Source organism: Paramormyrops kingsleyae, chromosome 2, assembly GCF_048594095.1.
Source record: "Paramormyrops kingsleyae isolate MSU_618 chromosome 2, PKINGS_0.4, whole genome shotgun sequence".
Classification (NCBI taxonomy): domain Eukaryota; kingdom Metazoa; phylum Chordata; class Actinopteri; order Osteoglossiformes; family Mormyridae; genus Paramormyrops; species Paramormyrops kingsleyae.
This window is the reverse complement of record NC_132798.1, coordinates 37,326,245-37,398,333: the sequence shown is the minus strand read 5'-3', so window position 1 is coordinate 37,398,333 and position 72,089 is coordinate 37,326,245. Positions and strand designations below refer to the sequence as shown.

At 43.2% G+C, this 72,089-nt stretch overlaps 1 protein-coding gene and 1 long non-coding RNA gene across 5 annotated transcripts; one reads left to right on the top strand and one right to left on the bottom strand.

Annotated features, from left to right (window-relative positions):
• The first annotated feature begins 18,738 nt into the window (after window positions 1-18,738).
• On the top strand, window positions 18,739-47,689 carry LOC140587641 (uncharacterized). Of its 2 annotated transcripts, none has more exons than XR_011989316.1 (5): window positions 18,739-18,939; window positions 20,378-20,525; window positions 45,015-45,122; window positions 45,476-45,519; window positions 45,621-47,689. It is a non-coding gene; the product is annotated as an uncharacterized lncRNA (long non-coding RNA). The 2 variants fall into 2 exon arrangements; XR_011989315.1 differs by having other exon boundaries at window positions 20,339-20,525.
• Window positions 28,189-35,401, bottom strand: LOC111847285 (uncharacterized). Of its 3 annotated transcripts, none has more exons than XM_072709082.1 (8): window positions 35,301-35,401; window positions 34,406-34,494; window positions 31,094-31,297; window positions 29,751-30,793; window positions 29,564-29,633; window positions 28,998-29,172; window positions 28,688-28,853; window positions 28,189-28,535 (listed from the first exon to the last, which is right to left on the bottom strand). In XM_072709082.1, the coding sequence occupies exons 3-7, from the start codon at window positions 31,293-31,295 to the stop codon at window positions 28,688-28,690; spliced, it is 1,656 nt and encodes a 551-aa protein (XP_072565183.1). In that variant the 5' UTR covers window positions 31,296-31,297; window positions 34,406-34,494; window positions 35,301-35,401; the 3' UTR covers window positions 28,189-28,535. The 3 variants fall into 3 exon arrangements, with proteins under 3 accessions (XP_072565183.1, XP_072565182.1, XP_072565184.1); XM_072709081.1 differs by lacking the exon at window positions 35,301-35,401 and adding an exon at window positions 34,949-34,982; XM_072709083.1 differs by lacking the exons at window positions 34,406-34,494; window positions 35,301-35,401 and having other exon boundaries at window positions 31,094-31,599.
• Window positions 47,690-72,089: the final 24,400 nt, after the last annotated feature.

The following is a 72,089-nucleotide window of genomic DNA, read 5'->3' as shown; positions in this document are numbered from 1 at the left end:
AAACCTGCGCTTCCCCTATAAGAGTTCGACCTACCATTATAGGAAAACGTGTTTTCGTGAAGTAATCATGACAAACTATCACAAAATGAAGATTTCATTATAACTTGACATTCTGAGTTCATTTCATGAAACCTGCGCTTCCCCTATAAGAGTTCGACCTACCATTATAGGAAAACGTGTTTTCGTGAAGAAATCATGACAAACTAACACAAAATGAAGAATTCATTATAACTTGAAATTCTGAGTTCATTTCATGAAACCTGCACTTCCCCAATAAGAGTTCGACCTACCATTATAGGAAAATGTGTTTTCGTGAAGAAATCATGACAAACTAACACAAAATGAAGATTTCATTATAACTTGACATTCTGAGTTCATTTCATGAAACCTGCACTTCCCCTATAAGAGTTCGACCTACCATTATAGGAAAACGTGATTTCGTGAAGAAATCATGACAAACTAACACAAAATGAAGATTTCATTATAACTTGAAATTCTGAGTTCATTTCATGAAACCTGCGCTTCCCCTATAAGAGTTCGACCTACCATTATAGGAAAACGTGTTTTCGTGAAGAAATCATGACAAACTAACACAAAATGAAGATTTCATTATAACTTGAAATTCTGAGTTTATTTCATGAAACCTGCGCTTCCCCTATAAGAGTTCGACCTACCATTATAGGAAAACGTGTTTTCGTGAAGAAATCATGACAAACTAACACAAAATGAAGATTTCATTATAACTTGACATTCTGAGTTCATTTCATGAAACCTGCGCTTCCCCTATAAGAGTTCGACCTACCATTATAGGAAAACGTGTTTTCGTGAAGAAATCATGACAAACTAACACAAAATGAAGAATTCATTATAACTTGACATTCTGAGTTCATTTCATGAAACCTGCGCTTCCCCAATAAGAGTTCGACCTACCATTATAGGAAAACGTGTTTTTTCGTGAAGAAATCATGACAAACTAACACAAAAAGAAGATTTCATTATAACTTGACATTCTGAGTTCATTTCATGAAACCTGCACTTCCCCTATAAGAGTTCGACCTACCATTATAGGAAAACATGTTTTCGTGAAGAAATCATGACAAACTAACACAAAATGAAGAATTCATTATAACTTGACATTCTGAGTTCATTTCATGAAACCTGCGCTTCCCCTATAAGAGTTCGACCTACCATTATAGGAAAACGTGTTTTTTCGTGAAGAAATCATGACAAACTAACACAAAAAGAAGATTTCATTATAACTTGACATTCTGAGTTCATTTCATGAAACCTGCACTTCCCCTATAAGAGTTCGACCTACCATTATAGGAAAACATGTTTTCGTGAAGAAATCATGACAAACTAACACAAAATGAAGATTTCATTATAACTTGACATTCTGAGTTCATTTCATGAAACCTGCGCTTCCCCTATAAGAGTTCGACCTACCATTATAGGAAAACGTGTTTTCGTGAAGAAATCATGACAAACTATCCCAAAATGAAGATTTCATTATAACTTGACATTCTGAGTTCATTTCATGAAACCTGCGCTTCCCCTATAAGAGTTCGACCTACCATTATAGGAAAACGTGTTTTCGTGAAGAAATCATGACAAACTAACATGAAATGAAGATTTCATTAGAACTTGACATTCTGAGTTCATTTCATGAAACCTGCGCTTCCCCTATAAGAGTTCGACCTACCATTATAGGAAAGCGTGTTTCCGGGAAGAAATCATGACAAACTATCACAAAATGAAGATTTCATTATAACTTGACATTCTGAGTTCATTTCATGAAACCTGCGCTTCCCCTATAAGAGTTCGACCTACCATTATAGGAAAACGTGTTTTCGTGAAGAAATCATGACAAACTAACACAAAATAAAGATTTCATTATAACTTGAAATTCTGAGTTCATTTCATGAAACCTGCGCTTCCCCTATAAGAGTTCAACCTACCATTATAGGAAAACGTGTTTTCGTGAAGAAATCATGACAAACTAACACAAAATGAAGAATTCATTATAACTTGACATTCTGAGTTCATTTCATGAAACCTGCGCTTCCCCTATAAGAGTTCGACCTACCGTTATAGGAAAATGTGTTTTCGTGAAGAAATCATGACAAACTAACACGAAATGAAGATTTCATTATAGCTTGAATTTCTGAGTTCATTTCATGAAACCTGCGCTTCCCCTATAAGAGTTCGACCTACCTTTATAGGAAAATGTGTTTTCGTGAAGAAATCATGACAAACTAACACGAAATGAAGATTTCATTATAACTTGAAATTCTGAGTTCATTTCATGAAACCTGCGCTTCCCCTATAAAAGTTCGACCTACCATTATAGGAAAATGTGTTTTCGTGAAGAAATCATGACAAACTAACACGAAATGAAGATTTCATTATAACTTGAAATTCTGAGTTCATTTCATGAAACCTGCGCTTCCCCTATAAGAGTTCGACCTATCATTATAGGAAAATGTGTTTTCGTGAAGAAATCATGACAAACTAACACGAAATGAAGATTTCATTATAACTTGAAATTCTGAGTTCATTCCATGAAACCTGCGCTTCCCCTATAAGAGTTCGACCTACCTTTATAGGAAAATGTGTTTTCGTGAAGAAATCATGACAAACTAAGACGAAACGTAGATTTCATTATAACTGGAAATTCTGAGTTCATTTCATGAAACCTGCGCTTCCCCTATAAGAGTTCGACCTACCATTATAGGAAAATGTGTTTTCGTGAAGAAATCATGACAAACTAACACGAAATGAAGATTTCATTATAACTTGAAATTCTGAGTTCATTTCATGAAACCTACGCTTCCCCTATAAGAGTTCGACCTACCTTTATAGGAAAATGTGTTTTCGTGAAGAAATCATGACAAACTAAGACGAAACGTAGATTTCATTATAACTGGAAATTCTGAGTTCATTTCATGAAACCTGCGCTTCCCCTATAAGAGTTCGACCTACCATTATAGGAAAATGTGTTTTCGTGAAGAAATCATGACAAACTAACACGAAATGAAGATTTCATTATAACTTGAAATTCTGAGTTCATTTCATGAAACCTACGCTTCCCCAATAAGAGTTCGACCTACCATTATAGGAAAATGTGTTTTCGTGAAGAAATCATGACAAAATAACACGAAATGAAGATTTCATTATAACTTGAAATTCTGAGTTAATTTCATGAAACCTGTGCTTCCCCTATATGAGTTCGACCTACCATTATAGGAAAATGTGTTTTCGTGAAGAAATCATGACAAACTAACACGAAATGAAGATTTCATTATAACTTGAAATTCTGAGTTCATTTCATGAAACCTGCGCTTCCCCTATAAGAGTTCGACCTACCATTATAGGAAAATGTGTTCACGCGTAGAAATCATGACAAACTAACACAAAATGAAGATTCATGAAAACACATTTTCCTATAATGGTACGTCGTTCTATTGTAGGGGATGCGCTGGATTCATGAAATGAAGTCAGAATTTCAAGTTATAATGAAATCTTCATTTCGTGTTAGTCTGTCATGATTTCTTCATGAAAACGCATATTCCTATAATTGTAGGTCGTTCTATTGTAGGGGATGCGCTGGTTTCATGAAATGAAGTCAGAATTTCAAGTTATAATGAAATCTTCATTTCGTGTTAGTTTGTCATGATTTCTCAATGAAAACACATTTTCCTATAATGGTAGGTCGTTCTATTATAGGGGATGAGCTGGATTCATGAAATGAAGTCAGAATTTCAAGTTATAATGAAATCTTCATTTCGTGTTACTTTGTCGTTATTTCTTCATGAAAGCACATTTTCCTACAAAAGTAGGTCGTCGATTATACGGGAAGCGCTGGTTTCATGAAATGTCAGGATTTCAAGTTATAATGAAATCTTCATTTCGTGTTAGTTTGTCATGATTTCTTCATGAAAACACATTTTCCTATAATTGTAGGTCGTTCTATTGTAGGGGATGAGCTGGATTCATGAAATGAAGTCAGGACTTCAAGTTATAATGAAATCTTCATTTCGTGTTAGTTTGTCATGATTTCTTCATGAAAATACATTTTCCTATAATTGTAGGTCGTTCTATTGTAGGGGATGAGCTGGATTCATGAAATGAAGTCAGGATTTCAAGTTATAATGAAATCTTCATTTCGTGTTAGTTTGTCATGATTTCTTCATGAAAGCACATTTTCCTACAAATGTAGGTCGTTCTATCGTAGGGGATGCTCTGGTTTCATGAAATGAAATCAGGATTTCAAGTTACAATGAAATCTTCATTTCGTGTTAGTTTGTCATGATTTCTTCATGAAAACACATTTTCCTATAATTGTAGGTCGTTCTATTGTAGGGGATGAGCTGGATTCATGAAATGAAGTCAGGACTTCAAGTTATAATGAAATCTTCATTTCGTGTTAGTTTGTCATGATTTCTTCATGAAAATACATTTTCCTATAATTGTAGGTCGTTCTATTGTAGGGGATGAGCTGGATTCATGAAATGAAGTCAGGATTTCAAGTTATAATGAAATCTTCATTTCGTGTTAGTTTGTCATGATTTCTTCATGAAAGCACATTTTCCTACAAATGTAGGTCGTTCTATCGTAGGGGATGCTCTGGTTTCATGAAATGAAATCAGGATTTCAAGTTACAATGAAATCTTCATTTCGTGTTAGTTTGTCATTATTTCTTCATGAAAGCACATTTTCCTATATATGTAGGTACTCGATTATACGGGAAGCGCTGGTTTCATGAAATGAAATCAGGATTTCAAGTTATAATGAAATCTTCATTTCGTGTTTGTCATGATTTCTTCATGAAAACACATTTTCCTATAATTGTCGGTCGTTGTATTGTAGGGGATGCGCTGGTTTCATGAAATGAAATCAGGATATCAAGTTATAATGAAATCTTCATTTCGTGTTAGTTTGTCATGATTTTTTCATGAAAACACATTTTCCTATAAAGGTTGGTCGTTCTATTCAATTCAATTTTATTTATATAGCGCATTATCACAACATTACATTGTCTCAATGCGCTTTACATTTCTGCCTCGTAAGTACCCCCCATTGAGTAAGCCAAAGGCAACGGTGGCAAGGAAAAACTCCCTAAGAGGATGAAACCTTGGGAGGAACCAGACCCAAAGGGGGAGCCCATCCTCCAGGGGCCGGCAGATGAGTCAAACAAACAAGATGAAATGACTAAGCTAATACAGACAAGATGAAATTACTAAGCTAATACAGGGGTTGAAATATATGTCTCAATGCAGCGGCCGACCGGTGCAGGCACGTGGTGCTTGATTCACGATGGCAGGATTAATAGAGACACAGCCGCAGGATGGATGGCGAGGCATTGTGTTGAGCCAAGGGCAGGCAGGTTGGAGGGTAGTTGCCGGAGGTGGAGGTAGTTGTCTTGCAGGCAGCAGAGGCATAAATTCTTCAACGACATTGTGCTCCAGGGAGCACACCCCAGAAGGGGTGAGGGAGGAAGTAAGAATAATTGTGTATTAGCCAGAGTTGAGGAAACCAGAGGCAGTGCAAGCAAAATGATCAAGTGCAATATTCGTCTAGGCTCCGGCAGATCTGAGTATAGCAGCATGAGAAAGAGGGAGAGACAGGCGGGAACACAGGCATGGGGACTTCCTGAACATCAGCACTCTAGTGTAAAGCTAGAATGACAGCACTGACGCCTCAGTTTATCCAAAGCCAATGACACCGATCCCCACCCAGCTCATCACCTCATACTGTTAGTCTGACTGGGAGTGAGGGACTAGCTGGAACCAGAACTAGGTTTCCTATACGCTAAGCTATACAAGTGCGTTTTTAATCTAGACTTGAAAAGCGAGAGTGTGCCTGAATCCCGCACATCCGCCGGGAGACCATTCCACAGCTGCGGAGCTCTGTAAGAGAATGCTCTGCAGCCTGCCGTAGCCCTGTGTACTTTAGGAACTAATAGATATCCTGCTCCTTGTGAACGAAGCAGGCGAGAAGGGTTGTAAGGGACCAGAAGATCATTGAGATATTGTGGTGCAAGGCCATTCAGAGTTTTGTAAGTCAATAGTAAAAATTTGTAGTCAATCCTAAACTTGACCGGTAGCCAGTGCAGGGAAGACAGGATAGGGCTAATGTGATCAAATTTTTTAGTTTTTGTTAGAACTCTGGCAGCTGCATTTTGTACTAACTGAAGTTTATGTAGGGATCCAGATGGACAACCCGAAAGGAGGGCATTGCAGTAGTCCAATCAAGAAGTTATAAAGGCATTTATTAGTTTTTCTATTGTAGGGGATGCGCTGGTTTCATGAAATGAAATCAGAATTTCAAGTTATAATGAAATCTTCATTTCGTGTTTGTCATGATTTCTTCATGAAAACACATTTTACTATAATTGTCGGTCGTTCTATTGTAGGGGATGAGCTGGATTCATGAAATGAAGTCAGGATTTCAAGTTATAATGAAATCTTCATTTCGTGTTTGTCATGATTTCTTCATGAAAACACATTTTACTATAATTGTCGGTCGTTCTATTGTAGGGGATGCGCTGGTTTCATGAAATGAAATCAGGATATCAAGTTATAATGAAATCTTCATTTCGTGTTAGTTTGTCATGATTTCTTCATGAAAGCACATTTTCCTACAAATGTAGGTCGTTCTACTGTAGGGGATGCTCTGGTTTCATGAAATGAAATCAGGATTTCAAGTTACAATGAAATCTTCATTTCGTGTTAGTTTGTCATTATTTCTTCATGAAAGCACATTTTCCTATAATGGTAGGTCGAACTCTTATAGGGGAAGCGCAGGTTTCATGAAATGAAGTCAGAATTTCAAGTTATAATGAAATCTTCATTTCGTGTTAGTTTGTCATGATTTCTTCATGAAAACACATTTTCCTATAAAAGTAGGTCGTTCTATTGTAGGGTATGCACTGGTTTCATGAAATGAAATCAGGATTTCAAGTTATTATGAAATCTTCATTTCGTGTTTGTCATGATTTCTTCATGAAAACACATTTTCCTACAAATGTAGGTTGTTCTATTGTAGGGGATGCGCTGGGTTCATGAAATGAAGTCAGGATTTCAAGTTATAATGAAATCTTCATTTCGTGTTAGTTTGTCATGATTTCTTCAGTATTTTAGTAGAGTGTAAAACTATATAGCACAATGGAATACATGCAAAAATATACATTGCAATTTATAGGACTTTAATTTATAATTTTCTACTTCTATGTGTGCTAAATGTTGTAGTGGCTTTTTTAAAAATAACTGTGTAAATCTGTTAAATAGTATTCCTGTAAGCGCCAAATGTTGCTTTTGTTAAATGTTGTAATATCCCAGGTGGAACACGGGGTGGCGCATGTAATTGTTTCAGGTATAAAGGTAGCAAACTCAATGTTGTGGGCAGGTCGTTTGACCCGGAAGGGCAAAGGGTTTTTGACCGCTTACACTTACGTGACGCCGAACAAGCAACGCTTTGTTGTGCGGCTTGTCACAAACTTACTGGTGATACCTGTTATGTGCTGCATTGGAATAAATGGACATCTTTGTATTCAACATCAAGATTCGTCTAATTGTGTAGCATATACAGCAACCAAAGTTAACTAGGGTAAGTCTAGCATCGTTACCATCAAGTGTGTCAGCCAAGCCATGCCCGGTGTCAGGCACCTCAGTAGTTTGGTAGTAGAGGCTGCAAGAAATAAGTTTCACCACCTCAGCATTAGTGGCCTTCCTACACAACCTAACACAGTGGTTAGAAATCCTGGTCTTCTAGTAGATTCAGATCTATGTTTTGATGCTCACATAAGAAGTATTACTAGAACTGCGTTTTATCATCTACGAAACATAGCCAAGCTTCGTAAGATGCTCTCACTTCGTGATGCAGAAAAATTAATACATGCCTTCGTAACTACCAGACTAGACTACTGTAATGCCCTCCTTTCTGGTTGCCCGTCTGGTTCCTTAAATAAACTTCAGCTGGTACAAAATGCGGCAGCCAGACTTCTCACAAACACAAAAAAATTTGATCACATCACACCAGTCTTATCCTCCCTTCATTGGTTACCAGTTAAGTCTCGGATTGACTATAAAATACTGAATATAAAGCACTGAATGGCCTTGCACCAGACTACCTTAATAATCTGCTGACCACATACAGTACAATCCCCCACGCTTGCTTCGATCTCACGGTGCGGGATATCTGTTAGTACCTAGGGTAGAAAGATCTACGGCGGGCTGCAGAGCTTTCTCCTATAGAGCTCCTCAGCTGTGGAACGGTCTTCCACCGGATGTGCGGGTTTCAGGCTCACTTTCAATATTCAAGTCTAGACTAAAAACACACCTGTTTAGTTTAGCTTATAGGGACACTAGTTCTAGCTCTAGCTAGCTTCTCACTCCCAGTTAAACCTATAGTGTGAGGTGTAGAGCTGGGTGGGGATCGGTACCATTGGCTTTGGATAAACTGAATTGACAGTGATGTCACTCTAGCTTCACAATTGCTTGTGGGATTGGAGTGCTGACATTTCAGGGACTCCCCATGCCTGCATTCCCACCTGCCTCTCCCTCCTACTTATGCTGCTATAGCCATATCTGCCGGAGCATTGCACTTCATATTGCACTTATCTAACTTTTAGCACTGCCTATAGTCTCCCTTATTTTGTCTAATTGCATGTATTTCCACCACCTTCTCCTGGGGGGTGCTGCCTGGAGCCCTCAATCTATCAAGATGTCCAGCACACCCTGCAACATGTGACGTCGCCACTACCAATGACGACCGTGCATCCAGCTCGCCGTTCTGCCTGTGTCATCTTCCTTGTTTGACCCGCTCCCTGCCTTCTGGCTGCCTGGCGATTGGAGGGAGTGGTGGCACCGGCTTGTCATCTCCCCCCTGCTCCCTGTTTCAGATTTAACTGTATTTGACTTTCCCTGCCGGCCCCTGGAGGATGGGCTCCCCCTTTGAGTCTGGTCCCTCCCAAGGTTTCTTCCTTCTAGGGAGTTTTTCCTTGCCACTGTCGCCTATGGCTTACTCACTGGGGGCTTTGGGTGGGGATGCTGTAAAGTGCTTTGGGACAATGTAATGTTGTGATAATGCGCTATATAAAAATAAATTTGTTGTTGTAGACCAAACTCCTTTAATATTAGTCAAAAACCTGGCTCAATTCGGACTTTTAGTAAACAAAGTTGGAGTCTGTTTTGTGGATTATCGTTTGGATGTACGTGGGCCTATTGGTGAAGAGGAGTTTTGTTTGGATACCAAAATCAGCCACGGAGTAAGAATTAAGGAACTGCACGGCACCCAACGAAAGGGTATTTGTAGCGCTATAATTTTTTGATGGCCATTGCATTTGTGTGCACACATACCCGGGTATAAAAAACAAACTCAAGCGTTAAAGCCGGTAGGCTGACTGTGTAAACTGTGAACTTTGTGTGACTGACGTCACTTCGAACTGTCATTTAAATTGACTGTTTATCATGGAGATGCGCGATATACATGCAATTGGACAGATTGCAACGCAAAACGCTGGTATAGCCAGTGTGGTTAGCGGTGCTGAGCACCAGCAGTCTAAACGCGCTGAAGCGCTTGCTGATAAATTAGTTACTTTGCAAACGGACAGAAAGTTTAAGTTGGACAAAGCCAGCGTTATCAAAAAATCTATGCAAGGATTAAGTAAGGGATAATGTACAGGCAGCCGGTAGTTATCGCAGAAATAAGCCCCGACAGTGTGATCAGAACCCGACGCGAAGCGGAGGGTCTTGTATCACACTGAAGGGGCTTATTTCGCGATAACTACCGGCTGCCTGTACATTATCCCGCTTATTACACGGCTACTTGCCACATAAGGAAAAAAAAACTGGACATGAATATGAATTTGAAACATTTTATTGGCATATTTGTTTTAAATTAACATTTTTAAACGGTAATCTTTGTTGGCGCGGAGGGATTTTAAACATACAAGTAGTGAACAGTCTCATCCTACCATGCTACACATTAAAAAACAACCAGAACAGTTAAGAGCCTCACCTGGCCAGAAGCAGTCCTATGCGTTATTACTTTGGAGCAGTTATTATTTGAAAAGAACGAACCTGCAAATGTCTCAACTGACCAATCAGAATCAAGCATTCCAGAGAGCCGTGTAATAAGGAATGATAAACCATAATTACAAATTGCTCTGACGGAACTGATAGAAACATGTAATGATGCAAAGCGTATTCATGAGTCTTTGTTAAGTTTATTACCTGTTGATGCAAAGGATAAACATGAGACTTGGTTTAAAGCAAAATTGATATCTATCAATGAGGTTATTTCTGAAACAAAGATTCTTTTTTCAACGTGTCCTGAAAATAAGAATGTTGCTATGTCTATTGTTTTATCTGAAATGTTAGATGTTGGTCAAAATGCAAATGGTCATGATAAATCTAATATGGGTTCTAAAACTGAGAGTGGGGATGATGTAACTCAAAATGAAAGTGTGTCTAATGGTAGCAAATGGTCACATAAAAGTGTGTGGATCCAGTACATCTTCGGCTAGGATAAGGGCTGAGGCTGAGAGCGCTGCACTTGTTGCTAGGGCTGCAGCTTTAAAGGAAAAGCGCGCCCTGGAGGAGTAGGAACAGCAATTAAGGAGGAGAAGGGAGCAACTCGACATAGAGGCAGAGTTGGCTGCATTTGCAGCGAAGTTGGCTGTGCTACAGGCCTCTGATCAGAAAGGTTGTTCTGCAGCATCCTGCGATGGCATGAATTCCTATGTGGAAAAGGAAAAAGGGAAAATGGCTCCATCAAATGTCTTAAAACCTAAAGTAAAGGAATTCCAGTCTGGATCAAAGCTAACACAACATCTCTCTGCCAAAGGACCTCTACCACCTAACAACCCATTGCTACAAGATGCTACAAGAACAGAGCTGTGGTGCCGGGATAATGCTAAACATCAATGCAACCCCTCTGACATACAGCATGAACCAGCGTACAATAAGCGGAACTTGGAAATCAGGCAAGAGCCAGGACGGCGAAGACCTTTAACAGACCATCTTGCTAATAGTACTCAATCACCGGACCTACTGGCCATTATGCAAAGGCAAAATGATATTACAGCAGCCCTGGTCCAACAACATCATACGTCATCATTGCCAGCAAGGGAAATTCCTTTGTTTGACGGGGACCCTCTCCAATTTAGACCATTCATTAAAGCCTTTGAACAGGGTGTAGAGAGCAAAGCTGAAGGTGTAGACTGTCTGTATTATTTGGAACAGTTCACCAGAGGACAGCCACAAGAGCTGGTGCGTAGCTGTCAACATATGACATCTGAACGTGGCTACACAGTGGCAAAGGGCCTTTTGCAGGAACACTTTGGCAATCCATATAAAGTTGCTACAGCTTACATGAAGAAGGCTTTGGCCTGGCAAAAAATTAAGCCTGAGGATGTGGAAGCACTGCAAGCCTACTCATTGTTTTTACGTGGCTGTTGTAATGCGATAGGGGAACTTAAATACCTACAGGAATTGGACATACCTGTAAACATGAGGACCATAATCTCAAAACTTCCATTTAAAATAAGAGAGCAATGGAGAACTACCGCTCATGATATCATGGTAAGGGGACACATCATTGTTTATTCCAGTTTATTGAGCGTCATGTTAGAATCCTTTCTGACCCTCTCTTTGGCAACATACAGGATGCACTCCTTGGAGTTTCTGTGTCAAGGCCTACATCAGGGTCTAAAGGACAGCCTAGGAGCCATGTAAGGGGCAACATTGTGGCTACTACTGTAACCTCTAAAGATGTGTCGGAGGATGCAAAGGAGGAACTGTTGGATACAGAGAATGTGGTGAAAGTGAAGTGCCTTTGTTGCAAGCAGCGCCACTTTCTGGAGGAATGCAAGCAGTTTGAAGTAATGAAGCACAAAGAGAAGATTCTTTTCCTGAGACAAAGGAGAATTTGTTTTGCATGTCTACGCATTGGTCACACGAGTAAAGACTGTGAGAGGCGTTTGGCATGTAAAATTTGTGAACAGTCTCATCCTACCGTGCTACACATTAAAAAACAACCAGAACAGTTAAGAGCCTCACCTGGCCAGAAGCAGTCCTCTTTACAAACGTGTGGACATACAGGGGCCGGTAATGACCAGTGTGTCCTATCTATCCTTCCTGTCAAGGTGAAGTTTGCAAAGGGAGACCGCGTCATTACAACCTACGCTTTTCTGGATCCGGGGAGTTCAGCTACGTTCTGTTCCGAGCATCTGATGCGGAAGTTGAAAATCATGGGCAAAAGAACTAGTTTCCTATTGCAGACAATGGGGCAAGAAAGGTTTGTGCCAGCATACTCTTTGTCCAGCTTGGAGGTGGCTGGTCTGGACAGTAATAACTTCTATGCACTCCCTGAAGTATTTACGCAGAAAGAAATGCCAGTTACTGTGAATAATATGATGACATCTGAAGATCTGAGTAGGTGGCCGTATCTGTCAAAGGTGCACATCCCAAGTGTGAAGGCAAATGTTGACCTGTTAATAGGAATTAACGCACCCAAGGTATTAGAACACTGGGAGGTCATCAATAGTTGCCATAATGGTCCATATGCAATTAGAACCGTGTTGGGATGGGTGGTCAATGGCCCACTGAGTGGAAACAGTGATGCACCATTATCCTCTGTCACAGTGAATCGCATCTCCCTGCAAAGGCTCGAAGATATACTCACCAGTTAATACAATCAGGACTTCAGTGAGAAGGCAGAGGAAAGGGAAATGTCCCAAGATGACATCAGATTTATGGAAATAATGGAGAATTCAGCAGTTTTGCAGGATGGAAGGTACTGTTTAAAGTTACCCTTCAAAAAAGGGGATGTTTCTCTGCCCAATAATCTGGCAGTAGTGAAGCAAAGGATGCACGGATTAAGAAGAAGATTCTTGCATAACGAAAACTTGCACCAAGAGTATGCAGTGTATGTGAATAGCCTCATTGTTAACACCTATGCAGAGCCTGTGGCCCAGCAGAAACTCCAAGGCGAGCCTGGCAAAGTGTGGTACATTACTCACCACGCAGTTCGCCACCCAAGGAAAGGAACCCTTCGGGTTGTGTTTGATTGTGGAGCCACGTTTCAAGGTGCGTCCTTGAATAAAGAGCTGCTTCAGGGCCCTAATTTTACCAGCTCACTGCTTGGGGTCCTGCTTCGCTTTAGGGAGGAACCAGTGGCATTTATGGGTGACATACAGGCCATGTTTCACCAGGTAAAGGTTGCTGAGGAAGACCGGGACTTTCTCCATTTTCTGTGGTGGCCTAATGGAGCAGTGGCGGAGCTAGACTTTTAAAACAGGGGTGGCAAAGGGGTGGCAAGGTATTATTTTGGGGGGTCAATATACAAAGTGTTCAATTACACTAAAAATAAATTATTTTCCACAAAATGTATACAGATTAATTAAAGTTTTTATTTTCCAAAATGTACACAATTATATATGTATTAAGTATACAGCAAAAATAGAATAAGTATTCAAAGTGCTCCTTGGACTAATCAAGTCCAGTAGTAAACAAAAACTGAGGTAAACTTGGACCTGTCAAAACAAGGCAGGACAAGGCAGTTGTACACATTCAAATATGTACCACAAGAATAATAATAGAACAGTATGTATGTATGAGAGTGTATGTGCGAGTGTGTGTGTGTAGGCTATATGAGTGAGCTTGTGTATGTGCGAGTGAAAGAGTGTGTGAGACAGCTTGCGATGACTGGTCGGAAAACAACGTGTAGTCTGACATGTTTCTTGTCCACGACGTGACAAAATTTTTAGGAGTCAAAATCGTGTAATCTGACACAGCGACTATCGTAACAGACAAAAAAAATCGATTCGAATCGTAAATCGAGTTTTTTATTTAAAAATCGCCCAGCTCTAATTAATGCTAAGCACTACAGTGCAATGTCTCCCTTACTTCCCGTTAAAACAGTACTTCGTTTAATTTAATACCAATAAAAGCCGTACATACCAGCAAAAACGCTCTACATCGATCCCACGTGTGCTGCCGCGATGTTTTGGAGCCGTTTGGAGCACGAAATACCTGCGTGTCAGCTTAACCAATGAAAAGTGTAGCAGCAACAGCACGCTGCACGCTTGTGCGTGCTGCGTAAGGATGCATTCACGTTCGCTGGGAGATTTGAGAAATGTTCGTAAAAATCAAACAGTGTAATGTTTTCAGCGTGGTGGCAACAGGGGCGGCAAGGACTTCGTCTGGCCCAACTAGCCCTCTAGCTCCGCCACTGTAATGGAGATGTCACTCAAGACCTGGTACAATACAGGATGACCATGCACCTGTTTGGAGCTGTGTCTTCTCCAAGTTGCGCAAGCTATGCGCTGAGGAAAAGTGCTGATGATAATCAGTCTGAGTTTGCGGCCAGTGTATGTCAAGCGGTCAAGGAAAACTTTTATGTAGACGATGTTTTGAAGAGCTCAGCCCCTGAAGGGGACGCTATCCAGATGATCAAAGGCCTAATGGGATTGTGTCAGAGGGGAGGTTTTGCTTTGGAAAAGTGGATCAGCAACAGCTGTGCTGTTTTGCAGGCCATCGCAACAGAGCAAAGGGCTAAGGATTTAAAGGAATTAGATTTGGATCGAGACAAGCTCCCAATGGAAAGAGCTCTGGGTCTGCTATGGTGCGTAAAAAAATGACACTTTCAGATTCTGGATTGAGATAAACCAAAAGGCATTTACCAGACATGGTATGCTATGAACCATCTGCTCAGTGTACGATCCTCTAGGCTTACTGGCACCTGTGACACTGCCTGCAAAGGTGATGCAGCAGGAATTATGTAGAAGAGGTTGTGCATGGGACGATTCCTTGCCAAATGATATCTTAAGCCTATGGAAAACATGGTTGGAAGATTTAAATAAGCTTAATATCATTAAAATACCCAGATGTGTCAAGCCCGTGGACTTCGGTGAAATAGCGCAGAGCTATTAGTTATGTTCTACGTCAGCAGACGCTGGATGATGATAGTCTACATACAGTGTTCTGTAAAACAAGGACAAGACTGCTATAGCAGTGAGTGAAGTGTAATTTGTCGGCCATTGTTTCCAGTACGCAGATATATTATTTGATATTTGACTTGTGTATGTTTCACATCCAAACCGGACTGAAATTACGACGTGCTATGAAGAAAACAGATTGAAGGAGATTAATAAAAGAAACGGCAGTGGTCTAATAAATCCAAATTGACATTATAATATCCGAGACGGTATTTTTTATTTTTCACCAGAAACAGTTATCGATGAGACAGAAAACGATTTTAAGCGTTTAGCAAGTTAAACGGAAATGTGATAGCACGCATATGTCTGCCCGATGTAAGTAATTTTCGTCTAAAGGATGTAATACTCCACCCGTTTGGTAATTGGAAAGACGTCTATATACCAGGACAGTTTCAGACCGGTAGCCGATGTAATCTGGGTTCTGTATCACGAAGCAGTATTTCTTGTCGTATGTGAGGAGCCTGGGCAGAATGTAAGTGAACAAAGATAAGGTTAAAATAGACATATATGCAGCCGATCGAGTCTGAGGTAATTACGACATGCGGCCTGTATCATGAAGCAGCATTTATTTGCATATGTGAGGTAGCCTGGGCCGAATGTAAGTTAAGAAAGATAAAGTTAGTGTAAAGTGCATGGGTATACCTTAAATCCAACAAGCTATCTGGCTACATAAGAGACCCCAAGTCGTAATCACATCAGATTAGCGTCGATTGCAGATCAGACACTGTCCTCATAGGAACGTCTTGGCAGGTAGCGAACAACTGTAGCAAACAAGTGTGGGTAATTAATTAAAACTACTATCATTGGCACTAAGGTAAAACAGCTTTACGTTTTATTAACTTCAATAACGGCGCATGCCATAACTGTCACGCCTCCCGTGGGCGTGACAGGACAGGTGTAGCTCTTTCATCCGTGGATGACGGCTTAGTTAAAAGGGGAGAACTCACGCATTGCCAGTGCGAAGTATTAAGCCGATGAAAAGAAGCTATACCGAGCGATTACTAGTCTTCCGTCTCCCCGATCTCCCGTACCTGTCACAGTTACCTGTTTCTGTTCCTTCCTTCCACAGCCCCGCACCCGCTCCTGACTTACCTGTTCCATCCAGTCCGACTCCCTGTGTCCTGCCCTCCGTGTGTTCCGCCGTCCTGTGCTTATCCTTCGGATTGACTCCCTGGCTTCTGACCTTCCTGCCTGCCCTTCGACTACGATCCCTGCTCACCGCTCTTTGGTTTTGTTTGCTTCGGCTTGCCCCAAGGGAAGCTCTCGGGCTGCGCGTCTCCGCTCCCCTGCCGGGGATGGCAGCGCTTCCCATAGCGGAGTGCACGGGAAGCTTCGCCTGTGTATTATCGCTTGCCCTATTAAACTTCGGCATTTCTCGCATTTCTGGGTCCTCGCTTCTCTCCGCCTGTCTCGTTACAGTAACTGTATGTGTAATGCTAGTAATATTTTTTTTTGTGGAAGGACGTGTGCTATGTGGGGTTAACAGTGAGACCATTAAGCATTCAAGCAAATTTTGTTTGCCGCAGAAAAAGTCCTATTTCACTTGTGTACTTAATGGAGTGAAGTTAAATTTGTAGTTAAAATCCTCAGTTATATTAAGTATACACTTTGAAATTTGATTTAAATATATCTGTATTTTATTATGTAGTCTGAAATGTATGTATGTAATTACAGTGAGCATCAGAAGAAGCCATAGGGGGGACACAAGGGCACAACCAAAGGTATGCTTTGTTTTGTCCATTGCTGAATATTTGGGATGTATTCACTTTTCCATCTCAATGCATAAAGGTTTTGTAGTTTTTTTTAAAGGAATCTTTATGTAATTATGAAATTGTGCATTTCAAGGGAAAATGTATCATTTGTGTTAAATAGCACTATTAACAGCACTGCATGTTAAGTAACACTGTTTTACCACATATTTTCCAAATACTGAACTCCAGCTGCAACCCTTTATCATTAGTCTATCAATCTGACTCATTGTTTCCCAGAATTTTGTCTCATAGTGGTGGGTTGTATGCATAGAACAAAAATACACATAAATATAATGCGGATTAAAGACACACACTTGGTACATGTTAATCATGGTTTAGGAGAATGTTGTTTGGTATATGAGGACAAGTTTAACATAGCTGCTATTAAGTGTATAGAGACAATTGGATTAAAGGCAGACACACACACAGCTGACATGTTAATCATGGATTAAGTGGTCAGGAATATTACTCTTTGTGCATGAGGCTCACATTTAAGACATGATTATAATTTAACCCATGTATTTCTTGCATTCTACTTACCAAAGTTAATCTAAATACTGACAGCTGCTTTTCAAGCCTACTCAAATGTATTTCCAATACATTTTTAGGTCAAGTTTTACTGGTTCAATCAACATAATTTTCAGTTATGTGTCAACAAATTTTTATCTTTGTCTTGTACTAAGGGTGATGCCCTCCTCTCAGTTTCCATGACATCTGAAAGTATTGACCAGGTATGCATATGTGTGCTACATTATGAAGATTTATACTATTTTTGTAGAGTGCAGACTTTAGGTATGTAGTCTTATCATATGTGATCCAGTTCAACAGATTGTATAATATAATGCTAAAGAGAACTTGCACTGTGTCATTTCAGTTGACATTTAGTCAGAAATTTTATGTAGTTTGATATCTGTATGCATTTCTAGTTTAAGTAGACAGGACCTGGTATAGGACAACAGGTTAACATAGTTATACCTAAATGTGTGTACAGAAAATTTGGATTAAAGACACTTACACCTGGTGCATATTAGTCATGTAATATTAGTTCCTTATATAACTGAATTCAGTCTGCCAATTGATCTGTGGCATGGGCGTAAATCCCGGGGGGGACGGAGGGGACATGTCCCCCCCTATCCAAGGGTTGTCCCCCCCAAAAAAAAAAAAATATATATATATATATATAAATAAAAAATCGCACTATTGTGAAAAATATATGTATGTATATCTAAAATAATTCTGTAAGTAGTAAGAAAAACAAACGCAAAAAATGCAACAGTTAAGTTCCCCCTCCCCTTCCTCACAGTGGTTTGGCCAACTGCCTGCTTTCCCAGTTCATATCGCCTACTCCACGCACACGAGTCAGGGGTATGGCTCAATTAATGTTGAACTCCAGTAAGTAGGGTATTTTATTCACTTTAAATAAAGCGATTCTCTTTAATGTAGTTGATGCAGACTCATTCATAAATTAGTTGCGGCAAAAATGCTGATTACCGATGTAATTTTCCATGAATCTGCTATATTAGCGATTAAATTATTACTTATCTAGTTAACGTTAGCTTGTTTACAATAGCTTGTTGCATAGTGCACTGCAACTAACACGCCAAAGCCGTTTCCCATGCATTGTTTTATTTGTGACGACTTGGCATAATGTTAACTTAACATTAACGGCCACAATTAGCATATTGTTTAGCTGTGCATTTACTAAATGAGCACTGTGCTACGTCTGAACTGACCCCACTGTATCTTTTTGTATAATCAATTTCTATTATGCATTTAAAGTCATGTTTAAATTTTATTGTATGTTGATGGCTTGACTGTAAACAACATAACAAACAATGCAATAAATAGTTTTGAAGAAAAATCTGCTTTGTCATTTAACCTGAGAAAACCTTTGAAAATAACCATAATGACGCAGTCTCCATGCTACAATGATAATAGACCTTTTTCACGGAAACCGGAAATACGTAATCGTAGGGTAAACTTAGTTCCGGTCAAGCGTCAATGCATTAGAAAACCCGGGATCAGAGAAAATTCAGTAGAGAATATATACAACCTATCTGACAAATTTGCCCAAATTTACATTTGCAGATGTTGCTAAACTCGTGGAGGAAAACTCCGTCACGAGAAAGAGCAAACTTGATAAAGGCTACAAATTTTTCCACGAAGAATTTGTCCATAAGTATCAAGGTAACTGTTACTGAATTGCTCACCATTTGTAATTTTTAAAGGAAAGACATTAACGGCTTTTGTTAATGTTTAAAGGTAGAAAAACTTTAGATGTATTTGTTAATAGGTAAACAAAAATGTGTTATTTTAAATGAGTATAAATATATATACCTTAACATTAGACGCAAGATGAACACCCTACACACGCACACAGAAAAGCCCGGACATTTGCACAAACGCACAAACAAGAGTGGGGCTTTAGAGTTTGATAATCAAAAAACACTTAAAATGTATAAGGATCGCTTTGTTGTAGAAAAATTTTTAAATAGTGTGAGCGTGATGTAAATCATTTAGGCAACAAGAATTGAGTAGCTGTAGGAACTATTGAGCAAAATTTAGCAACAAGCATCAAAAAACATTTTAGCTGTGTTTTGTTAATTTTAAAGAAGTTGGCCCTGTTTTTTCTAATTACATTTATTAGCTATAGGAACTGGTTCCCGGTATATTAGACTAGTGCCATGTTTCAAATAAACCCCTTAACCATAACGTTTTTAAAGTAACGAAGCACGTTTCGGCAAATGTGTTATTTTAAATAAAACACTCTAAGCACATCGACGGAACTCAGAGCTGCTATCAATGGATCTTCGCGTTTGGTGAAATACTTTTTGTATTTTACAATGAAATAAAACTGTTAAGCTGATTACGGCTTTCTCTCGTTTTTAAAAACTTGGGCTAAAATATTTGTGCTTGTTTCGCATTTGCTCTTTTTGACAGTGTTTCGCTCGGGCATGCCTCTAGTTGTTTAAAAGTTGGGCCTTGTGTCATTTGTGCTTAAAATACGGTGTTTGCTTCTGTCTGAGGTGAAGTGTCTGCTGCAGACGTAAGTGCTCCCCTTTTTAACTGTGAAGTTTGGTCCTTCATAGTGAGGGGTGCATTAGACAATAATGAAGGGGTAGTTTCACTATAATCCAAATATTAACTTACTAATGTTTAATAACACAGTGTCTAATATAATGCAGACACTAAAAACGGGAACTGGTAGACAAGAAAACAGGTCAAGATGACCTCGTCCTAAATAGATTGAGGGGTTAATCATTTAAGAATGCAACTAATAATTCTTCCCGACAGTAAAAGAACAGGAACCGAGCAGGTCAGGAGGACCTTGTTCCCGACAGTAAGAGAACAGGAACCGATCATGTAGCTGACACTTATTTTTACTCTTTTCTGGGGACAGGCACACACACTAACTAGAGCAAAAGTCAAAATCTGTGGTAGTCACGTAGGTGGAAAAGTACAGAAAAGGGGGGCCACACCCCAAAAGGCCTATAAAGACCTAGAGCCGACACCTATGGTTCGAGCTTCTCCCTGTACATGCTGAATGTATGTCAGATAGTTGCTCCCAGATTGCAATCTGTTACAGAATAAACTGGTGACCTGCAACCACTCCTCGACTGTGCAGTGAATCTCTTCTCATCAACGGACTCCGGCGGAGTGGTGACTCCAACAATTTGGGGGCTCGTCCGGGATGAGCAGGAGATTCCCAAGATTCAGCTAAGTTGACGCAGCCTACCTGGACACCGAATACTGCGAGGCGCCGACTGTAAGAGGTAAGCAGAGCCTGTTATGCCGAAATCTGCATATTGGATATTTCAAATTAAGCAGTCTGAAGTGTCCAGGGGCCCGTCTGTAAATTAGCACAAAGAGGAGATTGCGGGTATCAGAGTTTTATCTATGAATTGGGTATCCATTGGGGTTTAAGGAGTGTATGCACCTAGGGCGGGTGTAAAATAGGATTTTAAGGAACGGAGGGTCCGGGACCCTGCCGAAAATAGGATTTTAAGGAACGGAGGGTCCGGGACCCTGCCGAAAATAGGATTTTAAGGAACGGAGGTAAAATAGGATTTTAAGGAACGGAGGGTCCGGGACCCTGCCGAAAATAGGATTTTAACCCCCTGGGGTCGGCGATCCCGCCGGCGGGATCTGACAGAATTCTCGTGAGACCGTTTAAATAACTCCGCGAGTTTTTGTCATATACACATTTTAAAAATACCCTCAGAAACTTTGGTCGGTCTACTTTTCAAATATATATAGGTAGAAACTAAATATATTTTTACAGCTTCGTGATACGAATTGAAAGAACAAGAGTGACTGACTTAAGCGTCTGCGTCTCGAAGCGGCTCTGATCACCCACCCACTTGCAAATCGCGCTATTCGCATGATAATAACATGATAATCCGACAGTTAGTATTGGGTGAAGAAATATGTGAATACGCTCATTGTGACCGAAATAAACAAGAGCACATGTCTGGGTAGTGTTTACACTGATCGGCTACAATATAGCACACGGATACGTCTCTGCCGCTGAAGCTTTGCGCTAGTGTTGGCACTTTCAGCAGCGAGGCTCATACCTGTGTTCATAGCTCAGTGGGCTAAGCCTGTGTGCCTGCAATCACGTGGTCGCCGATTCAAACGCAGCGTATTTAGAACGTGAATAGCGATCTTCCGCTGAGAGCGGTCCTACACGCTCCCGACGCAAGTAAAACAAAGGTGACACGATTTGCTTTTTTGCCTATTTAACCTAATTTTAAAAACTTTAATACTTCTGGAATACAATGGAAGTTTTGAAAAGAAGACAGATAACGGATTTAGTCAGTGTTATTTTCATGATTCTACATAATGATTTCAGCGAGATATAAACTGAATTACACGAGAAAGATACGCGGTCGATGATGCCCTCGTCCCCAGAGCGTCAATAATAGTCACTGCATCATATTTATCGCTTTCTATATTTATATAGTCACAGTTTTTCATTTTTCATTCCATCTATCAATAAACTGTGAAAGGGATTTTATTGTTGCTACTTTTCTTGCGTTTCAAACTGCCTTTCCAAAGTGATGGGTGTGGGGTGCAGTGACATTCCAGACTGATGGGCCATTGACAGTATGCAAACTACTACAGGTGTGAGGATACCTATCTCATCAATATTCATTGTGAAGACCACTGACTTTGAGAAAAAGAGTGTCACTCCAAAGTTCTAACACTTTAGTAATCAAACCATATAAAATTTCTGAATGTCACGTTCACCTACGTGTAGCCAACCCCTGTGTCTATAAGCTTCAGAGCTCAAAAGTCTTACCTAGTAATGTCTATAATGTGATTTTTTACAATTTCTCAGCATGTCTGAAAATAGGTTTTTGAAAAGTATATGTTTAAAGTTGATTTTAACAAAAAATAGAATAATAACATTCTAAGAGGTCTCAGATTATTGGTGCTGAGTTTGTGCTGAATAAAAGCAAATGTATCACTTTGGGATAAATGTTTTTTAGATAGGTGAAATATTTAAAAATGTCAAGGCATGTCAGACTACCTCGAAAGTGGAAAAAAGGCCTCAGGCCCCAGGGGGTTAACTCTTTCACTGTCGCCGCCTAGTGGTTCGGACGCATACGTCCAAATTTTCAATAACAAAAAAAAATGACGTTCAATAAAAGAAACAAATGTATCAAATCAACTAAAAACGGCTTGTTACACTACAAAAAACCTTTCAGATATCTGTAGAAAGTTGCGCAATTTTTGTGCCATGGTTTTTTTGTAACAAGTAAAAATAAAATGACCATGGTAGCCATCTTTAAACGGGTTGAGTGTCAGGAAGTAAAATATAAGTGTTAATAAAATGAAAACTAAGCACTTCAAACTATTTCTTTCACGGCCAATACTTCATAAACCGTCACAGTATTAAGACAAAACACGCATTTTTCCATAAATATGACTGTAATGCTCTCAAATAGCTTGCTCACTCATCGCGGAAATCAATCACTGTAATCCTTCATTGTCAAGTATTTTTTCAGATATATGCAGGGCTTGTCCTTTAAGGTGCGCAATTGCGCATGCACGGCATCACGCGCCTTAAATGGTGAAGAGCTGCGCAAAGAAACGCGCGCCTATCAATAAAAAATAATTAAATTGTACGCGCCTCATAATTTGTCACGTGACCACTCGACGCTCCACGGAATTATTCATGACAACAATGGCATTGAAAAAAAGCATGGATAGCAAGGGTCATCCGTGTCAGAATGCAACGTTTTTGGGGATGGGAGGGATGGTTGTTGTTAAATAATTAATTCATAACGAATTAATTAATTGTAGCCTACCGTTTCCACTACCCGGTCTTTGTTTTACCCATAACCAAACCATAAATAAATAAAGATAAGTTACACACAAATTACCACCTGTCAATCACTTTTTCCGCGGGACGCTGGCATGAATAGGCACAGTGATCTGTGTCGTTATAATGGCGTCGACAAACTTGGTTAGTAAAAAAGGTGCAAATTCACCTTTCTGGCAATACTTTGGCTTTAGACCGAATGAAACAGGACAGCCACGAGATACGTCTGAAGTGGTGGGTAGGATTTGCGGTCAAGTTATCCGCGCAAAAGATGCGCAGACGTTCTGTTCGTTATGGTAAAACCATGAAAAAGGCATATTTGGTGTAGTTTATTTAATCTAATTTAAATCTTTTTTTTTTCCTGCTGTTTCTGTATGCCTCATTTATTAATGTAAACGAACTAGTTCGTGTAATTCGTTTGGAGTTCACTGTAATTTGTATTGTGATCGCTAACAACTTCCTTGTTATTATTTCCTCATAATAATAATAATAAAATAAGTAAAGATGCTGAAATTGAAAGCATGCATTTAATTTGGCTATATAGTGTGATTAAGTGTGTGTTTTTCGTGAGCTGGTTGCTGCTGCAGCGGGGGTGGGGCGGAGGATCGCGATGTCGGCTCAGCATCGTGATGTCTATCGGCCATCGGCGATGGACGATGGCATCGTCTATCGACCCAACCCTATTGTCCAACTCTTAATATTGAGCTATCCCCACTCCTAGTCCTAGTCCAACAGCAATAACCTTGGCTACTGTCATTACTCACCCTGTGGTCTAGTTGCCGATTCTATCCTGGAAGGCAACCTACTCAAAATTACTCAAGTACTTAAGAGATGGCATCTTCATAACTAGTTAGTATTTGCTGTATACATGTTAAGGATTGGCTGCTTCTGGGATCGACTGCTGATGTGTTCTTCATCCAAGAATGAAGATTTCAGAGAAGACACTGGCTAACAAATGCAATTTCAGTGGAGAAACAGAATTTGGCTCATACAAATTATTGGATGCCATCTCTAAGTTTTGGCCCATATAATCTTAATATTATGGTGCTCTTCCCCTCTGAGCCTTCTGCAGCAAGTGTTATGCAAATTGAGGACAATCTCCAAAGTATTGATGCAAAAAAGACTGAATTCTGAATTGCAAATTTTATTCACCAATAAAAAGTGATTCACTTTAAATGGGTTTCTACAAAATATGTTAAAGCATTAAAACTAGGACAAAATTCTCAACTAACACTAGGACTACAAAAAACAGAAATATGTACAAATACAAGTACATTTTGACCCATTGCACCAAAGTCCAACCACATTTTAGGCGCACAAAAAAGGTAAAATTGTGCACCTAGCACTTTTAGGGTGCACAAAAAAAATTGTGCACCTAGCATTTTTTAGGTGCACAAATTTGTGTGCGCCTGCATTTTTCAAAGGACAAGCCCTGTATATGCTCTGTTTCCCTGCTAGCACATTATTTTTTACGCACTGAACCTTTGCCCATGGTTATGTTTCACCATAATAAACTTTTTACATGAACATCAAATTACAGTGTCATTTGCTTCATCCAATAGAGGTGTGTCTAAGGTTTGCAAAATGGTATGGGATGTGCTGATTGGGCATTGTTTTTCGCGCTGGGGACATGAATGCGCAACTTATTCTCTGCAGGTGCAGTATTTGTGGGAGTGTCTCGAGTACGCATTGCGCACGTAGTCTCCGTGAGTTTACCCAGTTATTTTCGGACAACAACTTTTTTGACTGAAGAAAAATGGCTCGGATGACTTTCACTGTTGAGAAAGCACAGAAGATGATCTTGAAGAGTGGTTCGGGGGAAGAAAGTGTCGCTTTTATCCATTGATTCGATGGAGGAGGATGCTTTTTTGCGCGGAGAGGATGCAACGCTCGACATAAGTACATTTATTTACAGTTTACATTTTACTCTTTTATTCTATAGATTTTTATAATTCCGTGATTCAGCAAATTACAATTAACATTTGCTTTGGTAACACTTGTATTGTGGTACATTGGGAAAAGTTCCGCATCGCCTTTGTCAAACTTTGAAGTGTGCAAAGTAATGCAGCGCTTTTGGCTTTCACTTGGGCAAAGTTACGCGGGGCTTTGTTTGGGCAAAGTTATGCGGGGCACTTGTCGGCCTTGTTTGAGCAAAGTTATGTACAGTACTTGTCGGCTTTGTTTGGGCAACAGGCCTGCGCCTCCCCAGGGCCTGCATAGTCAGTTGGTATGTTCCAAGATGGCAGCAGCATGTCTCCTTGTTGAATGTTTGCTTTGAATTTTTGGGGTATTTTTTGTTTATCATCTTATATGGATTGTAGTTTTTTTTCTAACAAGCTTTTTTAGAGTATTTTAAATTATTTTGTAATTTGTTGAAAGTGGTTTTTGGGGGGGGGGACCTCTGTTATTACCAGAATTGTCTGTACTACACCAGGGCCTGTGCTGCTAGCACAAACCAACAGAGTCTAAAACAGGGCCTGTGCTGTTTGCTGAGGCCATCTCACTGCACCGGGGCTTGTGCTGCCGGCTGGATCTATCTGCGCCTCCCCAGGGCCTGTACTGCCAGCTGGACCCATAGGCACTCCACCAGGGCCTGTGCTGCTAGCACAAACCAACAGAGTCTAAAACAGGGCCTGTGCTGTTTGCTGAGGCCATCTCACTGCACCGGGGCTTGTGCTGCCGGCTGGATCTATCTGCGCCTCCCCAGGGCCTGTACTGCCAGCTGGACCCATAGGCACTCCACCAGGGCCTGTGCTGCTAGCACAAACCAACAGAGCCTCAAACAGGGCTTGTGCTGTTTGCTGATGCCATCTCACTGCACCGGGGCCTGTGCTGCCGGCTGGATCCATCTGCACCTCCCCAGGGCCTGTACTTCTGGCTGGGGGCATTTGCACCATACTAGGAGCTGTTCAGCCAGCTGGATCCATAGGAACCACATCACGGCCTGCGCTGCTAGCATAAACCAATTGAGCCTCACCAGGGCCTGTACTGCCGGTTGGACCTATAGGCATTACCACAGGGCCTGTGCTGCTGGCTGCATCACACCAGGGCCTTTGCTGCCGGCTGAACCAACTGCATCTGTATTGCTAGTGGAAGACATCTGCACCACAAAGGGCGGTTGACTGATGCCTTTTACACCACATTGGTTAATGTGCTAGCAGAAGTTCTCTGCTAGCAAGCCATCGGGACTCGAGCTTCTGGCTGGAGCCTTACTTGCCTAGGTTTGTGCAGCTTATTTAATTCAGCATCAATAATCATTGTGTGTTTTGGATAATGGCCTTTTTCATATCTTTACTTTGCTTATTGGTTGTGGGGGACTTTTGGACACTCAGTTTTTCTAAAATGAGAACATTTAACAGTGTCCCCAGTATGCGAGACATAGTCCCAAGATCTACGTGCGTCACTGCTGTTTTACATCCTGTACAATTTTCAATGTATTTGGGGCAGGACATTAATTTATCATTTGAACTACAGAATTATTTACTTCACCTTCAAAACCTTCTTGCTTTGTGCAATTGCAAAATTAGTTATGAAAAATCCTGCTTTGTTTTAACATTTCACAAGTCAAAATCAATAAGTAATGTTACAAAACAGAGATTTCTGATTGTCTTACTGCTGCTCTTATCTGGTAATGTGCACCCCAACCCAGGTCCTGAGCTGCAATGTAGTCAGACACCATCTGAATTTAAATCGTCACCTGGGCTGAAGATAGTTCATCTTAATGTGCGTAGTTTGTTACCCAAGATGGATATGATCAAGATCTGGGTTCAATCAACAGATGCAGATATTGTACTCATTTCTGAAACTTGGTTGTCTAAATATATATCTGATAAACAAGTTAGCATGGCTGGCTACAATATCTATCGCACCGATAGGCTTAAGAAAGGTGGTGGTGTTGCTGCTTATGTTAAGTCAAAATTTGATGCTACAATAGTTCTATCAGAATCCATCTGTAAACAATTGGAATTTTTGGCTCTGAGTGTGAATATTGCAAAGGGTCTTTGCATAACAGTTGCTTGTTGCTATCGACCTCCTTCAGCCTCCACAGAAGCTCTGCGTTCTTTAAACCTCTTGCTGTCCAGACTAAATTATGGTGAGCTTGTTCTAGCTGGTGATTTTAATTGGGACTGGCTCAAAACTGTATCAGACGATTTTAAATCTTTTTGTGATTCTATCAGTCTTACCCAGTTGGTCAATTTACCCACTCGGCCCAATCTCAAAAGCCCCGAAAAGTCTACCTTGATCGACTTGATTTTGACAAATGTTCCGCATAAATTTTCATCTTTGGGTGTCTTTTGTAATGATTTAAGTGACCACTGTGTTATTGCTGCTATTAGAAATACTAAAGTGGCCAAGTCAAAACATCGTATTATTTTTAAAAGAACTCTTAAACATTTTATTGAACAAGCATTTTATCATGATTTGTTAAACTATGACTGGAAGAAAATAGGATTGATCCCTGATGTAGAATTAGCGTGGTCATTCTTTAGGGATGGGTTTATGCAAATTGTGAATAAACATGCTCCATTAAGAAGATATCGGATAAAAGGTCGTGAAAACCCCTGGTTCTCCACAGAGCTGGCAGATATCATTCGTGAGCGTAACCTGGCTTGGGCCAAAGCTAGGAAAACAGGCTATCCCAGTGATTGGCTTCTTTTCAGACAACTAAGAAACAAATGTACTTCCTCTATTAAGAATGCTACACTGTTAGACATTTTATTGTATTTTTACAGTACCTTACTGGCAACACTATTGCCAGTAAGTTACTGTAATTACTGATCTACAGTATCTTTACTGTTGTGATGTTTTACAGTTCAACCACTTTACTGTAAACATATATTACAGTATAACAGCTTTACTGTAAATGTTGTTTGTGGTAATGCAGCTTTACTGTAAACATGGTTTACAGTTAGAAAGACTTACCGTGATTAAGTTTTATAGTATCACTGTACTGCAAATGTGGTTTATGGTATAACACTGTAATTGTGTACATTATAATTTGTTTAGACTGTAATTGTGTTTTACAGCATATAAAATAATATTAACATTCATATTCAATATAAGAACATTTACAAAAAACAATATAATTCAATAAAGTAGTCTCAGAATAGTGAATCAAACCAACATTTATTGTTGATAATTTTTTTTTAACAAGAAAAACATTTTTCAACTGAATAAAAACAATGTCAATAACCAAAATAAATAGAAGCGTACATGAAAACTACACAGTCCTTCACCTTTCTGTGTCTGGTTTTTTTAAGGAAAACAGTTTTTTATTCCATTAAAAACAGGACAAACCCACCAGCATGAACATTAAATAAACTATTACAATTGTAAAACAAAAATCATTTACAAAATGTAATAATTATCAATGGGTCCCAGGAAATAGAATGTGACATGGGATTTAGATTTCCGTTACCAGGATGGTCGGGTTCAGCGTAGTCTTTATCACCACCTGTCAAAGACACATCATCAATATTCATGTTTGCTCAGGTTATTCACTTGTTCACATCTGTCTGAGATCATTCATACTGTTGTATGGATGTGTGTACAGTATGTATATAATTATCAGCTATGTAAAAGATATTATCATCTCTGTATTCTTACCTAGTTGGAAGTCCTCCATTCAAACTCAGAGAGCCGCTGGAGGAAGGTGGTGATCCGAGGGCTGATGCTTGTAACCTTCCTCTTTACGACACGACCTGTCTTGCGGCTTGTACCAAGTTTTGCAGGGCATTTTGTTCCCATGTCTGGATTGATCCTCACAAAGAACCTTTTAACGGAAAAAAGGCTGCTTTAATTTCAAAATTAAAACATACATTACAGCAATCACCTATATGTTTCTGCAACTGTAGTCAAGCTATCACATATATTTCATTCTTAAATGGTGTAAGCTTTAATGGTGTAAAGTATTTACCTCTGTATCATCTCCAGTGTGATGGACGCTGACTCCTGATACTCAAGGTTGAAAACGTAATATAACGCAAAGAAGACAGCAAGGGTGCCGGCAAAGTCATGCATCTGCTCAGGCTCATAAAATACCTTGCCCTCCAAACTGATCATCCAGCGGCTTGCAGACATGAAATTATTCCCTAAAAACAGACAAGAGTCCAATAAGACAATGTGCTCTCCCTTACAAATAAGGTTTCCACAAGAATGCTGGATAGCAGGCCTCACACTGTACAAAAATAGAATCCACACGGTTTGCTGCTATTTCTCTTATTTATTATGTAATGAAAATTATGATCAATTACAGGAAAAAACTGCCTAATGTTTTGGCATTTTGGCCTGTGCTGAAATGTTAGGCTGTTGGTCATTGTGTATAATAAATAAGAGAAACAGCAGCAAACTGTGTGTATTCTATTTTTATACAATATAAAACAGACAAACCCCTGTTAATAAGTTGTTGTGGGTACAAATACCACAATAATTACATAGATTTTTTACAAAAATATTACAAGAGGATTGAAAATATTTACTTACCAAGCGCTATTACCCTTGGTGTGATGGGTAAGGTCATCTCTCTCTCAACAGACATCTTGGTGGAAAAAGCCTTTAAAACACAAAAGGAACTGATTTGAATGATGATACCCAAAATCACTGAAATATTTTTCCTTTGTTTATGTTGACAGTATTGAGAGTGCATGTGTAAAATTTTAAATATAATTACGTCAGCCAAGATGAAGATTGAGTCCTCTTTTTCTTGGAAGTACTTCATCAGAAGAAGGATGGCTGCTGTGGCAATCTGGTTGTGGTTCAGCTTTGCACTGTCGCACTCACGTAGCAGATGTTCAATCTCCTTGTTCCACTGAAGTCTCTGGCTTTGAAAGAAGTTCAAAATTCTCCTTCCTTTCGTAAGAAGGGCTTCACTGAGACGTGTCTCTACCTCAATATCTGTGAGTGTGTGGAAGTGAGTGCAGAGGCCTCTTTTAGTAAAAAGAAATGGCCAATGCTCTTGAACCTCACATAAGGTGGGGGCAGGCCAAGAATTAAGCATGTGCCTCTGGTAAATATAAGTCAAAGACATATAAGTATTTACATCTGTTGTTTCAATTGCTTGAGGACCTGCTGATCTGAAGACAGTTGACATAGTCTGTCTTTTTGACTCCAAAGTTTCAGTGGTTTTTCCTTCTGGTAGGGTTGTGGGTTGCCAGTTGATGCAACCATAGCTATCAAGTTCAGATCTCCCCCTTTTGATGGCAACATCACCCTCATTGTTTTCCCTGGTAGACCTTTTCCTTGGCTGCCGGATTCTGCTGCTGACATTGTCTCTATTTACATGTTCAACTCTTGTTTTAAGCTGTTTGAGTAGGGAATAATAACCACAGCCTAATTGCTCACCTTCTGCAGTCTTATCTGCAAAGGTAGCGGGATACTTAGATACAATAGCTCTAGCTACCTCCCCACAAGCAGCTCTGTTAGGGTTGGGGCAGTGTACTCGCATTCCTTCTACAACAGTCCTAATCATTATTCTCCTGTCTTCTGGGTGAGCCATTCCACCAGATGCCAAGGCCTGTGAAAGTCTTGTTGGCATCTTCTCCCAGGGAACTGAAAAATTGCTGATCCAGGAGGTGTTGCTTACATTTGGTTGTGTGGAAGGGAGTTGACCTGATGCTTGTGCAGAACAGAGTGAATTACCCTTTAGTGGCACTTGCACAGTTGTTGAGCAGGTAGTTTCAGGTTCCTTTGGGTTGTTTGAAGAGCCAGACTCCACTTGGTCGTCGATATTCACACACACACATAAACACAGCAGAACAATTCCACATTAACTATGTACAGATGGGTTTTTTGGAGTATTTATTGAGTAATACTCTTATATGAGACACAAAAGCAAGAGTGTTGGAGAAATAATACCAATGGCAATGAAAGCTAGTTTTAGTTTTGAAAGCTAGATTTTTTATGAACTATGAATTGAAAAATAAAGTACAATTTCAAAATAACTCTCAAAATAACTAATTTACAACTATTTTCAAGATAGGTCTGCAACCATTTATGACATTAATGCATTCTCACCTTTTCTGAATACTTGAACAAGTCTTCGACTTTGAATTGGTGTCAAGAAAGGCTTGATATCATCAGGCTCAACAAACAGGAGATCTTCTCTGTTTCTGACACCAATAATGTCTGTCAGGTGCTCAATAACTGCCCTCTTTGTCTCTTCATGCAGGTCAGGTAATGCCAGGTTAATTTCATGATGTAGGCTGCCACTGTCCATATCTGCAATGAATTAAGAGGATGATATTGAATGATGCAAAGATACAACGGTTAAACCTGAAGCGATATACACTGGCAGAGGGTAGTAATCAAACAAACTGTCTGCTTGAACACATATGAATCTTTTTTCAGAATTGTGTAGACAGTGAAGTCCAAGGTTGATCAGTATCATAGATTGAAGGATGTCCAAAACAAAGTGTACTTGTTTGTGACTGATGAGGATCACTGAGATTTTTCCAAAGATGTGGCCACATTCATCATGACCCATCGCAACAACAAGCCCTTTGCAATATTTTGTTCCTTTGTAAACTACTGCTGATACCTCTGATGTAGTTTCTTTCATCAAGCCAGCTGTCCTGACAGACTCCTGAATTAGACCATTGTACAACTGCTCATCATATTCACTAGTTTCACCAACTGCTTGAACTGCTGGAGCAAACAATGGTCCACTGCCGAGGTACGCCTGAAGCAGCTGGTGCCTTTCTGCCAGTGTTTTACAAAGGTGAACAAAGTTGTGCAGTTTCCGGGCGCATTCCTTGAAATACGAATGCTTACTCTCAAACCGGAGAGTCCACAAACGAATAAGAGGCCCAAAGTGCAAAAAGAGGTCACTATAGTGCAGTAAATAGTGATGCTTGGGCTTGAGTGGGTGATTAGGGAAAATTGTGTGTCTTAAATGAACATACTCCTCAGTTATTATCTTAAGGTATGCAATCTGGTCATGATGGATCTTGGGAGCACATATGAGCTCAACCATTTCCTTGAGCTGTAGATACAGTTGCCAGACCTGACTGTCCTCAGGATTTTTTATCCTGTCACCAACCAACAGTGGCAACAGTCGCAACAGACACCAGTTCTGTGCTGCAGAACCAGAAAGTTTTTTGCCACACTCCTTAACCTCACATGGTTTACTGAGACTATCATTCCCTGAGTATTTAAACTGTGTGATCGACCTGTTTAGTTGTGCATAAGTGAAATGCTTTTCCTGTTTCACTAAATGACTGATGTACAATGCCAAGTCATCAGAGACTACACCTTCAAATAAATCATGACCCAAACATGGGGGAAGCCCAGTGCAGACATGAAAATATTTCAGAGAATTGAAAAGTGAGTCAAACTTTACCCCCTGTACCATGTCTTGGTCAGTGGTGGATAGCTGTTGTACACTCTCCTTGTGACCAGTGATGGTTCTTTTTGGACCAAGCTTTAGTGGTGTCTTTTCAAAGTCTCTCCTTTCAATCAAGCAGTATCTACAAAAATGCGTACTACAACTGAAGTTTTCAGTGAAACCACCTAAGCAGTGTGAACCAAGATTATCTCCACAAATGGAAATCAAGGCCGCTTTGAGGGTATTTCCATCATCTGTCTCAATCCCTGTATCTTCTAGATCTTTAAGGTCTGTGATAATACTTGAGAAAACTTTCTCCTGACCAAATGTCTTGAAGTCCCTTTCTCTGCACAGCATCACCAACTGCATGGGATCAACTGAAGAGCGATTGTGTGGCTGGACCTCACCTAGACTCATGTAAACCCCCAAAACTTTATGTTTTTTCTTCCCTGACCCAAGAGGATTCACAACCTCAAATCCATCCTGGTAAAGGATGATGGACAATGAAGAAGGATTGTCTTTTAACAGAGCATTTTCTTTTACATTTCTTCCATCTGCCACATCCTCTACAACCATGTTGGAAGAGGTATGATTTTTGGATTGGTGATATTGCTCTGTAACACTTGACTGTCTAAGGAGGGATTTTAATGTCTCTTTGATGGAAATGTACTGGCAAAAGCATTCCTTTCCAGCAGCATCACTTCCCAGATAAATCTGGGTGGGTTCAACATAGTCAAAATACTGCTTGTAAAATGTTCTCCTTGTTTTGTCAGATCTGAGTATTCCTTTGTTGTATATTGTGAAGACATCCTCTTTAGAGAGATTTTGAATAATCATTTCTATCTCAGTTTGTGGTATGTCTAGCTCAGAAAGATTGCCCTTCAACTTGTCAAAAACATCTGCCATAGAAGTGCTATGGACATGCTGAAATCCATCAAGAATACACTGTATTGTGCTCGCTGGCAACAGCATCTTGGCTTGCATTTTCAGGTAGAAAAGAGCCAAATTATGTAAAAATGTCTCTTGTTGATTATCACACTCCTCTAGATGATCACATGGAGTTGGAGTCAGATTCTCCTCAGAAGGCTGAGTACAGTCTATATTTTCGGGGAGAGTTGACACCTGAGTTGTTATCACCGGCTTATGTTTCCTGGATAAATGTGTGGCAAAAGATGAGCGCACTCTGAAATGTTTGTGGCAGTCATCATAAGGACAGACAACTTTCTTGCCATCTTTAATATGAAATCTCAAGTGAGTGCATAATGCTGAAAAATTCTCTGCCACATAGAAACATGCCTCAACTCCACAAGCAAGATTTCCTTTAAAATGGGTGTGTTTAGTCTGAGCCCTGCGATAGCGGTGGTTCCTGTGCATATGGGATCTGAATGCAGAAAATGTTTGATAGGAAAAAGGACATTGCTCTATTCCACATGTGAATCGATAATTAGCTGTGTGCTGATGTTTCTTCGTATGATAACAAAATTGTCTTAATTCTGAACTACAAACACCACAAAATTTACACCTGTACATGGCTGCATGTGTCTGAATTTGACTTAACTTTTAATTTGCAAAGAGCATGGCAACAACACAGTGACTGAAAAACATCTCAATCTATTTTCTGTTTGTTCTATTATTAAAGAAGGGATCTACATTGCTTGGGTTGTATCAAAAAATGGAAAAAAGTTAAAAGAAAAACTATCTATAGATCAATGTTATTAACTTAAACCATGCAGACCCTGAAACACTGGAGGAAAAATTTTGGAGGGTCTGTCAAGCTGACGTTAAACCCCTTAACAATGGCACTGCAACTAACTGCGACTAATTTACAGACCACTACACTGTCTTGCTTTTTAAATGGAACCTATGAAACAATAAACCACAGTTGAGATTAGAGCAGGCTAACCTGCATGAGAAACTTCAAAACTGGGTTAGATTGTTTTAGCAGTCTTTAAATTTCCAAAAAATGTTGTCTACCTTTATTCTCACTAAATATGTCTTTTTACCTGCTGTTTTGTCTTGTCTCTCAAAGAACTGAGGCTACATCACACTGTCAGCGCGGCCAGCAAGGGCAGGAGGACAGCAATGCACCACACTGGGCGGGAAAAGACAGAGAGACAATTGTTAATTTAATGTTGCATTTATTTAACCCTTGAAAAATATATTTACATAAGTAAATAAAAGAAAAAAACACACAACCCATCTTTTCCAGAATAATTCAACTAATTGCTCTTTTGACCAACCTAACACAGACGTTACATGGTTTTCCTATGAAAAAGACCCTTGAAGACGTTGTATTAAAGGAAAAAAACATGCTCCCCTTCCCACTTAAAAAAATAATAAATATTAAACTTAGGTTGGAGTTCCTCGCGCCACCAACCTAATGTTATATTAACTTTTTAATGTTGTGTACTGCAGCTCACACAAAATTAAATAAAGCAGGCTAACCTACATGAGCAAGCTCAAAACTGGATAAGATTGTTTTAGCAGTCTCTAAATTTCCAAAAAAAAGTTGTCTTTCTTTATTCTCATTAAATGTGTATTTTTACCTGCTGCTTTGTCTTGTCTTTCAAAGAGCTGAAGTCAAATGTCCCACTGTTAGCGTGGCCAGCTTTTCAATACAATGCACCACACTCGGCGGGAAAAAGACAAAGACTGTCGTTGCGCCTGTGTTCCTCGCCCCTCTCCGTGGAAAATACATTTCTAGATATATATTTAAATAAGAAAAGAAAAAAACACACACAACCTATTTTTTCCAGAATAATTCAGCTAATGTGCTATCTCGACCAAACTGAAGCTAACACCGATTTTAAGCTCCCCCTCCCCGCACACAAAAAAATATATATATGCTCTTAAAAATTAATAAACGAGTATGTTAGGTAGGAGAGTTCTTTGCATTACCTTATGACGTCCCGTTTGCAGTTTCCACACAGAGGTCCAACAATAACGAGGTGCAAAATCTTTTGTCCTCTCGAGCATATCGTAACGAAGAGTTAACAAAGTTGACCTGTCTTTCTTCTCCTGTCCAATATTCTCCACTGACTGAAGTTCGCAATTCTGCGTCTTTTTTAAATAACTTTATTCACTACTTGTCACAAGTACAAAATTACACAAAAACAGACAGCAGCAACAACCTAAGTGAAATCCAACAACAGAATAGTGGCAAGTAAAAAAATTAACAAAAGGAAGTGTGAATCTTGTTCAGGGTTAATCAGAGATAACTGATGGAGATGCAGCAATGTGAATTCTGCTTCTTTTATTTGTAGTTAACCTTGTAGTCTTTACATATGAATGGAAGTCAATTAAGAAAACACAGAATTTTGGGAGAGATTTGGAGAACCTTGCTTTATAAAATTTCCCTACAAGGAGGCCTTTCTGCATTCTTTTCCCTGTCCCCAGGAGCAGCTGTCACTTGAATTGATCTCTATGGCAATGCAGTGCCAAGCACACATTTGCAGCAGCTGTGCATGTGCATACAACTGCATGCAGCAGATTAGATGATCAGAATTCTTGAACCTTACACACAGGCAAGTCCCCTAAAAAGTCAAAACCATAATACTTTCACTGGTATCATACTGACAAATGGCACTAGCTTGGAGGAAAATCTGGAAATGGTTGGCAGTGAAAGAGTTAAAATGTAATGCACTATTGCAACCAACCACTGAAAGAGTAAAAATACACAAACAGTATGATGAACCATTCAAATCACATAATACAGTAGTTCATTTATACAGTTTCACATATAAGGCGTTACTTGGGATGCTGCCTTCTTATATATGTTCCTTGTTTGCACTGAAACATGCTGGTCGGTATTCTCTTCGTCCGCATGGTTATTTGTTGCTTTCTGTTCCATTTGCCAGAACTGAATTTGGTAAAAGAGCTTTTGTCCATTTCGCATCCTTGGCTTGGAACAAACTGCAGAAGGAATGGAAATGGACTGAATTTATTTCACTAAGTGTTTTTAAATCTAAATTACGAATCCTTGAGGCTAAGTCCATAACATGCAACTGTTTCAGTTAGATTAACTGTTATTTTACTTAAAATTTTATTGAATTTTATTTTATTGTATTATTTCACTTACTTTGGTATGTGTGTTGTTGCTGTCTGTGTTTGATTAATTTTCTGTAACTGTGAGACATTTGCTGTTGCCTATCTTGGCCAGGTCTCCCTTGAAAAAGAGGTTTTTAATCTCAATGGGATCTTCCTGGTTAAATAAAGGTTAATAAAAAAAAATTAATAAAAAACATTATGTACGGTACTTGTCGGCTTTGTTTGGGCAAAGTTATGCGGGGCACTTGTCGGGCTTTGTTTGGGCACAGTTATGCGGGGCACTTGTCGGGCTTTGTTTGGGCACAGTTATGCGGGGCACTTGTCGGGCTTTGTTTGGGCACAGTTATGCAGGGTTATGGTTAGAAACAAAATGTTTCTTATGACCCATAAGTGGTAATGCATTTAGAAAGAAAGACGCTATCCCAAAACACTGCTAGTTACACTGCGGCCATTTTGGATAGGTTTTGAATAGGTTTGGCAAAAGTCGTGTGAATAAAATATAGATTTTCCTACAAATGTGTGGTGATTTTGTGTGACAAAATGTTACTTATGACCCATAAGTGGTAATGCATTTAGAAAGAAAGATGCTACCCCAAAAAACACTGCTAGTTACACTGTGGCCAGTTTGGATAGGTTTTGGATAAGTTTGGCACAAGTCGTGTGAATAAAATATAGATTTTCCTACAAATGTGTGGTGATGATGTGTGACAAATTGTTTCTTATGACCTATAAGTGGTAATGCATTTAGAAAGAAAGTTGCTACCCCAAAAAACACTGCTAGTTACACTATTGCCATTTTGGATAAGTTTCAGATTAGTTTAGGTTAGGTTTTGGATAGGAAAGGCTCCCAGTTGCACCATTTGCTCTTTCCTCCGTAAAACCTGTTGGGCTGCATCAAATGATATGAAATTGGGCACACATGTAGAAAACAAGTTTGGGAACCAGATTTTTAAAATTGGACCTATTCCATCATGTAGTTTTTGAAATATTTACAAAAATCCAAGACACAAAGACAGGTTTTTGTATTTTCCAGCTGTTTTTGTTATATTCGCATGTCCATAAATTATACACAGGTTATTCATTTCGTTATTGAACTTCCTACAATCAATTGTAAAGGGGTCAACTTTGCTTTTAGGTATCAGGCATGTGTCTGTGACTTTTATATCTGAAGTTATAAGGTAATTATTCCAAAGAGGGAAGAAATGCCCCCCCATGCAAGGGGCCCCTGGTTCACTCCATAGGGTTAAGGGACGGAGGGTCCGGGACCCTGCCGAAAATAGGATTTTAAGGAACGGAGGTAAAATAGGATTTTAAGGAACGGAGGGTCCGGGACCCTGCCGAAAATAGGATTTTAAGGAACGGAGGGTCCGGGACCCTGCCGAAAATAGGATTTACAGGAGCGGAGGGCACGAGGCCCCCCGCGGTGGTATCAGAGCGGAGGTGAAGAGACCCCGCAGTAGAGAATAGAAAAGGGTTGGGATATATATTAAAAAAAAAAAAGTCTCCCTCTCTACGAAATAAGGGATAGAATAAAAAAGGTGAATTAAAGCACCAGTTTGGGTGCAGTTGTGCTGAATTGTGTGCGTAAGCGGTGTTGTGGGCTCTTCCTGCCCTGGGGGGCTTATCGCTCGCTCTCTGTTGGTTGGACTTGCCCGTAACTCCACTGTCGCTCCTTGCGATCTCACAGTGTGTCAGAACCGAAGGGGAGTTCTCAGCAATTGAAGACCCAAAAGCGGGCCAGCCCGGCCGTACCCACTGACTCAAAAAGGGCAGAGCCGGCGGGTACCTCGGGAGGTCATTACAACCTTTGAGGAAGACCTCGTCCAGAGTCAGTTCTAAGAACGCCCCTGGCTTAGACTCTCATTGGGGTGGGTGACGCCTGAGGGCTATTCTGCCGACCCTGGCCGAGTCAGACCGGTAGTGCGACCGACAAGCTGACCCCCACCTGGGTCCTCTCGGTTGTGCGTACAGAACACCCCCTTCCAAGTTGGCATTGCTGGGGATCGGGGGGGTCTCAGCTGGGAGCGGGCTGGTTTGGCTGGGATTGAGCTTGCGAGGCGCGCCCTATTCAGGGGGAGACACGGCAGTAAGCTGCGTATGAACACAGACATTGTTCGAAAAAACGATTTTTATGTATTGGTGGTGTTTACTAGTAGGACATTCTACTACAATAAAAAGGTGTACTAAGTGTGGGTGGGGTGAATCCACGCCCAGAGGCGAAAACGCTGCTAGAAGAAAACAATACAGAAAAAGAAAATAAAAATAAATAAATAAATAAATAATAATAATAATAATAATACTATGTAGATAAATAAAACTTTATTATAAAAATAAAGAACTAAATAAATGATAATAAATAATATAATATAAATAAGTAGAAGGGAGAAAAAGGAGTAAAGCAGAATAGAGAAGTAATATACAACAATAAATACTAATACTAAAATAATAGGAATAAAATAAAATTAACATAGCTGGTCCAACTAAAATGGATCACGAATTTGATCGAGAGTTAGATGACGGGGGATGGGCACCCCCTAAAAATAAAGTATGGAGGCTCCTATTAAGGCAGATTCAGGTGGTAAAATCAGCAGTGGCAGGGGCAAGCAAGGAAAAAGATAAGGAGAAGGAGGTAACGGATGCATCGCAGCGTATGTGTGAGGCTGTTCGGAGCGCTGGATGTCGAGTGGAGGACAAACGCTCATTGGGAGAAATATTGTGGAAAAAAGAGAGAGAGCAGGCTAGTCTCAGGGACGAGGCAGCACAGAAGAGAGCGAGCGCTAATCTGATAAAAAAGGGAAAGCTGAAGGAGATAGAAAGGTATGAGAAGGAAAGGAGAGAGTGGTCGGCATTGGCTTTATTCTGGCAGGGGACAAGTCACCTCCACACGGAGGGGAGAGACGAGTGTAAGTCACCCTCTCCTGCAAACGAAACACAGATAGGAAGCGCAGATCTTCCTCCGGCATATACGGTCCACAGGGTGTACCCAACGGCGCCCCTAGCCCATATGTGCCCCATGATTAATGTCACAGGGGGAACCCTTCACATTCGCACACAGGGGACTCAGGAAGTCTCAGCCTGTGCGCAGTCTGAAAAACTGAAGGAGGAGTCAGAAGGGGGCTCAGACGCTGAGACTGAGTCCTATACTCAAGAGAAAACAGGGGGGTCAGAACGACAGGATTCTGCCGGGGCAGCAGACCAGCCAGCGTTCCGTAACAGAGTAGTGCGGGAGCAAGCAGAGGATTACGGGGAGAATGGCATGTTTAAACCCGCCACCCCAGGAAGTGGGCTAAGGTTCAGCGGTCGGAAGCGAAAGCAAGTAGAGGTGGTGGGACAATTAGTGGGGACGTGTGAGGAGATGGAAGGGGACCCACTGTTCGAGGACGGTGAGAACGAGCAGATAAGGGAAACCCAGACGGAAGGACTTAGCCCAGAGTACATAGAGGGAGCGCAAGGGCCGTCCGGAAATGTATACAGCTTGCCCTCCAAAGGGACAAAGATAATCGCACCTTTGTTGCGAGGAGCAGGAGGTGGTAGGGAAAGATACAAACCTTTCTCTATAGGGGATGTGCAGGCTTTGGCAGATAAGCTGCCTCCCCCGGCAGAGGGGGGAGGACAGTGGCTAGACAAGTTGGATCAACTCACTCAGGGTCTGACGTTGGCCCTGGGGGACTTCCGGGCAGTGGCAGCCCGATGTATGACTAAGCATACTTTACAGGATCTAGAGGCCAGAGCAGAGGTTACCAAGTTTGCAGATAGTGTGCGTCTGACAGGGGTGATCATGGACTTGGGTGACGCCATGCGAGAGATATTCCCCGCCCCAAGCGGAGCAGCGATCCCAAAGTTTACATGGGATCCTAAGCTCCACCCCAGAGAATATTTGGATAAATGTAAAGAGTTTTGGACCCGTTGCACTGGCTGTCATCCAGGCCAGGCAGGGGTGCAGCGGGAGTGGTTCAGGCGGGCAGTCTTGGAAGGAGTCCCAGAGGCAGTGAAGGGAGCTATATTAGATAGCCCAGATCTATTAGGCGCAGATTCTCACATGTGGGACCGACATGTGATACACCATTTGCAGAGAGCAAAAGAGGAAGTCCAAAAGGAGGAAAGTGACCTTAAGCAATTACAATCGCAGCTGCTGAAGCTGCAGTTGGGCGAAGCGAGAAAAAAGGCTATTGAGTCCAAAAAGAAAGACCAGGGGAAGCAGATGGTGGCAGGGGTGTCCCCAGAGGGACCCCCCACTCAACCGCCTGGCCCTTGGAATGGGCCCCCCACCTACCAACAGGGAGGGTGGGGCCAACAGTGGGGAAGGGGCCGGGGTGGTTGGGGTCGGGGAGGCAGACCCCATGCTCTCCCTTATGGTCATGGATAAAGAACTGCCGTTCCTGGTAGATACAGGAGCCACATATTCCACTCTTAATGTGGTCCCTGAACAACATCACATGTCTACCTCAACAGTGACCGTTGTGGGCTTTTCGGGGAAAGAACAGAGACTGCCAGTGACTAAACCGGTGAAAGTTGTGGTGGGGAAACAGACCTTCCTCCACCCTTTTCTTGTGTCTTCTTCAGTTCCAGTGAATCTCCTGGGAAGGGACATGCTGGTGAAGCTGGGGGCCTCTATTTTGTGCAGTGCAGATGGACTGGTGGTTACCCTGCCGGAAGGCACTCGCTTGCGCTGTGACGCCCGAACCACAGGGACGGGACAATGGCCGGTACAGCCCATCCAGAGTTAGGCCCTGGCGGACATCTATTGGGGCCTGCTGGAGCCCAGCCTGAATGGCATCCTGGCGGCCTACTCTGCGTGGCGGCCCTGGATCTCGCTCCTAGAGCCCTATGTACCCCCACCTGACCCTCCTCATGTGACCCTTTTCTATGATAGGGCAAGTACTGAATGGTATGATGAACTGTTTACTGAGCAACTGGAAGGCCAACAGTGGCAAGTTGCCTCTGAAAACATTTATGTGGGACCCAAAGGGGTAGCCTCAGCCACCATGCTAACCCCAGAACAGCTGCCCTGGTTTATGATGGGACAGGAGGCTGTCCCACACATTTCTCTGGCTCTCCATCCCAAACATCAGGCCAAAGATTTGGGCCCGATGGTTAAACGGGCCAGAGAAACTGAGGACTGGATACAGACCCAGATCCCACAGATCTCCTTCTCGCCCTCCTGCAGTACTTATTGCATACAGGTCATAGCACAGGATACAGCTCTCCTGCAGCATGAGCAGATAGCCAGAGAACACGGCCGTGAAAAGATGGACCACCCGAAGGCGGCGGCCCTTCTGGCATCTTTACCAGACTCTCTGTGGTCCACTAGCCCTACAGATGTGGGTTTCATATCTTGTGCACCAGTCCAGTTTCAACTTCAGCCAGGGGAAGGCCCACTCTGGATTAGACAGTATCCACAGAAGCAGGCAGCAGAGGAAGGAATAGCCGAGACAATAGACGGCCTCTTACAGGCTGGGGTGTTGGAGCCTTCCACGTCTCTGTGGAACACCCCTATCCTCCCGGTGGAAAAAGCTGGGACAGGGAAGTATCGAATGGCCCATGACCTGCGTACTATAAATAACCTTCTGCTGACCCCCACTGTTCCAGTCCCAAACCCATATGTTGCCCTGACTAATTTGACCCCACAACAGAAATGGTTTACCTGTATTGACTTGGCAAATGCTTTTTTCTGTGTGCCTCTAGCAGAAGAGTGCAGAGACATATTCTCTTTCACGTACAAAGGCTGTCAGCTGAGGTACACTCGCCTGCCTCAAGGGTTCGCCCTTTCTCCAGGTATCTTTAATCAGGCCTTAAAGCAGGCTTTGCAGGGATGTCCTCTCCCGGACGGTGTCACCCTCGTCCAATACGTTGATGATCTCCTGATCGCTGCCCCAACATCAGAAGCGGCCCTACAGGCTACTCAGTCAGTACTGCTCCGACTGTCGGAAAAAGGGTTCAAGGTCAGTAAAGATAAACTGCAGGTTGCGCGGACAGTGGTATCTTTTTTAGGTCGAGTGTTGTCCAGCGCAGGGACAGGTCTCTCCCCAGCTCATCGTTCAGCTATCTTGCAGCACCCAAAACCCACTACAGTAAAAGACATGTTGTCCTTTTTAGGTCTCACAGGTTACAGTCGCACTTACATTCCAGATTACACGGGGCTCACACAGCCCCTGAGGACCCTGGTCCGAGAGCATGGCCTACGTCACCTCAGTGCGTCCCTCAACTGGGACCAGGCATCTGAAGAGGCTTTTATTACTTTAAAGCAGAGATTAGCCCAGGCCGCAGACCTAGCCCTCCCAGATTACTCTCTCCCGTTCCACTTGGATGTTTCTGAAGCAGGTGACGTTGTTAACGCCATCCTGTTTCAGAAAAAAGGGGGAGAAAGGAGAGTGCTGATGTACGTTAGTGTAAAACTGGATACTACAGAAAAAAGACACCCTGCATGCACAAGATACGCAGCGGGAGTGGCTAAAATTATTCAGAAAACAGCACACATAGTGATGGGACACCAACTGCATATTCTGACTTCACACAGCGTGGTGGCCTATGTAAACTCACAAACGTTTACTATGACATCACTCAGGCAGCAAAGACTTAGCAAAATACTGGAGGCACCCAATTTGAAATTTTCCCACGAAGGGATTAATATGGCCGACAGGATGAACGGGGGAGAACCACATATGTGTGAGTACCGAGTTCAGAAAGAGGAGAAGGTTAGACTAGATTTGGAAGCAGAGAAAATAGAAGGGACAGAGGACTGGTTCACAGATGGGTGTTGTTTCAGAACAGACACAGGAGGGTTGCAGGCAGGATATGCAGTCGTGGCCAGACAAGGCCAAGACTATGTGACCTTGAAGGCAGAAAGGCTGGAAGGAGCCCAGTCAGCTCAAAGGGCCGAAGTAATAGCCGTGATTGAGGCGCTAAAATTAGCAGACAGAAAAGAAGTCACCATATACTCAGACTCAGCATACGCGGTAGGCGCAGTACATGTGGAACTTAGCCAATGGCTGAGAGCAGGATTTTTGACTGCGGGAAACAAGCCAATAAAACACGAAGCAGAGATGAAAGAGCTGGCAGAAGCACTAATGCTTCCTAAAAAAGTAGCAGTAGTAAAATGCAAGGGCCACGAAGGATCAGGAACAAGGGTAGCACAGGGAAATCAGGTAGCAGACGAAGAAGCAAAAAGGGCAGCAGGATACCAGGTGACCAAACAGATGGTCACGGTTGAGGAGGAAGTTAGGCTGAGTGACAGACTAACCCTAGAGAAAGTTAAGCAAGAACAGGACAAAGCCTCTCCAGAGGAGAAAACTATGTGGCTGGGAAAAGGGGGATGCAAGGAGGGGGGGCTGTGGCAGAATAAGGAAGGGAAACCAGCCCTTCCTCCTGGCATTCGCCAGGCAGTTCTAGCAGAGGCTCACGGGGTTGGACATGCAGGGGTGAGACAGATGTTAGAAAACTTGACGATGTGGTGGCACTCGTTTATGAAAGACATGGTGCAGGGACACGTCTGAGATTGTGCGACCTGTACCTTTCATAACTCGCGACCCACAGTCAAGCCGGAAAAAGGACAGTTTCCAGCATGCACGAGGTCAGGGGAAGAAATCATCATAGATTACACAGATATGCTTATTCCAGTGAAAGGGTTCAGATATGTGTTGATGTGTGTGGATGCATTCTCAGGGTGGCCAGAAGCATGGCCCACAAGAAAGGAGGATGGCGCATCCGTGATAAAGTTTCTGATCAATCAGTATATACCGAGACATGGCTTTCCCCACAGGATTCGGTCAGACAATGGGGCCCATTTTAAGAATAAAGACCTCCAGAAAGTGGAGAAAGCGTTGGGATTAAGACATGCGTTCGGAACTGCATTTGCAGGAACCATCCAATATCCCCTTGTTCTTTTTTTTTTTGACTGAACCACTACCCCACCTCGTACAGCTAATCAATACCTCAACGATGTTTTGAAACTAATTTAATTAATTTGAAAAATCAAGGACATTCTTGTGAGTCTTTGTTGTGTTACTGTTAATTTTCATATGGTCTAATATTATGTTTTTTGTTCTGAGCCCATAAATCCTTACTATTCCCGTAAATAGCTTCAAGCATTTCATGTAACTGCCTAAGACTTTTGCACAGTACTACAAGTTATACTTATGGTATAATGTAGTTTCAAGTATAATAATTAAAAAAGCATAGCTTTAGTGCCATATGAGTGTACATTAAAGATAACGAGAATGTGTATGTATTTTAAATACATTGGTTTAAAAAAAATACACAAGGGATTGAATATCAGCAAGGGAGATGTAAATCCAAAGAAGAAATTTAGACATGCTAATGGTCAGATTTTATATTTATAATGCCATGAGCAGGGTCTTGCTTTAGAAATTAATTTAAAAAATATTTAGCCAAAAGTTAAATGTAAAGAATGCTAATGAAAGCTTATGGCGATTTAATCATATTGTTTCTGAAAATATAAATGTGATATTTATAATTTTACTAACATTTGTTTTCTTTAAGAAACATCATAGTTTGGAGTAAGAGTTTTGTCCATAATATAATTTTGTTTTCATTCTTCTTTATCAGATTGCAAGGAGCATTTTGTTGTTCAGGAGGAGATGTCAGGTTTGGAGAAGTGTTTCCTGTGTCGTGGGCCATTTTCAGCATTAAAATGGAGAGGGTTGAGATGTAAAGGTTAGTACCAATCTACTTCCAATTTATTCATATGCTATTTGAATTGTAATATTTTTGATGCAGTCACTACAGAATAGTATTCATCATTAGCGACAGCTCACATTTGCAATTAAAAAAATAAAATCATTGTTCTGTTGATAACCTTGCTTGTATTTTGTACTGTAACACAGTATTATAGGTGTTGATATCCTAATCAGTGTTTTCATGTAATAAAAATTATATTTACCATTTTCATTGAAAACCATTTTGGAATAGTGTGAAGGGGACATGGACCATATGAGAAACTGTTCCTTAAAAACTGTACTCTTGTAACAGTGATCATTGTGATAGTGAACATTTGTTATTTTTTTTAGGTTGCTCAAATGTGTGGCATTCATACTGCTTGCAAAGACAAACCGTAAGTAAATTCCATTCACAGCTACTGAGTAAATAACGGTGGAAAATGAAGTGTTTTGCAAGTGAATCAAGTCTGACTCATTATACTTGTATGTTGAATAGGGTATTTCTGATGAGGAAATGTCGTCGGGAGAAGAATACGTCCCAGGTTCAGTATCAGATTCTGAAACTGATATGGATGAACAAGTACCCGTTACTGAGGCAAACACAAAATGTTACTCCGTCAATACTAGCAGTTGATGCAGCCACTGATGATTTGGACTGCCAGATTGGTAACTCCAGTTATGGGGGTCACATCAGAGACCAGTGAAAACTCAGTTGTGAATCAGATCAATTTAACACCCAATTCAAAAATCCTTATCTGAAGGTGTGGTACCTTCTGATTGGAAGCATGCCAACATAACGCCCATTTTCAAAAAAGGGGATAGAAGTAATTTGTCAAACTATAGGCCAATCAGTCTAACTTGTATAACTGGTAAAGTTATGGAGGCTATAATCAAAGAGAAAATGGTAGATTACCTGGACTCAAATAACATTTTGAGGGATAGCCAGCATGGATTTAGGAGAGGTAGATCCTGTTTAACAAATCTGTTGGAGTTTTTTGAGGAAGCTACTCAGGAAGTTGATGATAAGAAGGCCTATGATGTCATCTACTTAGATTTCCAAAAGGCTTTTGATGTTGTTCCCCACAAGAGGCTCTCACTTAAACTCAAAGCGACAGGTATTTTAGGAACTGTAGCGACCTGGATTGATAACTGGTTAACGGATAGGAAGCAGCGAGTAGTTATAAGAGGCTCAATGTCACAGTGGGCCTGTGTTCATAGTGGGGTACCGCAGGGTTCAATTTTAGGACCACTTTTGTTCCTAATTTACATAAATGATATAGATACCAATATATACAGTAAACTGGTGAAATTTGCAGATGACACCAAGGTGGGTGGTGTAGCAGATACTGAACTAGCGGCTCAGCAGCTACAGTGGGATCTTAATTTAATTAGTGACTGGGCTGACACCTGGCAGATGAAATTTAACATAGACAAATGTAAGGTACTCCATGTAGGGAGCAGAAATATAAAGTACAGGTATTTTATGGGACCTACTGAAATAAAGGTAGCTGATTATGAGAAAGACCTTGGTGTGTATGTTGATGCTTCCATGTCTCATTCTCGCCAGTGCAGGGAAGCAATAAAAAAGGCCAATAGGATGTTGGGGTATATCTCCAGGTGTGTGGAGTTTAAGTCAAGGGAGGTAATGCTAAGATTATACAATTCCTTGGTGAGACCTCACCTAGAATATTGTGTACAGGTTTGGTCACCATATCTTAAAAAGGACATAGCGGCCTTAGAAAAGGTGCAGCGTAGGGCCACAAGAATGATTCCTGGTCTTAGAGGAATGTCATACGAGGAAAGGTTATTTGAAACAAATTTGAGGAAGCACTTCTTTACACAGCGTGTAGTTAGAGTATGGAATAGTCTTCCTGCTAGTGTAGTGGAAGCTAAAACCCTGGGTTCCTTTAAATCAGAGCTAGATAAGATTTTAACAACTCTGAGCTATTAGTTAAGTTCTCCCCAAACGAGCTTGATGGGCCGAATGGCCTCCTCTCGTTTGTAAATTTCTTATGTTCTTATATTCTTATGTTGAGCTAAATCTGTTCAGCCTCAAGCAAAGGAGACTGAGGGGGGACATGATCCAGGTCTATAAGATTCTAACAGGTTTGGATGCTGTTCAACCGAATAGTTACTTCAGCATTAGTTCCAATACAAGAACTCGTGGCCATAGGTGGAAATTAGCGGGAGAACATTTCAAACTGGATTTAAGGAAGCACTTCTTTACACAGCGTGTAGTCAGAGTATGGAATAGTCTTCCTGATAACGTAGTGCAAGCTGAATCCTTGGGTTCCTTTAAATCAGAGCTAGATAAGATTTTAACAACTCTGAGCTATTAGTTAAGTTCTCCCCAAGCGAGCTCGATGGGCCGAATGGCCTCCTCTCGTTTGTATAGTTCTTATGTTCTTATTAATGTACTTCAATTATATACAACAATGTACAAGTGTACTTTTTCACTTTATACTTCGCTTTTAGTATATTTAATTAATATGTTGGTATACTTTTAAATAGTGTACTTATTTAACTTGGTGTTTGAGATGTACTTTTTATGAGTACAAATTTATCGGCAGTGCTTTTTTGTATGATAAAGTAATACTTCCATGATGTATTTTAAAACAATGCTTCAGAAGTTATACTTTAACATGTTTATTTGTATTAAAAAGTTCTAACAAATTTTACGTTTTACCTCTATACTACTTGAAGATAATGTTTAAACTACAAAGCTTCTCAAACTTCTCAAAAACAGTTGGTAAGACACATTTTCATATTAAAGCCTGTGCATATCACAAAAGGTCATTTTAATGCAATTAAAACCTTTTCGACATAGTAGATAATTTAATAAGAACCAGTAAGAAAGTATACATTAACATACAGTAAATCATACATTTCAGGAACAGAAATAAATAAATACATATATTTTATAATAAGAGAAATATTTACATGACAATTTCACAAAAGTAGTCTCAGTTTCATTTTGAACTTTATTGCCTCATCCAGATTTCTTCTAATCCCTTTCAAATTGATTTGGAAGAGGAATTATAAATGTTTTTTCTCCAACAAAGACCTCAACACATTTAGAATTTAGTGTTTCTGGATACAGAGCAACAAGATTATCAGACTCCTCAACTTCAGAAATAAATGTAGAGGAGATGTGCAGCTCTGTATTTCGGCACAAAGAATGGGGTAATTTCTTCAGTGTCTTTACCAGCACACAACATTTTTCTCTACAATAGCAAACTGTAGAACTGGGATGCATACATTCCACTTTGAAAGCCAAAAGACCCTTAATTTTGCAAAGAGTTCCATTATCTAGCATCACAACTGAGTTATTCCTTTTGATCATCTTTCTGTCAGTTGAATGAAACAGTATGTCTTTGACAATAAATCGACTGTAGTACGTACATTTATTGACCACTGCTCCAACCAGTCGTTCCACTGCAAGTCTATTGTCTTAAAATGGATGAGAGAGGGATATAGGGCTCTCGAAGGAACAAACAGGCACGCTTAGGTTCACTCAAATACACTTTAATAAGTAATACAAAATGATCTCACATTAACACCAATACTGAGCTATCATATTGAAGGCAATGCAAAATAACTCGTACTACAACGGATATCAAATAATATATATCTTATAGCTAATAGTATTAGGTGCAAAGGTATGAATATATATAGAAAAGAAGCAATTACACATACAAGAAGCAAGGAAACATAAAAAGTTACGAAATATTATCACAAGCGGCGATAATTTACTCGCAACAATTAAGGGAAAGCATAAGCAGTTGCAAAGCTATTTACACTCGGACGTGCCATCATCACCCACCTTCATGGACTGGGGAGCCCTTTCAGTCCTGGCAGGAGACCAACACGTGAGTTCCGAGAAAGTACCGGGCGATGAGCGCTCTATCCCACGGCTGAACTCCGGTCAGTACTGGGTTCTCCCCCTTCCTTTATACTAAATTTAGAGTTGCGTGTGGGCAGGGGGTAAGCTGGCCAGGCTCACCCCTTCCCCCCAGGCAATATATGGTGCTCCAATTCCCCCTTTAGTCCGAGTGATTCTGCTTGCGATAATATAATACAATGGGCGTCCTGGCGCCAGGTGTCTTTGCGCAACGCCTCCCTGTTCCCCCCTACAGGCAATATAGGGTGCTGTATAGCGACCCCCCACCCTATCTCCCGAAACCAAGATAAGCATCCTGGCTTCTTTTATGAGCCCAAGTTATTTATGGTAAAGTTAGGTTTTACAGGGGATCGTTAAATAACGTGTTCGTGCAGTCTAGTGACATTTGGGGTGAATCATGGACGATTGATCTGAATTTCTGGACGATCAGTCCACACGCGATCGGAATTAATCCACAATTACAACTTTCCAGAATATTATAGTAAAGTTAATTCCATGTCACGTGGGTGACGTAATCGTCCGCAAATTCATCCTAATACATCTATCTAAGACAGAGACACTGCTTTCTGCCATAGGGTTTCCAAAAACTCTAACATCTCAATTTAAATGCTCAGATTTAGCTGCATGTCTAGCTTTCTTGTTACTCTGTATTTCACAGAATAACTGTTGGACATACTTATCGGCATCATTCATGCATGTTTGGGCCTTTTTTGCGATGCTCTTCCACCTCATGAATTGCTTCACAATCTGTAAAGGGATGTGAGTGGTTCCAGTGAAGTAGTTTTTAAGTGTACCATTGAAAGACTCAAATGAAAAAGTAGATGTTGCCCAAAGTGGCCCCCAGTTTCGCACACTCTGTGGAATATGCATTAACAAGTGTACATTAAACGTCATGTTTATTATTCCATATAGCTCCTGGAAATCTATTACAAATTTTCTCAGTGCTCTCTCGGCAAGGTCTACTTCACATTGTTTGACATTGCTTTTAAGAAGCATATAAACACCAAAAACCAAAAGGAAAAGGTGGTTCCAGAATTTTCTTGGTAAAATACCATTGAGCATTGGCAAGGCATAAAACAAGAGAAATGATCTCCATTCAGAGGCTTTCCAATATTTTCGTTCCTCCACTGATCGAGGAGTTCTAGTGATTTCCACTGGGGGCTGGACTGCTAACAACTTTTTATCTACTGCTTTAATTTTGGTCCCAATGTACCATTCATTTTCATGGTGACAAGAATCAAACCAAAGTCCTGCGATTTGTCTTGTTACACCTAAACACACACTGTGCTGATACTCAGGCACAAATCCATTAATCATTTGAAATTTGTCAAGTTTCATCATTGGGGATGGACCTTTAATTCCAAACACAGGGTTATTAGGAGTAGCTAACATTGCATGGTTGTAGTGCTCATCCTCTCTCCTTGCCGCAGGTTCAGCTAAATAATAGACATAAGAACTCCCACCTTTATGATAACAAAAGTCACAGCCATAAGCCCCATTGAACTGTTTTGCATTTCTCAGCATTGGCCTTGCAACCGAGTCTGAACTACAAATAAGTAGATGCACTTTAGACACATGTACCACATTCTGCTTGTCTTGCCATCTAATGCCATCATTTTGCAAATTCAATGCCTCATTCACAAAAGGTGTGAGTAATGTCATCATGTTTGGTTTTATAGTTCCAAACCATAAACACGGCACACATATATTACATTTACGGTCACGGGGACTTAACTCCACTATCTGACATTGTACTGGCCAAATCTGGTATTTTGAACTTTTAAAAAGAGGAATACCATCACAATTCCACAACAATGTCAAATCATCCTCAGACAATTCATTTTTCTGAACCATTTTCTGGTACTCAGTTCCATTCTAAATATCATAAAGTTCAACACTTCCCCTGGTCTTTCTATGTAGTGTTAACTTCTGTGTTTCTAGCAGATCCTTTAACTGTGAAGACAGGCTCATCAGAAGAAAAAATGAACCATTTTTTAAGTTCTTGTCAGCATCAAAATCAGTCTGACAAATATCACATTGTGAAGGAGATGTCTTTGAGTCTCCCAAGTAATTCAAGCATGATGAACAGTAAAAATGAGGTTCATAGTGTCCATATTCACCATATGCTTGGTGAAAGAGATAACGTGTTTCTGGAACAAGCCCTGGAAAATGTGCATTAAACATCCTAAGCAGATGATCAAGGGCTTGCCCAGTACAATTGTGTTTTAGAACATAAGACATTAACAACAGTAAGCTCTGTGCCTTTGTAATTGGAGCCCCAGGGTAGACAGGTTCATCCCCACTGTTAGGTACCATCTGTAAAAGAAAAAACAGAATATAACCTGAATGTTCATGTTCTTTCTGAATTGGTTAGTGTACATTGAGTGTTCTATTGCTATTTTGACTAGTATGGTATAGCTTCTGTCACATTTCTCCTTAATTATGTTGTTATTACTTTAAATCTACCACGTTGTAGGAATTATTAGCGCAGGTAAATTTTAATATCTCCACCAATATGTTTGAATTAATTAAAGTTTAATTAATTATTATTTAATGCTGATTATTAATCAATTGTTATGCCGAATGGTCGGCTCCTCCAAACTCGATTGCGGTATCCCCTTGAGTCTGTTAATGTGAGACTTAAATGGGATTCACTAATTACCAGTATCGCTTAGTAACCTGAGTTAGAAGGCTCGTCCACCGAGCTGCGTCACCAGGTAATGTAAACAATTGGTAGCGAAGCCCCCCTCACGGCCGATGAGAGAGAGTCTCGCGATGTTTCAGGCGAGTTTGAGGTTCAGAGCATGTAGCAAGATCGCACAGAGGCAGGAACTTAGTGTGAGTACTCAATGACGGAGGCTGAAGTTGTGTAAAAGACATGCATTTATTCCTAGCTAACACTACAACTAACATAAGGCAGACATTACACCTAACACAAACAACAAACACGAAATAACGGAATAAAACAAACGATGTAATTATGAAAATGCAATGACCGGATTTAAATGAGTAACCTTAAATGGGAAATACTGTTCTGCAAAGCAAGCACAGTTTGTGGAAACACGACCCTAAAGTCTTATAGCAGGTTAACAGAACAGCTTAAGTTGTTAGAATGAAAGGAAGTTGGTTTACTTGGTTGAAGAGTGGGGGGGGGGGGGTCTTGGCAGTTGATGGCAGAGCTGCTGAGCTGATGGCACTCAGGAAGGCGCGGCGTTTGGAGCAGTGGAGTGGAGTCCCTTTAGATTCTCTCTCCTGGTGAAGCTTTGTCTTGGGTGCTGTTCTCTGTTCAGCTGGGCCTTCACCGGAGGGTTCTTGTGGGCTTCTCTTCTCCCGGGCTGATGGTCTTTTCTGCGCTTGATGATCTGTTTGCCCCGGCTGATGTTCTCCTTCGGGCTGGCGGTTATTCTCTGCGCACCTTTGTTCTGAGGTGCTAGATTTTTATGGTCTAAAGTTCATGAATAGAGATGACCAGGAATTCGACTCCTGGCCCAATGGCTGGCCATCCATTTGGCGGGCTTTCGGAAGGGGGTCTGTATCAGTCCTTTTGGGATTTATGGCCCGACTGATTCTCCCTTTACTGATGATTTTCATTAAGCTGTTATAACTTTTGATACATCCCCTTTTATGGTAATCACTGACCAGATTTGGAATCAGGAGTGATTTTCCATCAGTTTGACACCAAATATGCCATACCAGCTTCACAGGTACATACCTCATACCATCTGCACTAATTGATTAAACAATTAATTATTTTATCTATGTGACTGATTCACATCAGTATGGGATACAGGTGTTTTGGGTGGCACCTCAACAGATGTTACACTTTGTGCAGATATTACATCAAATATTCATATTACAAACAGCACATCTTATCCATAGATAGGCGTGGCCGTTAGTTTGTGGTAATAACAATATAAGTTGCACATCTGGAAACAATATATTTTGTTTGGTGTGGCTTATGCCAATTCATCTTCTCCAGAATGGATGAGATACACCTAAATTCAGTTCTTTTAACATAGCATGGTAGAAACAAAGAAACTTGGTAACCGTCCACCAAGATCAGATAAGGACCACAAAGGAATGTTGGAAGAGAAGGGGGGGGTTTTAACAAAGCAGACTCTCTAAAAGTTAGGACACATTGGTTACACTCACTTTGCAGATTCTTCTGGTATACCATGAGAACATACATACAATGGTAGCTATACCTATCTATTTATTTAAATTTATATGTGTTCAAGTGCAAAGGGGTGAAATAGGTGATACTCCGTGAACATGGTTATAAGGGTGGCACACAAAACACTAAGATTGTCTAAGGACACATACAAACATAACGTATCTGTATATTGAGACTAGTAGTCGTGAGTAAATCAATATACAGGGTATACAAAAGCCAAACTTAAATGAAATTTCCTTTAGGGTGTTCGTCTGTTGGGTGAGTGAGATGTAAGGCAGAGTGTATGTGGAGGGGGTTGTGTGCAAGATCATGTGACCCTGTCCGTGAAGTCCACTCTGCTTGTCTGTAGGTCCCTAAATCTTTGGGCAATAAAAGTTGGAGTGCTAGCCTCCCTGGTTATCTGTGTGTGTGTGTGTGTGTGTGTGTGTAACCCCCCTTTGGTGCCTCTCGTACCAGGCTCGGCCTTGTCTCAGGCTACCTGGAATTTAGGCCCTGTGATATGTGCATGTGTGATCCTACATATCCCCCCTTTCGGCTGATGATGGCATTGCCATCATTCAGGCGACGGAAGTTGAAACAGGATCACCACCATGCAACGAGGCATTGTTGACATCCCATTGTTTGGCACTCTGGGTGGCACAGTGACAGGATGGACAGGGAGGAGGCGCAGGGGCTGGCGCCTGGCTTCTGGGACCGCGAGGAGTGGTGAACCCTATGTCGAACAGGGTGCCAACGGCTGCTGCAGCTCCCAGCAGGGTGCCCAGGAGCCTCTTGGGCCGTCGATTGGACTCAGCTTGGGTCACGGTCATTGGGTTACTGCTCCAACCTGTGGGTAGTGTCAGCGGCAGCATGATGCAGGGCATCCTGAGTCCATCTGACACCTGTCCCACTAGTTTAGGGTCTCTCGTGCAGGTAATAGCTCAGTTGACATCGTCCGATGAATACTCTTTCTGTGTGGGTACAACAGTTGGTAATCACGAGACCGGGCTGTCCCCGGAAGACGGTGCCAGGCGGAGGTCCAGGGAACGCCCTGTCAGACTGGAGCCTCAGCCTCCTAGGCAGAGTAATGCTAATAGCGGGGGCAGCATTAGATTAGATTAGACTTTATTAATCCCACAATGGGGAAATTCTTTGAGAAAACAGCAGCAATAATGAAAAAAAGACAGTACAAAAAAAGGACAGGATCCATAGGATCAGCAAAAAAATAACAATACAGATAATAAAAACAATAGAAAAACTATTTCTAAAACTGTAAAAATATATAAGTAAAAATGTAAGAAAAAAGAGACATATACACAATGCTAGGTATATGGATAGCAGCTGCTGAAATATATATATATATATATATATATATATATATATATATATATACATACATATATACACACACACACACACACATATACATATATATACACACATATGTACATATACAGGGATTATATATATATTGATTGATTATGTGGTCACTGCAGTGATGTGTTGTAAAGTCTAATAGCTGTGGGGAGGAATGATCGACGGAAGCGCTCCTTCTTGCACTGAGGGTGTAACAGCATCATCCTAGTAATAGGAGGTAGAAAATAAAGACCAGATTAGGATTGAGGGGGTGAGTCGAGACTCTGAATGTTGTGCACACCGGTGCAAAAGAGAACAGGAGAAAGACATAGTGGGCAACAATTCTCGGCCAGAGAACAATTGCAAAGAAACAAACAGGAAAAAGAAAATTGCAAAACCGGATCCTCTCAGTAATTTCCCGGGCACGCGTGAGCCACCCCAGGTCCTTACCAAAAACAACAACCAAATAAAATGAAAAGTTGTCAAAACAAACAAACAATTAAACAAAAACGTCAAGGTCACCCAGATATCAGTAGTCAAGTCCACCACCGTGGTCTACCCTATCTGTGACCATCTTTCCTCCCCTTTCTCTTTGGTCTTTCTTGTTGGGAGTTTGAGGAGATTTCAGACTGACAAGTTGTCTTTCTTTTGGTTGGAATGTGGTTTATTCCAAGCTGCTGACTTCGTCTTGAGAAGGCTGGTTGGTGGGTGTTTCAGGCTTTCTTTGGGCTTGGTATTTCTTGATTTGATTCCGATGAACCCACTTGAGGCATGTTTCTTGGGTGCCTTTGTTGGTTCGGATTCGGTAGGCCACAGGTGACAGTTTGTTGACGATCTCATGTGGTCCTGACCAGCGTGGTAGAAGCTTCCTGGAAAGTCTTTGTGCTGAGTTTGGTTGCACAAACCTATAGTACCAGATTTTGTCTCCCACTTGGAGTTCATCTTGTGAGGTTTTCTGGTCATAGTAGGCTTTCCTGCCCTCTGCGGTTCTTTGCAGGTTTTGTTGGGCGAAGCTTGTTGGAAGCTCTCAAATGCTGGTGCAGGCTGTCCAGATATTGTTGTGTGATGTAGGCTGTGATGAGATTTTTGTCACCAGGTTGGTAGAGCAGGTGGAGAGGGAGTGTCATTTGTCGTCCCGTCATCAGTTCGAAGGGGGACACTCCTGTGGACTTGTGGGGTGTGGCTCTGATTGCCATGAGCACCAGAGGCAATTTCACATCCCAATCTTTCTGATTGGATGCCACATATTTCTTGAGCATACCGACGACGGTTCGGTTGGTCCGTTCTACTTGGCCGGATGCCATAGGATGGTGGCTGATGTGGAACTGGGCTTTGATCCCCAACAGTTTCCAGATGTCCTGCATCACTTCGGCTGTGAAGTGGGTGCCTCGGTCTGAGTTGACTTTCAGTGGGAGGCCAAACCTGGAGAACACATGGTTCGTGAGCAGATATGCCGTTGTCTGGGCTGTGTCGTTGGGTGCCGGGAGGCATTCTACCCACTTAGTGAACTGACAGGTGACTGTGAGGAAGTATTTGTTTCCGCGAGCTGATCTCGTCAGGAGTCCTACCCAGTCAATCTGTAGATCTGACCATGGGAAATTGATACCCCGTCGCTGCAGAGGGGCCTTGTGGATTGGGTTTACTGGTTGAAATTGGCAGGAGACCAGACATCCTTTCACATATTCTGTTACATCCTGTCGCATGTTAGGCCAGTAGGCTACTTGACTAAGTGCCTCGTAGGTTGTTTTGGCATTGCGGTGTCCTGCACAGGGTGCGTTGTGGGCGTACAGTAGCATGACCCCCCTTTGTGCCTGAGGGACCACGAGCCGCGGTGAAGTGTGGGCATCAGGGACATGAAGAAGTACGCCCTTGGTAAGACGAAGAGACGGTAAGATCGTTGTCAGGTGACGGAGTTCAGGAAGGGAGTCTTGGTCGGTTGTGGAGATCGAGTTGGCAGAGGGGTCGCGGAGGTGATCACAGACCTTGCCGAGCGCAGCATCAGTTGATTGGAGGGAGATGATGTCCGAGTCGGAAAGCTGAGGGGAAAGTCCCAGCAATGAGGCCGCTGGCTGCGAGGCAGACGCTCGGCTGTGGCTGCGGGTGATGACCTGGACAGCATGGGTGGGTGGGGGGGAACGAAACTCCCACGGGTCACCATGTAGTGCCCCTGCTTTTGCGAGTGCGTCCGTGCGGTCATTGTATGTCTTGTCAAGTCCCGGGAGTCTGGAATGACCGCGAACCTTCTTCCAGTAAATATACATGTTTCGTGCGGTAATCAGAGCATCGCACGTGTGCAGGAGGTCTTGGTGTTTGACTGGCTTGTTCCCTGATGTCTTGAAGCCACTCCGTGTCCAGTGAGGGAGATGGCACATGAAGCTTAGACGTGCATAGCTGAAGTCTTTGCAGATCAGCAGGTCCTTTACTTCTCGTAGCCATCTCCAGGGTGATTAAGATTGCTGCCAGCTCTGCGTACTGCGATGTGTGGGGACCGAGCTTGAACTGCTGTGGTGAGATGGGGTCGTCCTTGAGCCACAGAATGCCAGCTCCAGCTTTCAGGGTCCCCTGATGTTTGAATACGCACCCATCGACATAAATGGTGATCATGTCTTGACAGACATTTTCCTCAAAGTAGTGGTGTCGCGACAGTTCCATTGGTGTGGGCGTGTCCACAATGTTGGGTGCTGCTGGTCCCTCCTGAGAATAGCTGTGGCAGCTGGGTGACTGTACTGCGTCAGGCTGGGCAGTTATGGCATGGATTGTCAGGTGCTGGTCGTCAGCAAGCTCCACGTAACATACAGTCTCTTTTGTCACTGGTGACTCTTCTACCTCCATGGTCATGACCACATCTGTGACTTCCATGCCTTGGAGCCACATGCATTTCCCGATCTTGGGGCAGAAGGATCCCGGGGTAGGGTCCAGCCTGCACAGGAAGGAGTCATGATGCTGGCATGGGTCTCTTGCGTCAAGACACTGATCTCCAGCTGCGCTCTCTCCATGGTGTGGAGTGAGGTCCGAGGAGACAGCCAGGGTTTGACATTCCCATGTGGCTGTGTCAGGTGTCCACAGTGGCAGCGGTTCTCTAACTTGAGCCCAAATTTTCTGACGTTGGAAGTCTAACAATGGCTCGAACCGGTTCAGCAAATCTTTCCCAATGAGGAATGGAATGGACTCAAGTTGGGAAATGTATACAGGGTGCATTACATTCATGGGGCCGATGGATAAATTGAGGGGGATCATGTGATCCATCCTGGTGCCCACTGGTGAATATGCCTGCACGTCCAAAGAGCATTTCCTCGGCTGGAGGGTTTCCTTCTTCTGGGCGGCTAGGTGCTGCACCTGGTAGAAGCGACTGGCTGACATGAGGGTAATGTCTGCTGCAGTGTCGATGAGGGCCTCGAGGGTGAGAACATCTTCCAGGGTGATGGAGAGGTAGAATTTCTTGGCTACCCCCCTTTCCATCAGGTCACCCAGAAGCTGTGGCACAAGGGCCTGGTCAGGAATTGGTGAGGCATCACCCCAGTAGGGTTGGTGCTCTTCTGAGTCACAGCTTACAACCAGGACAGCGCTGTCAGGCACTGGTGGGGGCTCATCCCCTTGATCAAGCTCTGTGTTGGTGACGGCGACATCAGGTGCTCTTACCAGGCCTGAGTCAGCCGCTCTTTCTGGTTGAGGTGGGACTTCTTCAGTTATCCCAATATCTCTGGTAGGGAAGGCCGATGGCTGTTGAGTGTCATTTGGGGCTGACCTCTGAGGGAGTTTGTAGGCATTGTCTGGTGTGGGTTCAGGTGAGGGTTGTGGGGTCCTGCGTGATTTGTGCTTCCGTCCTAGTCATTTTGGATCTTTCTTCTGAAAGTCCTCTTGACGCTTGAGGGGATGCTGAGTTAAGAAATCACTCAGCAACTGTAGTAGATTAGACTCTTCTTCTTCCTTGGTTCGTCCAGGCCTCGAGTCTGGATCGTAACCTCTCCTCTTGTCTTGCCAGTTCTGTGGTGGATTCCGTCGGGAACTTGGGGGAGAGCTTGGCTTAGGAAACTGGTTTCCCTGTCGGTCTCTCCACTTGTTCCATGGCTCCATTGGTCTTAGCTTACCCTTGTTAGGATAGCGCCGTGTCTCCCACCAGTCTGGCTGAGTCTTTGACTGCTGTGGGGGCGGACCAGGGTAATGCTCACCATGGCTTGCTGTTCTCCAACCTCGGTCGTGGATTGGTGGTTGATGAGGAGGGTGGCCACCTTCCAACGCTAGGTTGGGATCTGTAGTGCCAAGGTTCAGCACTGCCGGAGCCTTGGTTGCCTTCTCGGCTGCTGCTCTTTGTTTGTGGTAAGCCTTAATCACCAGGTCTCGCAGTTGTTGACTCGTCATGGTGCGGGGACAAGCCATGAGCCCCAGGTAGTGGTTAATGGTTGGGTGGAGGTTCCGAAGGAAGAGAGCCTTGAAGTTCGCATCTTCTTCCATGTCTGGCTCATTTCTGGACCCAAAATATGCCCGACGAAGGCAATTGTAGTAGGCTTGGGGAGCTTCTTGTCTGTTCTGTTTAACCCCCTGGGGCCTGAGGCCTTTTTTCCACTTTCGAGGTAGTCTGACATGCCTTGACATTTTAAAATATTTCACCTATCTAAAAAACATTTATCCCAAAGTGATACATTTGCTTTTATTCAGCACAAACTCAGCACCAATAATCTGAGACCTCTTAGAATGTTATTATTCTATTTTTTGTTAAAATCAACATATACTTTTCAAAAACCTATTTTCAGACATGCTGAGAAATTGTAAAAAATCACATTATAGTCATTTCTAGGTAAGACTTTTGAGCTCTGAAGCTTATAGACACAGGGGTTGGCTACACATAGGTGAAAGTGACATTCAGAAATTTTATATGGTTTGATTACTAAAGTGTTAGAACTTTGGAGTGACACTCTTTTTCTCAAAGTCAGTGGTCTTCACAATGAATATTGATGAGATAGGTGTCCTCACACCTGTAGTAGTTTGCATACTGTCAATGGCCCATCAGTCTGGAATGTCACTGCACCCCACACCCATCACTTTGGAAAGGCAGTTTGAAACGCAAGAAAAGTAGCAACAATAAAATCCCTTTCACAGTTTATTGATAGATGGAATGAAAAATGAAAAACTGTGACTATATAAATATAGAAAGCGATAAATATGATGCAGTGACTATTATTGATGCTCTGGGGACGAGGGCCTCATCGACCGCGTATCTTTCTCGTGTATTTCAGTTTATATCTCGCTGAAATCATTATGTAGAATCATGAAAAAAACACTGACTAAATCCGTTATCTGTCTTCTTTTCAAAACTTCCATTGTCAGAAGTATTAAAGTTTTTAAAATTAAGTTAAATAGGCAAAAAAGCAAATCGTGTCATCTTTCTTTGTTTTACTTGCGTCGGGAGCGTGTAGGACCGCTCTCAGCGGAAGATCACTATTCACGTTCTAAATACGCTGCGTTTGAATCGGCGACCACGTGATTGCAGGCACACAGGCTTAGCCCACTGAGCTATGAACACAGGTATGAGCTTCGCTGCTGAAAGTGGCAACACTGGCGCAAAGCTTCAGCGGCAGAGACGTATCCGTGTGCTATATTGTAGCCGATCAGTGTAAACACTACCCAGACATGTGCTCTTGTTTATTTCGGTCACAATGGGCGTATTCACATATTTCTTTACCCAATACTAACTGTCGGATTATCATGTTATTATCATGCGAATAGCGCGATTTGCAAGTGGGTGGGCGATCAGAGCCGCTTCGAGACGCAGACCCTTAAGTCAGTCACTCTTGTTCTTTCAATTCGTATCACGAAGCTGTAAAAATATATTTAGTTTCTACCTATATATATTTGAAAAGTAGACCGTCCAAGGTTTCTGAGAGTATTTTTTAAAATGTGTATATGACAAAAACTCGCGGAGTTATTTAAACGGTTTTGCGAAATTTCTGTCAGATCCCGCCGGCGGGATCGCCGGTCCCAAGGGGTTAACATCGAAGGCGACGGTGATACCTTGTTCTGACTCAGGATCAGCAAACTCCCGAGTCAGTGCTTCGTGTAGCAGCATGGCGTCGGCTTTGATTCGACTAGGTTGTCGATCCAAGAAGCTGCGGACCTCCAGGCTAGATGTGATCCTGATGAGGTAGACTCTGTCCTCATTGGTCACATTGTCCAGTCTTTGGAGGTGGAAGTCAATGTCTTGGAGGTAGGCATGAATGTCGTGGCCTCCTCTGGGATTCGGGGTAAACGTGTTGATATTCCGAGCTACTTTATCAAGCTCCTTTGTGGTAACCCGGTGCTGGTGTAACGTTCGCTTTGGTAGGCCTGTTCCATCTGTGGTGTCTTCTCTGAGAGAGACCTTCTGGGTTCTTGGTTCCTCAAGGTCTGGTGAGGGGCAGGGAGTTACCTCGTCCCGATGAGAGATCCCCATGTGCCTTGGGAGCGACCGCACTGTTGGAGATGACATCGGTCCCATCGTTGATTCGTAGGGTGCCTCGAATTCCAACTTCATCTCTTATGCTTGCTTCAATTCCTGTCTCACCCAGTCAATCTCTTCTGCGTCAGCCCGATGTTTCATTATGGCATCGGTGAGCTGTTCCTGGGAGCTGATCAGTTGGTGATTCATCTTGTGCAGACGTCTCTGTGCCTCGTCCAGATGGTTTTCCAGGGCCTGGATCCGACCATCCTTTTTCTTGAGCTCTGCGTGGGCTCTGTCCAGCAGGGTGTCGGCCTGGTCCAGTCTGGCTTCTAGGTTTTCTCTGGTGGCTCTGGCTTGCTGTTTTTGCTGGTCAGCTTCAGCTCTGAGCTCTTCCAGGGCATGTTGAAGCTTTTTGCTGGTGCAAGGCATTTCACCTTCTTCTGTCTCCTCCTCCTCGTGGGGTGGAAAGCTTCTCTTCTGGAGTTCTTGCTTCAGGTTCCCAATGTGATGTTGGGCCTGGACGGCATCTCTCTGTGCCTCTGCCAGATGGTTTTCCAGGGCCTGGATCCGACCATCCTTGTTCTTGAGCTCCATGTGGGCTCTGTCCAGCAGGGTGTCGGCCTGGTCCAGTCTGGCTTCGAGGTTTTCTCTGGTGGCTCTGGCTTGCTGTTTTTGCTGGTCAGCTTCAGCTCTGAGCTCTTCCAGGGCGTGTTGAAGCTTTTTGCTGGTGTGAGGCATTTCGCCTTCTTCCGTCTCCTCCTCCTCATGGGGTGGAGAGCTTCTCTTTTGGAGTTCTTGCTCCAGATTCCCAATGTGATGCTGGGCCTGGGCGGCATCTCTCTGTGCCTCTGCCAGTAGTTGTTGGGTGTTTTCCTCCTGCTGCTTGAGTGATTGCACTCTTTGTTTGAGGCCGGACGTTTCCTCTTCGCTAATCTGCAGCCTGGCTAGGAGTTTGTGTGTGAGGGAGCCGAGTATTTTGGTTAGCTCCTTACTCCCGCATTTCTGAGTGGGTGGTGTGGCCATCAGTTCGGCGATGTCCTCCTCAAGCTGGTCAGCTCCTTTGGACCGTGTGAGATCGGCTTGACTGGGCAGGAAGTCAGAAGTCACAACATCCAGCCAGGTACCCAAATCCTTCCATTGGTCAAGGGGGCTTTCTCTGTGGGTCATGGTGACTCGGTCAACTGGAGGGTAGAACTGGGGCCTGTCAATGGGTAACTGGAAGGGTGTAGTGAACCACGGGAATAGTTACCCACGACAAAATAAACAAACAAAAATTGTTCCCTGGGAGAAGTTGTTGCAGGTTAGAACAGTGTGAGTTACTCTAGGGCCTGAGAGATGCCCTAGTGAGGGGGAAAGGATAAAGCCTTATCCTGGAAATTGCAGATCTGTGGCTACTGACAGTGTCAGAAGACCACAGGAGAAGTTGGGAACAGGAAATGAGAAATAGCAGCTTCAAACCAATGGGACTGCATTCAAACGTAGCTTGCTGTTGCAGATCAGATTACCACTGGGTTGGGCTCTGTTGTACAACTCCACTTTGACCAGACGGGGGACCACTAGCAGGTTCTGCTTTATTTGTCCCTATATGAGGTGTTGCGGTGTTAAGCTAGTCATGCAGTTAGAGAGGTTTGAATGCTGTCAGGTGTCCCTCCTGAGTAGGGCACGTCCCACAAGCTCAATCCCAGCCAAGCAGGCCCAAGTCCGGCTCCCACTCCCCCGATCCCCAGCAATGTCAATTTGGAAGGGGGTGTTCTGTACGCACAACTGAAACAACCCAGGTGGGGCTCAGCTTATCGGCTGCACTGCATGAGACCTGACTCGACCAAGGCTGGCAAAATAGCCTTCAGGTGTCACCCACCCTAGTGAGAGTCCAAGCTAGGGCCGTTCTCAAAAGTTGTAATGACTGCCTGAGGTACCTGTCAGCCTTGCCCTTAATGAGTCAGCGGGTGCAGCCGGGCTGGCACACTTTTGGGCATCCAATTGCTGAGAACTCTCCTTCGGATCTGACAAACTGTACGATCATAAGCAGTGACAGCAGAGCCATAGGCAAGCTCAACCAACAGAGAGCGAATGGTAAGCACTCAGCACAGGAAAAGCTCAACCGATCACGTCCAAAACCTCAACGACTCCCTGAGGTGATTGTATATGTAACTGGTTTACTGTGATTAATAATGGTTGAACTTCTATGCAAGTCTCCTTGTTGGGGGAGAGGGAGTGAATGAAAGCATAAAATGAAATAAAACCTAAAATAAATCAAAAAGGTAAAACAGAAATCAAATAATTGTTTCTTATTGTTTAGTTTTAAACATCAATTAGTTATGCAGCAATAACCTAATTAAATGTTAATGTGTTGTGATCTAATCGATTTGGTCTGTGAAGTTGATTCCTGCTTTCAGGCAAGAACCTGTGTCCAATTATGTGTGTTGGTATTACCGGTGTTGACCACCAGAGACCCAACTCAAATGTTGTTACACTACTATGGCTGACCACTAGAGACGCAATTTCGAAATGGAGTGGTAGTCCAATGCCTGACCACTAGAGGCGCAATTTCGAAATGGAGTGGTAGTTCTATGCCTGACCACTAGAGGCGCACTTTTGAAATGGAGTGGTAGTCCTATGCCTGACCACTAGAGGCTCAATGGGACGTTGCTCCCTTTGTGGGGGGGGGGGTCCCAGGTGACCCAGGAAAAAAAAACAAATGGCGTCAGGCAGGCCTTCAGGGCTCTGACCTTTAAGTGGTTAGAATGGCGTTCGCTGACTGCCCTCGTAACCAAGACGGTTGCTAGGCGATTGCCGACGCTAGATGAGTGACATACACTTTTAAAGTATGCACACGCCGCTTGCGGCTAAGTTCTGTGTCTTGCGCAGTTTAAAACCCCTTAAAACAATTGCTGAAGCGAGACAGCGCTCGCGTTACGGCGACAGATCTAAATAGCGAGTGCACTATATCTCGTCGCAAATGGTGCTTAACCACGGCGGGTCTCAAGCACTGGAGACTCCCAAATTCTAAATAACAGACACACTTGGCTCACAGCGCAAAGCGGTGTTAAACTTGCTTTGTCTAAAGCAGGCACACAAATACGAGAAAGATCCTCATAGGTAGCTAAGCTATCGGTCTCAGGGAGTACAAGCGCAACAAAATTCAGGTTAGAACTCGTAACAAGAATTTCTGTTCGCTAATAGAGAGAGAGAGAGATCTCTGCCAGGATTTATAGAAGCGGAGAAACTCGTCCGAATCGATCCTGTAAACAACGCGCTATACCTGAAAATCTCGTCAGATATAGGGTTTAAGTTTACTGCAGTTTAAAACGAATGAAACCTAAAATAAAATAACCGAAAATAAAAACAAAAGAAAATAACTACTAATAATAGAAATAATAAAAAAATAATAATAAGCCCGTATAATCCCGCTTAAATGCCTTCGGACTGCCGTGAGTGCAATTAATCCTCAACTTTGCAACCTGTTCACAGTAGCGCTTATTCAACTGCACGTTCGGTCATAAAAAGTTTAAATTGTGTGCTCACAAAAAGTTTGAACCTTGTGCCCGCATTCTCCACAAATTAATGTAGGAATTATTAGCGCAGGTAAATTTTAATATCTCCACCAATATGTTTGAATTAATTAAAATTTAATTAATTATAATTTAATGCTGATTATTAATCAATTGTTATGCCGAATGGTCGGCTCCTCCAAACTCGATTGCGGTATCCCCTTGAGTCTGTTAATGTGAGACTTAAATGGGATTCACTAATTACCAGTATCGCTTAGTAACCTGAGTTAGAAGGCTCGTCCACCGAGCTGCGTCACCAGGTAATGTAAACAATTGGTAGCGAAGCCCCCCTCACGGCCGATGAGAGAGAGTCTCGCGATGTTTCAGGCGAGTTTGAGGTTCAGAGCGTGTAGCAAGATCGCACAGAGGCAGGAACTTAGTGTGAGTACTCAATGACGGAGGCTGAAGTTGTGTAAAAGACATGCATTTATTCCTAGCTAACACTACAACTAACATAAGGCAGACATTACACCTAACACAAACAACAAACACGAAATAACGGAATAAAACAAACGATGTAATTATGAAAATGCAATGACCGGATTTAAATGAGTAACCTTAAATGGGAAATACTGTTCTGCAAAGCAAGCACAGTTTGTGAAAACACGGCCCTAAAGTCTTATAGCAGGTTAACAGAACAGCTTAAGTTGTTAGAATGAAAGGAAGTTGGTTTACTTGGTTGAAGAGTGGGGGGGGGGGGGTCTTGGCAGTTGATGGCAGAGCTGCTGAGCCGATGGCACTCAGGAAGGCGCGGCGTTTGGAGCAGTGGAGTGGAGTCCCTTTAGATTCTCTCTCCTGGTGAAGCTTTGTCTTGGGTGCTGTTCTCTGTTCAGCTGGGCCTTCACCGGAGGGTTCTTGTGGTCTTCTCTTCTCCCGGGCTGATGGTCTTTTCTGCGCTTGATGATCTGTTTGCCCCGGCTGATGTTCTCCTTCGGGCTGGCGGTTATTCTCTGCGCACCTTTGTTCTGAGGTGCTAGATTTTTATGGTCTAAAGTTCATGAATAGGGATGACCAGGAATTCGACTCCTGGCCCAATGGCTGGCCATCCATTTGGCGGGCTTTCGGAAGGGGGTCTGTATCAGTCCTTTTGGGATTTATGGCCCGACTGATTCTCCCTTTACTGATGATTTTCATTAAGCTGTTATAACTTTTGATACATCCCCTTTTATGGTAATCACTGACCAGATTTGGAATCAGGAGTGATTTTCCATCAGTTTGACACCAAATATGCCATACCAGCTTCACAGGTACATACCTCATACCCTCTGTATTAATTGATTAAACAATTAATTATTTTATCTATGTGACTGATTCACATCAGTATAGGATACAGGTGTTTTGGGTTGCACCTCAACAGATGTTACACTTTGTGCGGATATTACATCAAATATTCATATTACAAACAGCACATCTTATCCATAGATAGGCGTGGCCGTTAGTTTGTGGTAATATCAATATAAGTTGCACATCTGGAAACAACATATTTTGTTTGGTGTGGCTTATGCCAATTCATCTTCTCCAGAATGGATAAAATACACCTTTATTCAGTTCGTTTAACATAGCATGGTAGAAACAAAGAAACTTGGTGAGGTCCACCAAGATCAGATAAGGACCACAAAGGAATGTTGGAAGAGGGGGGGGGGGTTTAACACAGAAGACTCTCTAAAAGTTAGGACACATTGGTTACTCTCACTTTTCCAGATTCTTCTGGTATACCATGAGAACATATATACAATGGTAGCTATACCTATCTATTTATTTAAATTTATATGTGTTCAAGTGCAAAGGGGTAAAATAGGTGATACTCTGTGAACATGGTTATAAGGGTGGCACACAAAACACTAAGATTGTCTAAGGACACATACAAACATAACGTATCTGTATATTGAGACTAGTAGTCGTGAGTAAATCAATATACAGGATATACAAAAGCCAAATTAAATGAAATTTCCTTTAGGGTGTTCGTCTGTTGGGTGAGTGATATGTAAGGCAGAATGTATGGGGAGGAGGTTGTGTGCCAAGTCGAGGGACCCCTGTCCATGAAGACCACTCTGCTTGTCTGTAGGTCCCTAAATCTTTGGGCAATAAAAGTTGGAGTTCTGGCCTCCCTTGTTATCTGTGTGTGTGTGTTTATGTGTGTAACCCCCCTTTGGTGCCTCTCGTACCAGGCTCGGCCTTGTCTCAGGCTACCTGGAATTTAGGCCCTGTGATATGTGCATGTGTGATCCTACAAGAACAAAGGGTAACAGCCAGTTTCTCACGAATTGTTTCAGCAATTTCGTGAACAAATTCACGCGCTTGTTTTCCTGATTCAGCACCGGTTACTAAACGAACTCCTGTAGCTTTCATGCATTTCACGACAGTTTTGAAATGTGTCAGGGGTAGACCCCCTTCTGCCACCATGTATGCAGTCATCAGAAGCTTTCTGTAGGCCTCTTTTGCTGTGCGATGCAGGGTGTCATCAATTCTTGGTTGGGACCGAGGTGCAGTGCTTCCAGAAGTGGTACTGCTGGCATGGCTGGTCACACCTTTTCCTGTGAGCAGAAAGAAGAAAATAAGTAAAGTAAATTAAATGATTGAGAGGTAACACAGGCAAATTCATCCTACCTGAAGTAAAATAATAATATTGTAAAGTTCCCGTAATGGGAATAAAGAGGCAAGCGGTCGGAAACTTGTTTAACTTTATTCGGCTGTTGGGAGCCACAGCCACGCCGTACACACACACGTTATATATTCCAACCGAACAGTCGTGGAAACCTCGATGCACTCACCCTCTCCCCTAATTAAGAAGTCCTCCTAATTGTTCCCGCCAGCCTCTCAGCCCTCCCGCCTCCTCTGGCTCCTCCCACACACTCCCCCCTGGATGGGTGTAAGCCCACAGAAGATATCCCCCCCACTAACCTCTGTAACACAATACTAAAACACGCTACACTACCCCCCTCTCACTCAAGTCCTCGACCCGAGGACAAAGTCCCTGAACCTGGTGGGGGGTCTCCTTCCTCTCCTTGGACGTCCTGCAGAAGGCGTGTCCCCTTGAGGAACCACAGGTATCGCGGGGGCAGACTGATTACCTCCCGCTGCTTGGTGCAAACCGACTGGCATACTCAGCCTAGCTGGAGATGGTGTAGCAGGGGACAGGGCCCCCCCCCCCTTCTGCCCCGCACCCCAGAGGTGTCGCAGTTCCCCTGTAAGGAGCCAGCCGGTCACGATGGAGCACAACTTTGCGTCCCCGGGAAGGCAGTTGCACCCTATACACAACTTCCCCCACCCTCTCCAGGACCAGACACGGCCCCACCCAGTGGGAGTCCAACTTAGGACACCTGCCCTTCTTTCTGGTCGGGCTGTAGACCCAGACCAACTCCCCAGCTGTGAAGTGACGCCCCCCGGCATGGAGGTCGTAATTCTGTTTTTGCCGCAGCCCAGCACTCATCAGCTGTCCCCTGGCATACTCGTGAGCTGTATCCAAGCGATCCTGGAGCCGCCTGGCATACTCAGGCCCAGCAGGGGCAGATGCGGTGTCTGGGGGCCGTCCGAAAGCCAGCTCTGCAGGGGTCCTGATCTCTCGGCCTAGCATGAGGTGGGCTGGCGTACAGGAGGTTGAGCTCTGGACAGCAGAGCGACAAGCCATCAGGACCAGGGGTAAAAATGCATCCCAGTCCTGCTGATGGGAGGATGTTAAGATAGACGACTGCTCTGCTAAGGTTCGGTTAAACCGCTCCACCAACCCATCACTCTGGGGGTGGAGTGGGGTGGTGCGGGTCTTTGTGATTCCCAGCCGTGTGCACATAATGGAAAATACCCGGGACTCAAAATTCCGCCCTTGATCGCTATGGATGGGGACCCCAAACCTGCTGAACATCCCCTCAACCAGGGCATTGGCCACAGTCTCAGCCTCCTGGTCCGGCAAGGCATAAGCCTCCGGCCATTTGGTAAAGTAGTCCATGGCTGTCAATATAAAGCGGTTCCCCTGTGTTGTGCGTGGGAACGGCCCCATTACATCAACCCCCACCCTCTGCATGGGTTCCCCGACCATGAACTGCTGGAGCTGGGCCCTGGACTGCCCCTGTGGTCCCTAACGTGCCGCACAGAGATCACAGCACCTGCAAAAGTCCTCCACATCCCTCCTCAGCCGCCCCCAGTAAAAGCCCTGACGCACACGCCGGAGGGTTTTAGTCACGCCAAAGTGCCCAGACCCTGCAGAGCCATGCAGAGCCTTCAGCACCTCCTCCTGCATCACTTTAGGCACCACAACCTGCCATCTCTTCTCCCCTGTTGCAGGCTCCACCCAGGCCCGCTGTAGGACCCCATCCAGCAGGCGTAATGTGTTGAACTTCACCCATAGCCCTTTGACGACCGGGGAGAGGGCTGCCACCTCTTCCCATGATGGTCGCCGCTGTGCGCCCACCCATAACATAACAAGTTGCAGGGCTGTGTCACATTGCTGCTTCTCAGCCCACTCAGCAACTCCCACCCCCTGTAGTTCACTGTACACCTGCGGGGCCACCCCACGTACCACCTCATCTGTCCCAGAGCTAAGCTCCCCTTCCCTGGTGTCCTTCCGCTCACAATACTTGCACTCGTGTACACTGCATGGGCGCTGAGACAGTGCGTCAGCGTTGCCATGTTGAACCCCTGCACGGTGGACCACTGTGAACTCGTAGCTCTGAAGTTCCTCCAGCCAACGAGCCACCTGCCCTTCTGGCTCTTTGAAGGACATCAGCCACTGCAGGGAGGCATGGTCAGAGCGCAGGGTGAAGTGCCGACCACTCAGGTAATACCTGAAATGTCTGATGGCACAGACTGCAGCCAACAGTTCCCGGCGGGTGACATAATACCTCCGCTCTGCTTTGCTCAGTGCCTTGCTATAATAGGCCACCACCCGTTCCCCATCCGGCCACCTCTGGGACAGAACTGCCCCCACCCCCTCCCCGCTCGCATCGGTGTCCAGTACGAAAGGCAAGGCGGGGTCAGGGAGTGCCAGAATGGGTGAGCTAACCAGGGCTTCCTGTAGAGCTCGAAAAGCTGCCTGGCAATCCTCCGACCAGACAAAATGATGGTCCTTTTGCAGCAGCTTATACAAGGGGGCTGCAATGCAGGAAAACCCTCGTACAAACTTCCTATAGTAGGAAGCTAAGCCTAAAAAACTTTTCAGGCCTCTCTGATCCACAGGTGTGGGCCACTCACGTATGGCGCGCACCTTGTCCTCCACAGTGCCCACCCCCTCACAGCCTATCCTATGCCCCAGGAAGGTCAGTTCCCTGCTCAGGAGCTTGCACTTGTCAGGGTGTAGCTTCAGCCCTGCTGCCCTGATCCTCTCCAGCACCTGCCGCAAAGCGGTGACTGCTGTGGAGAAGGAGTTCCCATGCACCAGTACGTCATCCAGGAAAACGAGACATGCATGACGCGGGGCCCCTTCCAACACCCGTTCCATCAAACGCTCAAAGGTGGCTGGTGCATTACACAGGCCAAAGCAAAGAACCCTGAACTGCCACAACCCCTTGCCAGTGCAGAATGCAGTCTTAGGTCTAGCTTCAGGGGACAGAGGAACCTGCCAGTAACCGCTCTTCAGGTCCAGGGACGAAAACCAAGAAGAGCCAGCTACCAGGTCAAGGCACTCATCCACACGTGGGAGGGGGTAAGAGTCTTTTTTAGTTACCCTGTTAAGCTTCCTGTAATCAACACAGAAGCGCCACTCTCCCCCCTTCTTAGGGACCATGACCACTGGAGATGCCCAGGGGCTCTCAGAAGGCTCTATTATGCCAGCACGTAACATTTTCACTAGAGCCTTCTCTGCAGCTTCTTGTCGGCCCAGCGGGAGACGACGTGGACGCTGCCGTATGGGTGCAGCATCCCCCGTGTCAATACTGTGTTGCACCAGGGAAGTCTGCCCCAACTCGTCGTCATCCAATGCAAAACAGTCCTGAAATTCCAGCAACAACTGCCACAGTTGTTCCTGCTGCTGCTCATCCAGATCGCTGGCACTCCTGTGCTGGATCTCCCGCAGAGCCGCCATTTTCCTATCCTCCCTGTCTAGTAACGCATCTGGTCTGCCTTGCCCCACCAGTACCCGGCTTGGAACGTACACTTGAGTAGCAGGAGCCTCAGTAGCAGATGCGGGCCCCCTAATATGGCTATGCCAGGTTCCTCCCGGGTTCCCCGCCTCCTCACAACAGGTAGGTTGTGTGGGGCATGCCAGGGGGTCCTGCTGAGGTGTACCATGGGGGCTAGTCTGGCGTGATTCCTTACATGCCTCTGGCCTGCCTGCCTGGGATCCCCCTGCCACTTCAACGGCTCGCTGGCCACCTGGTGGCCTCATCTTTACCACATGGCCACTGTTGAAACTCAATGTGGCATTCACCAGGTCCAACAGACAGCCCTGATCCCTCAAAAAGTCTAGGCCCAGAATGCATGCGTCCTGCACATCAGCTACCCAAACCAGGTGCTGCACACTCATGCCCCCAACTGCTAACCTCAGCAGTCCCCGCCCCCTCATCGGCGCCAGCTCACCAGTTACCGTGCGGAGCTGGACTGTTGTGCCCTCTAGCTGCATCCCTTCTGGTACCACCTCAGGCCGGACCACCGTGACTGTAGACCCCGTGTCCACCAGGGCTGTGCATGGAACCCCTTCGACACAGACTGGGATGTGGCAGAAGTCTGACACCAGGGTCCGCCCCACCACAACCACTCCATGCTCGCCTACCCAGTTGGTACACATGGGCAACACAGCCCGCATGGGTGATGAGCGGGACACAAGTGTGGGGGCCTGCAGCATCCCGCCTACTGCGACCCCGCACCGTTTCCCGCCGGTCTAGCTCGTGCTGGGCAAGATCTGACTAAGTGCCCTGGCTGCCCACATCCCCAGCAAAGACGTACCGGTGCCTGCTGGTGCCTGGCTGGAGGCAAGGTTAAACCCCGTATCATCTCTGTGATCTCCTCCACCCAAGCAGGCTTCTGCACCACCCCTCCACAATCCCCAGCTGCCCTAACCGCGGGTGGCGAATCAGCACACTGCAGTGCCGCTCCCACTGCCATCTCCCTCTCCATTGCCAACTCCAGGGCATCAGACAGGGTCCGTGGGCGAGCGAGCTGCGTGTGCACACGAAGATCCGCCGGAGAAAGAGCCCTGAGGAACTGGTCGCGGGCTAGCTCACTCTGCACATCTGGTGGCATGTGTGCGTAAGCTCGCCTGGCTAAACTTTCGACGTCATTAGCCAGGGATCGCAGGGATTCCCCAGCGAGTCTCCGACGGTTAAGCAGCTCAGACCGAAGGAGCTCTGAGCGGTAGCACTGCCCGAAACGTCGCCTCAGCGCGCCGACCAACACGTCATAATTAGCCCTCTCACTTGGGTCCAGCAACAGCAAGCAGGACAGCGCATCGTCGCTTAAACAAAGGGCGAGCTGGAGAGCTTTCTGTTCCAGTGTCCAGCCGCTCGCCAGAGCTAACAGTTCAAACTGCGCATGGAAAGCTTCCCAATCCGATTTACCGGAATACTTCGGCGTTTTCACTCCAGCTACCTTACGCACTCCATGGGCGCAGCCATCATTATTCACGACTTCGCCGGCGCGCTGAACCGCCCCTCCGGCCGGTG

Coding starts and splice junctions, on each gene's coding strand:
- LOC111847285 (XM_072709082.1), bottom strand. CDS start 31,295: ATGGACAGTGGCAGCCTACATCATGAAATTAACCTGGCATTACCTGAC. Junction 29,634..29,750: donor CAATCTTCATCTTGGCTGAC/GTAATTATATTT, acceptor TGTGTTTTAAAG/GCTTTTTCCACCAAGATGTC. Junction 28,854..28,997: donor ACACTGGAGATGATACAGAG/GTAAATACTTTA, acceptor TTCCGTTAAAAG/GTTCTTTGTGAGGATCAATC.